This window comes from Malania oleifera, chromosome 13 (assembly GCF_029873635.1).
Source record: "Malania oleifera isolate guangnan ecotype guangnan chromosome 13, ASM2987363v1, whole genome shotgun sequence".
NCBI classification, from domain to species: Eukaryota; Viridiplantae; Streptophyta; class Magnoliopsida; order Santalales; family Ximeniaceae; genus Malania; species Malania oleifera.
The window spans coordinates 52,783,627-52,855,715 of record NC_080429.1 but is presented as its reverse complement, the minus strand read 5'-3'; the positions used below and the strand labels follow the sequence as shown (position 1 = coordinate 52,855,715).

The window sequence follows — 72,089 nt, the reverse complement described above, 5'->3', positions numbered from 1 at the left end:
TTTGACCAACTCTAGGGTACACGGGTATATTCCAAGATTGACCTCAGATCCGGGTATCATCAAGTGAGAGTAAAAGCGGAGGACGTCGCGAAGACAGCCTTCAAGACCAGGTACGGGCACTATGAATTTCTCGTTATGCCATTTGATCTGATGAATGCCCCGGCTGTGTTCATGGACTTGATGAACAGAGTTTTTCACCAATATTTAGACTAGTTTGTAGTAATTTTCATTGATGATATACTGGTGTACTCGAGGAGTTTTGAGAAGCATGAGGTGCATTTGAGACAGGTGTTGCAGACTCTCAGGGAAGAGCAGCTTTATGCTAAGTTTAGCAAGTGTGAGTTCTAGCTCAAGAAGGTGGCATTTTTAGGCCATGTGATCTCAGGGGACGGTATTTCAGTGGATCCCAGCAAGATTGATGCAGTGGTAAACTGGTCTAGGCCGAGAAATGTGTAGGAACTCAGGCGCTTCTTATGACTGGCAGGTTATTACCATCGTTTTGTTGATGAGTTTTTAGCCTTGTCAGGTCCTCTAACGCAGTTGACTAGGAAAAATGCCAGATTTGAGTGGGATGAAGAATGCGAGTAGAGCTTCAAGGAATTAAAGCAGCGGCTCGTCACTGCACCAGTTCTGACGATTCCATCGGGAGGCGATGATTATGTTATGTACAGTGACGCATCCTTGAAAGGGCTTGGTTTTGTGCTGATGTAGCAGGGTAGGGTGGTGGCGTATGCGTCCAGACAATTGAAAGAGTATGAAAAGAACTACCCTACTCACGATCTGGAATTGGGTGCGATTGTACATGCACTGAAGATCTGGAGGCATTATATATATGGTGAGAGGTGTGAGATATTTTATGATCATAAAAGCCTAAAATACATCTTTACACAAAAAGAATTGAATATGCGACAGAGGAGGTGGTTGGAACTCATTAAGGATTACGACTGCGCCATCAGTTACCACCTAGGTAAAGTAAATGTGGTAGCTGATGCACTGAGCCGTAAATTAGGAGACACAGCACAGCTAGCAATGGTAGTTCAGCATCCGATATAGATGGATTTAGAAAGACTCGGTGTGGAGTTAGTGGAGGATGATTCTCAGGCGCTTATTTCCAGTTTGGTTGTACAGCCCACATTGTATAAAAAGATTAAAGCTGCTCTGAGAGATGATCTAGAGTTAGTGGAGGTGATAGCCAAAGTTCAGGATGGTCAGGGGGAGGAGTTCAATATTTCTAATGATGGGGCTTTGAGATTTCGCACCAGATTGTGTATGCCTGCAAATGACAGCATCAGGAGAACAATTCTAGAGAAGGCACACAGATCTCTATACACTGTTCATCCTGGCAGTACAAAAATGTATAGGGATCTACGAGATTCTTTCTGGTGGAGTGGCATGAAGAGAGAGATAGCAGAATTTGTGCAGCAGTATTTGACGTACCAGCAGGTTAAAGTTGAGCACCAGAGGCCGGCTGGTCAGTTGCAGCCACTTTTCATTCCCGAGTGGAAGTGGGACCATGTATCCATGGATTTTGTTACTGGGATGCCGCCGGCATTGCATGATTAGAATGCCATCTGGGTGATAGTTGATAGATTGATGAAGACAGCACATTTTCTGCCTATTAAAGTCAGCTACCCTATGAACAGGTTAGCAGAGATTTACATACAGGAGATTGTTCGACCTCATGGAGTGCCAGTATCCATAGTCTCGGATCATGATCCACATTTTACATCATGGTTCTGGAGGAGTTTGCAGGAGGCACTAGGGACTCAGCTAGCATTCAGAACAACTTTTCACCCTCAGACCGATGGTCAGACTGAGAGAACCATCCAGGTATTAGAAGATATGCTCCGTGCCTGTGTGCTAGACTTTGGGGGTAATTGGATTTAGTTTTTGTCGCTAGTTGAATTTGCTTATAATAACAGTTATCAGGCTAGCATCAACATGGCACCCTATGAGGTATTATATGGTAGAAGATGTAGATATCCTCTTTTCTGGGATGAAGTAGGTGAAAGGCGAGTTTTGGGTCCAGAGATAATTCAGTAAGCATGTGATAAAGTCCGACTTATTCGAGATAGGATCAGTGTAGCGCAGAGTCGGCAGAAAAGCTACATGGATACTCGCCACTAAGTACTGGAATTTGAAGTGGGTGATCATGTTTTTCTAAGAATAACTCCACTGAAGGGGATCTTGAGATTTGGGAAAAAGGGTAAGTTGAGCCCTAGGTTTATTGGCCCTTTTGAGATACTTGAGAAAATTGGGTCAGTAGCCTATTGGCTGGCTTTACCGCCATCTTTATTTCGAGTTCATGACGTATTTCATGTTTCTATGTTAAGGAAATACGTCCTAGATCCTTTTCATATCATCAACCATGCAGAATTGGAAATCAGTGAGGCTTTAGCGTATGAAGAAGTTCCAATACAAATCCTAGATAGAAAAGAACAAAAATTGCGCAATAAGAATATACCACTAGTGAAAGTTTTATGGAGAAACCACGCGATTGAAGAAGCCTCATGCGAGCTTGAAAATGAAATCAGATGGAAATATCCCTATTTATTTGATGAATTATAGTATTGATGTATATGCTAAGATGGTAATTTTATTTTGTTGAATCTAGTGTCATTGTAATGTAGAGTATAGGTTAGGTAGTATTTTGGTTTTGGGGGAATTCTCTTTTATGGTTGTAATTTCCCAGAACTACCTATGTAACCACGGTATTCCTCCGCCATAAGTGAGGGCTAGTAATAAAATAAGTAGACTCTTTTCTTCACGAGATGAGGGAGAGTATAGATAGAGATTCAGATAGTAAATTTCGAGGATGAAATTTTATACGGAGGGAGAATGTAGTGACCCGAAGAATAATAGCATTTTAATAATAATAAGAGAGAGAGAAATAGAAACGGAAATAGAAGGAGGCCGTAGACTTCATCAACGACATTGCATTTTGGGAATAATAATAGTATTAAGGAATTTCCTGGACTCGTCGATGAATACAGGGCTTCGTCGACGAGTGCATAAGGAATTTCGTCGACGAATACAGCGTGTCGTCGACGAGAAAATACCGAGCGGGGTTTTTGGCTACTTTGAATTTCGTCGACGAATACAGGGTCTCGTCAACGAATTTAATGAAGGACTCATCGACAAGGTGATGTGCCTCGTCGACGAATTTGACCCTATAAATAGCTAAAAATTGGAATTTTATTCATTTCTCGCACTGCTCTCTCTCTCTCTCTCCTCTCTCTCTCTCTCTCCTACGAATCCTCTCACTTCTCTCTTCGATTCTGGCCCCGCCAGTCACCGGATCGAAGATTTGAGGCTACCATGATGCTCCTGGCAAAGTTCTCTACAAGTCTGTTAGAGCAGATCGTGGGGGAAACGAAGTTGGATTTCATCCCAAATTCAGGGTAAGGTCTTTTAGCCTATTTTTGGACTCATGATAGTTATAGGAAATGATGTAGGCAGAAAAATACTGATATTCTGTTCTGGAAAATATTATTTTCAGGGAGTTGTGTAGGAGGCCCTGCGGGTGTTAGGCTAGTATTCCATAGGGGCTTTCCAGTAGTCAGGTAAGGGAAATATGCTATGCTAGGTATTATTAGAATATTATACACTTTATTAAATGATGAAAATTATGTATTACAGTATCGTGTGGCTTGTGAATATGAATATAGTACGGAAATATGTTTTACGATATTTCAGTATTCTGATTTTACGATATTTCAGTACCATGATTTCATGAACCTTAGTACCATGATAATACGAATATCAGTGTTATGATTATACAGTTCTCAGTATTATGTATGAACTACAGTTACAGTTTATGCAGCATCATGGTTATTTCAGTATTTTAGAATTATGGTAAATCAGATAGATATATATATATGATATCTGACCCTATTGGACTATGCAGATATAGAGCACGGTACCGTTGCTACAGATATTACGTTACTTTTTGAGTGCAACCACCTATTTAGATAATACGTGGTAAGGTCGATCACCTAGGCCCTTGAAGAGGTTAGGCTCCCCATCTAGATATGGGTTGAGGTGGGTAAATTGACCAATGGAGTATAGTGATTTATTCCTGGTTGGCCAGACGCCAGGGTAAATCCCACCTACGGGTCGCACAACCCTGTCATGAGGGGGTAAGTCATGACACACAGATATCCACAGGGAACAGTTTCAGTTATTATTACGTATGTATAGATTTGCAGAAACAAGGAACATACTTACTTATACTAGAAGTATTTTGAATAATATTCTCTGATACTGACATGTTAAACATTAGGGACAGGGGTGGTGGATTTTATCACTTATACTTTAATTATATATTCAGTTATACATGTTCATTTGAAAATAGATTTTCATGATATAGTAGCTTATTTGCCACACAATAGTAATAGCATATTTCGTCTTACTGAGCGTTGGCTCACCCTAGTGTTGAATCATTTTTCAGGTGATCCAGATAGGCGAGCAGACCAGGCTCCCAGATAGAAGGGTTGCAGTAGTGCTCTTTCAGAGAGTGAGTATATTTTGGGGGTGTTTTTGTATATCCCAGCATGGTTGAGGGTATTTTTGGAAAACAGTGATATGTGTATATTTTTGGGAAACATGTAGCACTCTGGTATTGTGTGGTATTGGTTTTGTATTGTGTATATATTTTCATATGGTTATGTCTATGTGATTTGTGCTTCTCGCTGCTTAGGTTTATGCTTGGTATCAGAGCATGTGGATTTTGGTAAAAAAAAAACCCAGTTTATCAAGCAGGTCGTTACAACTTGAGTCTTCATGCTTTGTCTTTCTTGGAGCTCTTTCACTTTGCTTCTCTTTGGCTCTTTTGACTTCTAACTTTTCTTTGGCTTTCAAAAAATCATCCAGGTCCTCATTTTCTTCAAACTTTAAAATATCATCTTTAAATTCATGCTTTGACTCTTTTAAGTTTCATTTGATCCTTGTGAGCACTTTGACCTTACTTTCACATATGTGATCCTTGTGAGTTCTGAAATATCACCACTTAACCAAATATGTAGTTCCACTTGTCTGTTAGCATCAAAACAAGATTTTAAGTCTTGTAAGGCCAACAGTATGATTTATGGCATGCTCGCCTTGGATATGTGAATCATTCTGTTATCTCTCTTTTGAATAAAAAAAGAGAGTTTTATCTTACCTCTTTATTGTCATCTCCTTTAATATGTAGTATATGTCAAATTGTGAAGAATCATTGATTACTTTATACTCGTAATGAACATCGATCATCCAAAGTGTTAGATCATATTCATTGTGATATATGGGGTCCTCCTGTAAAGTCAAATTTGGGTTTTGCATTCTATGTTTTATTTGTTGATGATTTTTCTCATTTCACTTGGCTTTATCTATTGAAATTAAAATCTAACTTCTATAATACTTTTCTTCAATTTCAAAAATTTGTGAAAAATCAACATTCTGCCCGTATAAAAATTTTTCAAAGTGATGGTGGAGTAGAATTCACTAACAAATGCCTTAAAGCATACTTTTGTACCTCTAGCAGTCATCATCAACTCTCTTGCCCATATACACCCACCTAAAACGATTGCGCTGAAAGGGAACACCGTCATGTGACTGAGACAAACTTAGCCCTCCTTTTCCATTCTCACACTCCTACTCACTTCTAGGTTGATGCTTTTAGCATTACTGCTTACATCATCAACCGTTTTCCCACACTACTTCTCGAAGGTAAGTCCCATTTTGAGCTTTTGAATGGTTCCTTTCCTAATTATGAAAACTTTCATCCCTTTGGTTGTCGTGTTTATCCTTACTTACATGATTACATGACTAACAAATTTTCCTCTCGTAGTATTCCGTGCATTTTTATGGGTTACAAGTCTTCTTACAAAGGATTTCGTTGCATGTCTTGACCCCACCACCTTTAGACATTATATCACTCATGCCCAATTTGATGAAACCATTTTCTCTTCCAACATACATCCCAGGCTAACCCCATATCCCCCCTTCCCCTTATTTTATTTTTAAAAATGATATTAAAAAAAGGGGCTATTCCACTAACGCACTTTACTACTTTTTAATGAATTTATTTTTTTATTTTTAATTAAGTCGAAATGGCGTCATTTTGTTTAGGACCAATGCATGCCTACATGCGCCGCATAACCCCACACATGCTAGCCTTGATTTTTTTTTTCAACTTTTTTTTGGGAAATTATTTTTGTTTTTTAAATTTTCAAATATTTTAATATTAAAATGTTATCTTATTGTATTAATTTTTAAATTTTTATTTTATTAAAATAAGGAAAAAGGTACATGCGTCCACCAAAAAATGGCCAAAAATTCTAGGAATATCCAAAAATGTTAGAAAAATATAGAAAAGTCAGAATTTCATCTTGATTTTTGTGCCAAAAAACCAAAACTACAGTTTGATCCCTTCTTGCCATTTCAAGCTACTCTTGATTATTTAGTGTAGTTAGATTTGGCAAAAAAAGAGCCAAAACTAAAAAATAATAATAATAATAATAATAATAATAATAATAATAATAATAATAATAATAATAATAATAATAATAATGACTAGGCTTTTGCCTCAATTTTTGTGCAAGACGGCAAAATTGTTGTGGAACACTTTTTTACCATTTCGAGTTACTACAGATCACCCAATATGCTTAGAATTGGTAGAAAAGGATTAAAAAAAGCCTGAAATAATATAGTTTACCTTGATTTTCATGCCCAAAGTCAAAATCATTGTTACGCCTCTTCTTACAATTTTAGACAACCCTAAATCATCTAGTGCAAACAGAATTAGCAATTAGAGATAAGAAAAGCCTGAAATGACGGGGTTTTGCCTTAATTTTTCTATTTGCAGTCAAAATCACTATTAACCTCATAGGTCATACTCGGTTTTGATAATGAAAAATACTCAAGTATTTGATGGTTATCGAGTTTGTGTGCAAGTATATATTAGCATATCAATTGATGACACATAAAGACTCAAAGTATAAAGACCCTAAAGTTTTCTTTTGTTGTAATTTATATTATTGCTCAATTCAGGTCTGTAATAGTAAATATAGGAAAATGTATGTAATAATCTCTGCATGTCATGCATATAGGTAATTGTAAGCTCACAGATCTTAGAAAGTCCTTAGGTCCCCGCACAAACACATGAAATAGTCTCTATAATCATTTGCATTATCAGAGGAATCAATTAAAATGAATAGGACTTAATAGGCAAAAATTAAGAGAGGTCGAGCAACCGAACCCTTAGTGTTCAAAACACTTTGGGCGACTGAACCATTGACTAGTCAGAATGTTGAATTGGTTTCAGGTCGCCGAACTTAAATGACCGCATCGTCCTCGAGTGACTGAACCATAACTCTAACCTTTCCCACCAACTATGTAGCCCGAACTTCACGTTCAAAATAGCCTCGGGCGACAGAATACATGAGTTCGGTTAACTGAACTCTTGACCAAGCAACCAAAACACGGACAGAATGGAAATCGCCTTGGTTCAGAAAACCGAGCCTATACTCGGGCACCCGAATATCCAAAAATAACTTTTTGAACTAAGTTTGTTCGGGCAACCGAACCGTGGATCGAGCACCTGAAAACTCTCGGGTTGTTTTATTTTTACCGTGATTAAGCACGATTAAACGGGGTTAATATTTCTTAATGGTTTAAAAATAATATTAATAATTCCCTTCATGTCCTTAACAATTATAATTTGGTCTACTTCTATAAATAGGGACTCATTTGTGAAAATTAGTATCAGATTAGCAAAATCATTAGTGAAAAATTCTCTCAAATTTACAAAGCTCATTTTGCCTATACTACTTCAAATACTCTCATACACTTCTTCCTTTGATCAATCCAAGTATTGTGAGAGTTCTTATGTGCTATTACTCCATTGTTGATTGCTTAAAAACCCTAATTTGTGTTGTGTTGATTGTTATTGATTTTGGAGAGTTAAACAAGAGTTTACCCACAGATTTAACTTGATAAATCTTGTGTTGGGAAAAACTCATTAGCTTGAGGATCTTAACATTTTCATTGCAAGATTTTCTAAAGCAATAATTTTTGTGTGCAAATTATTTTATAAGCTATATTTCAAACAACTCTTGTGCTTATGTCATTAGGGAAAATCTTTTGAGTTTGTTTGAATATTTTTTTCCATCATCTTTGAAGCCCTAATCTGAATATTGAGATTTGTTATATCTTGTTTCAAAGAAATATCTTGTTTGTACACTCTTAAGCATATTTGAGATTATACATTGCTGAGTGTTGTTTACATAAAATCACATCACCAAGCTTAAAATTCAATACTATTGATGTGTGGTTGATTGATTATCATTGGTACAAAATTGCTTGATTGAGAAGCATATAGTTTGTACATAAATTCTATTGTGAAATCTCTTATATTCCAAGCGTGGCCTGAGGGGGGGTAATCCAACCCAGGAAGGATTGTATGTAAAGGTTGAGGTCAGCCTTGTGCTAATTGACCTAGTTGTATTAGGTGACACTCCATCCATTAAGTGAGCTTATAGTGTAATCCTTGTACTTGTTAGCCAAGGCGGGGACGTAAACAGTTTGCCGATTCTCAATAACATTTTTGGTGTCGTCTCCATTTACTGCTTTATTGTGCATGCCTAGTTAAATTACTTGTGCAATTTAATTTCTGTTGAATATTCATATTGATTTATTTTATATGCATTAGATTGACCTTAGGCTTGTGTAATACTGATGTTAGTGGATTGACCTAGGGAATTAAAATTTAAAATACCAATTCACCCTCCCCCCCCCCCCCGCCTCTCTCTTAGGATTACAGTAAAGCTAACAATTGGTATCAGAGCCACATAGCATAGACTTCATAGTTATTTTGCAAAAGATCGAAGATAGCTCATAACACTGTAACCCCTTTTCCTGAGGGACCCTCTTCCACACTACCTCCGATTTTCAGTGGTGTTAATTACACCTTCTAGAAATAGAGGATGCGCATCTACCTTCAAAATATTGACTAGAAGGAGTGGAGAGTTGTCTCTAAGGGTAATTATGTTCTTATGAAAGCTGATGGTACAACTAGAGTTTCTAAAACTGAGGAAGAATATAATGATGATGATATGAAAGTTGTTAGTTTGAATGCCACTGCTATGAATAATTTGTATTGTGGTCATGATCTAAATGAGTTTAATAGAGTGATGGCATGTACTACTATGAAGGAAATCTAGGATAAGTTAGAGGTCACATATGAGGGTACTAGAGATATAAAAGATAGTAGGATTGATATGTTGACCAGTGAGTACGAAGCATTTAGGATGAACACTGGTGAGTCCATTTCAGATCATGTACACTAGATTCACACACATCATAAATTCACTGCATGCATTAGGAAAGACCTATCCTACATATGATATGATTAGGAAAGTCCTTAAAGGCTTACCTCATGTTTGGGAAGCTAAAGCTACGACCATTTCTGAGGGTAGAGACCTTAAGGCCATGACATTAGATGAATTGATAGGTTCACTGATCACCTATGAATTAGCTATAAATAAGAGACTTAATGAACATAATAGGTTGAGAAATGTGACTGCATTGAAAACTTCCACTAATACATCTAGTGAGTGTAGCGAACCTGATTTTGGAGATGATATGGTCATGCTAACTAGAAAATTCAGTAGATTCTTCAGGAAGAATAGTAATAACCCATACAAAAGGTATAGGGAGTTTGCATCTCAGAAGGGAGATTCGAGTAAAATAAAGGAGAAAACAAATGCTCCTACGTGTTATAACTGCAACAAGATTGGGCATATCAAGTTGGATTGTCCCTTACTGTAAAAGGAAGCTAGGAAAAAGAAGAAAGTCATGAAAGCAGGCACTTCATGGGATAAACATAACAGCGGCGATTCAGATACTGATGTTGGCGACTCTGAGATTGCAAACTTGTGTCTGATGGCACGGGACGATGAGGTATCATCTTCTTGCTATTTATCTTTATATTACTCTGATGATGATTGTGATTCTGGTGGTATGCCTACTTTTAGAGAATTGCAATTTGAATATATTTGTGTATCTAAATTGTTGAATAAAATGACCAAAGAAACAATGTTTTGAAAAAGAAATGAGAAAAATGGTCGAAATTGTTTGAAATTGCAAAAACCTCTCATGCTTCGATTTTGAAAGAAAAAGATTTGAAAATCGCCGAACTTAAGAGAAAATTGGAGGATAGCTCCAAAATTGTTTTTAAATTCACAAAGGTCTAACGTAATTTTGAAAAACTACTTAGAGCCCAAAGAAACTCTCTTAGTAAAGAAGGTCTTGGTTTAAATGGTGTTGAGAATATTAGACGACCTAATCTTTATTTGGTACATTTTACACGTGAATCAAAATCTCAAATCCCATCTAAAGATCCAAGGTGTCAAATGAAATGTTTTAATTATAAGCAAATCTACCACATTCAATTTGATTGTCCACTTAGGAATAAACATGTGAGAATCAAGAAAGTGTGGATGGTTAAAGGTGATCCAGGCACTAACCCTTATGGACCCAACAGAATTTGGGGACCAGCATCAATTACTTAAACTTTCTTGCAGGTGTGTTTGAGATCGTCCTCTTTAAAGGACAAGTGGTACCTGGATAGCGGGTGCTCACGACACATGACCGGCGACAAGGCCAAATTTGCATCCATAACTCCCAAGGATGGAGGATACGTGACATTCGGTGACAATGCTAAAGGGCGCATCATTGGCGTAGGTAAGGTTGGTAAGGAACATTCTCTTGTCATTGATGATGTTTTACTGGTTGATGGACTAAAACATAATTTGCTGCGCATTAGTCAACTATATGATAAAGGCTATAGGGTATCATTTGAAAATGATATATGCATAGTTGAAAGTAAATCAAATAATGAAATTCTTTTCACTGCAGATCACCATGAAAATGTATATACTACTACTTTTGATAATGTAGTTTGGCAACAAGTAACTTGTTTTTCTGCAATAAATGAAGCTGGTTGGTTATGACATAGGCACTTAGGACACACTAGCATGGATTTGTTGTCAAAACTAGTGAGAAAAGACTTAGTGAAAGGCTTGCTTAAAACACCATTTGTGAAATATAAAATTTGTGATGCATGTAAAATGGGTAAGCAAACAAAATCAAACTTTAAGAAAAAGAAATTTATATCCACCACTAGACCACTCGAAATGCTTCTCTTGGACTTATTTGGTCCTAATTCTATGCAAAGTCTTGGTGGAAAATCATATACTTTTGTTATTCTTGATGATTATTCCAGGTTCACATGGGTTCTATTTCTCTCACATAAAAATGAATCGTGTGAACGGTTTACTAAGCTATGCAGGAGAATTCAAATGAAAAAAGCTATAGGATAACTTACATAAGAAGTGATAGAGACATTGAATTCAAAAACGATGGCATAGAAAGTTATTGTGACCTAGAGGGCATGTCACACAACTTTTCTGCACCTATGACTTTACAGCAAAATGGTGTGGTAGAAAGAAAGAATAAGTCATTGTAGGAAATGGGTAGGACTATGATGAATGAACATAAATTACCTAAATACTTCTAGGCTGAGGCTATAAATTATGCATATTATGTCATGAATCATTTCAGTTGTATCCGTTCTCTTTTTTATAAGATTTTATGATTTTTTGTGATACAAAAAAAATACAATAGAATAAAATGAAAGTAAACTTTATAAATTTACACATTTATCATGTAATTCCTTATTTTATTTCATCAAACATGGGAGTATAAATCGAGCTCTAACCCAAAAAAAATTGAAGATAGTTTCACCTCATAATTAGCCTATTGGTAGGCTACTAATCAGCCCATAGTTTCATATTTGAGATTATACATTGCTGAGTGTTGTTTGCATAAAATCGCATCACCGAGCTTAAAATTCCTATATTGTTAATGTGTGGTTGATTGATTATCATTGGTACAAATTTGCTTGATTGAGAAGCATATAGTTTGTACGTAAATTCTATTGTCAAATCTCTTGTATTCCAGGCGTGGCCTAAAGGGGGGTAATCCAGCTCGGGAAGGATCGTATGTAAAGGTTGAGGTCAGCCTTGTGCTAATTGATCTAGTTGTATTAGACGCTCCATCCATTAAGTGAGCTTATGGTGTAATCCTTGTGCTTGTTAGCTAAGGCGGGGACGTAAGCAGTTTGTCGAACCTCAATAACATTTTTGGTGTCATCTCCATTTACTGCTTTATTGTGCATGCCTAGTTAAATTACTTGTGCAATTTAATTTCCGCTGAATATTCATATTCATTTATTTTATATGCATTAGATTGACCTTAGCCTTGTGTAATACTGATGTTAGTGGATTGACCTAGGGAATTAAATTTTAAAATACCAATTTACCTTCCCCCCCCCCCCCCTCTTGGGATTACAGTAAAGCCAACAATTGGTATTAGAGCCACATAGCATAGACTTCATAGTTATTTTGCAAAATATCTAAGATGGCTCATAGCACTGTAACCCATTTTCCTGAGGGACCCTCTTCCACACGACCTCCTGTTTTCAGTGGTATTAATTACACCTTCTAGAAATTGAGGATGCGCATCTACCTTTAAAATATTGACTAGAAGGTGTGGAGAGTTGTCTCTAAGGGTAATTATGTTCGAGTTGGGGAACTTCCTTCCCACTTCTCAAAGTAATGACGGGCTTTTCCGTCTCAATAGAATCCCCTAAAACATTATGCACTGGCTGATGTTGTTGCCGGTATACCTGAGGATTAGGCTGAGGCTGCGCTGGAAATTTCCCTTTCTCTAAGGTACTCAACTGTGTACTGATCTTATTAATGACGCCTCGCAGTTCATTGTTAGTTGTGGCCTGAATTTGCATGAACTACTGAAGAGTATTCTCAAAAGACCTTTTTGGTGGAACGGGTGCAACATTAGATGGAAACCCTGGAGGTGAGTAGTGTTGAGAAATCGGATGTGGCTGATATGGATGCTGAGGCTGTGGTGCAAAAGACTGGGGAGGCTGCTAAAACTGTGAAGAAGATTGACCAACCTGATCATTCCTCCATGAAAAATTTGGGCGATTCCTCCATCTCGAATTGTAAGTGTTTGAGAAGGGCTAATTGGGAGCTCTATTAACCCAATTTGCTGACTGAATCTTATCAGACCTACTCTCCTGCACTACCGTCATGATCGGACAATCCTGGGCCTTATGGCTAGAGTTGGCGCATAGAGAGCACACCTCAACTGATTTTGCTGCTTTCACCTTCTCTAACTCCATAACCTCTACCCTCCTAGCTAATGCAGCAATACGAGCTTGGATATCAGTTTCCTTCTTTATCTCATATCTACCTCCACCACCAATTGCCCTGAGAGGTTGCACTGCCATTGGTGCTCTATCATATCGTGTATTCGACTTTTGTACACTTTCAGTTAAGTAATCAAAGAATGCTAGTGCCTCATCTCGTTCCTTGCTGAAAAACTCCCCATTACACATAGTCTGAACAAACTACTTACAATCAGAAGTGAGGGTAGTATAGAAATAATTTACCAGCCTCCAAGACTCAAACCCATGATGCAAACAAATATTAATCAGCTCTTTGAACCTTTCCCAACAAGTCTGGAAAGTCTCATCGCCTCTCTGCATAAACTGACTGATTTACTCCTATAGAAACTGGGTTCTCTGAAAAGGAAAAAAATTATGTAAGAACTCACATTGCATGTCAGTCCAATCAGAAATAGAGTTAGGTCTTAGAGAATTAAACTAGATCTTCGCTTTATCCTTCAAGGAAAAAGGAAATAAAAGAAGCTTAATGTATTCATCAGTTCCTACTCTAGTAATGAAGATAGTACATGCCAACTCAAAATCGGTCAGATGCTAGTAAGGATTCTCAGAATCCATCCCGTGGAACTAAGGTATTACTGACAACATACTATACTTAATGGTGAAATTCGGTGCATTATTTGGCAAAGCAATGCAGGATGGTGTAGTGGTGCGTGTAGGCTACAAAAAGTCTTTCAAAGTGCGAGGTGCGGGTGGAGGTTCAGCCATGGTTTCCTCAAAATTCTCTTCAAAAAGATCACTCAAATCAATTTCAGTGTCCTCACTAACAATAGAAATAGGAAACCTACTACCTGTATTAGGTGACAGTTTGTATAACCTATGTGAAATGTCTCTAACCCAAGGCATCAAACATCAACCCAAATAGCAGACAGTCACCAACATAGCAGCAGTCAAGCATGATCAAAAAAAATTTTAGCTCTTTTTTTTTTTTTGAAAATATTATATATATATATATATATATATATATATATATATATATATTGTGTTTTCAAATTATGAGAGAGATCAAAATAAATGGAGAAACACTAGATTAAAACTAATTCTGGCACTCCCTAGCATTGGCGCCAAAAACTTGACTCACTTCTAAAAATGAGTAGCATTAGGGCTATCCCAAGTATAGGAGTTATGTCGTGTAATAATTAGTCTAAATAGGCCAGATCATCTCCACGGGGAATGTAGATTAGTTCTAAACTAGCTCAAAACAAGAAAAGAAAATAAGAAAACAATTTTACTGAACATGGTGCAGATTCGATTTCTTGGGATTTTTGAAAGTTTGTGATGAAATTGAAGTGACGCAAAACCTAAACCAAAAATTTAACATGCATAAAACCAACCAAACAACTCACTAATTAAACAAAGATAAACTAAAATTAAACCCTCAACAATGACTTAAGATTAAACACCCAACTCAACATAATGATAACTTGACCAAAAAAATAAAGCAAATAAGACTCATTCAATAACAAACTAAACTCACAATAAAAATAACTCAAATAAAAATATTCAGCTTCAACAATGGCTAAAGAGAATTAAACTTAAACAAAACGTTAAACTAACATTAAAGTGAATAACTTAAATGGCAAGGAAGAGAGAAGAGAAAGAAGAAAGAGATGAGAACAAAAATAAAAGTAGCTTAAACACATCAATAAAACAAACTCAACATTAATTTAATCTGCAAATAAACTTAATCCACTAATATTTTTAAACATAAATAGACCCAACATTAACTCTAAGCAAAAATACTCAATGTAGTACTAAACAGAAACTAAATATTAAAACATGTATTAAAATGACAAATGAAAATAAATAACAATAAACAACTAACAAAAAAGATTAGAGAAAGAAAGATGAGAGAGAGAGAGAGAGAGAGAGAGAGAGAGAGAGAGAGAGAGAGAGAGAGAGATGGTGGCCGTAGAGTATGGAGCTCCTATGCACACAGCTTCCTACTCTGCTGCGGCGCGAGACCCTCGAAGAAGACCCCAGCTGCCCCCTGTGCGGCGCGAGACCCTAGGAGCGAAGACCACCACAAAGAAGACCTCTACCCAGAAGACCTCCCCCCCCCCCCCAAGGGTGTGGTTGAGGTGGCAGTGCGGGCTGCGGGAGTGCCTCTCACGAGGTCAAGCGTTCAAACCCTCCCGGGCTCATTTCTGCCCCTGGACTCCTAAATTTACCCTCCCTTTGGAGTTGTGAGATCAACTTCAAGGGACGCAGGATTAGTCACGTGGACCATAAAACGGACACGTGGATACCCGGTGCGTAATCCAAAAAAAAAACAAAAAGACCTTCCCCCCCAACTAAAACCGAAAAGAAACCCTTTTTAAAAATTAAAAAAAAAACCCTAAGGAAAATAATAAAGTAATAAAGCCTACTCAAAAAGCAACCTAAGCCCATACTTTTTGACTTTTCAAACTTTACTACCCAATCCAAATTTGGCTCCAATTTGGCACACAAGCCCAATTGATTTCTTCCTTAGATTGCATGGGTAGGTCACATCAGCCCCAAAAGCTACTCAAGCCCACAATTGTTGACTTTCCCATTCATTGGAGCCTCATCCCAGCTTGCAATTCGGCCTTAAGCTCTAGCAGCCCCTTTCACGCACACACCAAACACATGGGCTTCTCCATTTCGGGCCCACGTGCACGTGCATGGCCGGTCACCTCATCAAATCCACGGCCTTCTTGTTTGTGATTTTTAAAGCCCAACTGCTCCCTTTTGAGGTCCAACTCAGATGGCTTCTTGCAATTGCATGCCCATCTATGGTTCACGCAATATTATTTTCTTTCTTTTTTTTATTCTTCTTTAATTTTCCACGAAAGTCCTGCAATAATTAAATATAAAAATTCATAAATTCTCGACAAGAATAGGATAATTATCTTAAAATTATCTAATGGACTCAATGATTAAAATATGAGACATAATCAGACATTTAAGTGAAATTGTAATATTAAATTAATAATTGTAAATGCCTAATTACGCACTTTTGACACGTAATCAATCGCCATGAAAATGTATATACTTTTGATAATCTAGTTTCGCAACAAGTAACTTGTTTTTCTGTAATAAATGAAACTGGATGGTTATGACATAGACACTTAGGACACACTAGCATGGATTTGTTGTCAAAACTAGTGAGAAAAGACTTCGTGAAAGGCTTGCTTAAAACACCATTTGTGAAACATAAAATTTGTGATGCATATAAAATGGGTAAGCAAACAAAATCAAACTTTAAGAAAAAGAAATCTATATCCACCACTAGACCACTTGAAATGCTTCACTTTGACTTATTTGGTCCTAATTTTGTGCAAAGTCTTGGTGGAAAATCATATGCTTTTGTTATTGTTGATGATTATTCTAGATTCACATGGGTTTTGTTTCTCTCACATAAAAATGAATCGTGTGAACGGTTTACTAAGTTATGCAGGAGAATTCAAAATGAAAAAAGCTATAAGATAATTCACATAAGAAGTGATAGAGGCATTGAATTCAAAAACGATAGCATAGAAAGTTATTGTGACCTAGAGAGCATGTCACACAACTTTTCTGCACCTAGGACTTTACAACAAAATAGTGTGGTAGAAAGAAAAAATAAGTCATTGCAGGAAATGGGTAGGACTATGCTGAATGAATATAAATTACCTAAATATTTCTAGGCTGAAGCTATAAATAATGCATATTATGTCATGAATCCTTTCAGTTGTATTCGTTCTCTTTTTCATAAGATTTTATGATTTTTTGTGATACGAAAAAATACAATAGAATAAAATGAAATTAAACTTTATAAATTTACACATTTATCATATAATTCCTCATTTTATTTCATCAAACATGGGAGTATAAATCGAGCTCTAACCAAAAAAAAAAAAAATTAGAAGATAGTTTCACCTCATAATCAGCCTATTGGTAGGCTATTAATCTTGAGGAAAGCCTTTCAAAATGAGAATTGGATATGGAGCATTACGGCCCCTCCTCGCACTGAACACCTCTTTCAGCAGGCTGTCCATGGCCGCTTAGCTACTGTTGTACTCCTTCCTCTAAGGAAAATTAACCACTCTAACAATCCTCAAGTCCTTTAGTCTTGCTCTTCATAATAACTAATAAAAATCTCATTAGGTTAGGAAGTGCACCCACTCCGGGGTGCTTTTGTTTTCTCAAGTGGATTGAGATATCTTACTTTGTTTCCATTAACTGAAACAAAATTTTCAATCATAAATTAATTTGCATGCAATGGCTTTCAGCAGTTGTTTTGTTAGAACCGATTCCATCATTGTATGTACATTTTTTTCAAGCAAATGTTTTTTCCCTGCAGGATAATACAGTCAATAGACTCAATAAAATACAAAAAGAGAAATATGGTAGCTCATCTTCATCATATGGGCAGTACATGAATCAATACAAATGACATTCAACTTAATGACATGCTCAGTTCATCATATGGGGACAAAAATTACAATAATATATATTTTTTTTTTTGCGCAAGTGTCTATAAAGCAAATACAAGAAGTTTGCAATAGTATCATTCTAGATGGCAAGCTTTGCGCCTTACTTGGCAGGATATAACAGCATATTAGTAAACCATTATGGTAGAGACGCCCTCAAGAGCTCATGCAGATACAGCACTTTCATGTTACTGTTTCTGCCTTCAAACATTATACTTGTTCAACTCTAATAAAACAACAATTTCCAAAAATATTTCAATGTTTTTCTGGAGCACCACTGCACTTGCCAACTAAATCAAGCATAAAAAGTACAAACCCCAGAAATCAATTGTAATCCAAAGAACATTCACCTTCATCCACTAGACGTGAATCTCCATTCACAGATGGTCTCCTCCACAACTTCCCATTTGAAGCTGTTCCTTCCTGGTTGTCAATTATAAAATGTTTTGATTCATGGTTATCATGCTGTACCCTCCCTGTTATATCCAAGCACAAGCCGTTATCCAGGAACCTACTTGGTTGTTTCTTCTTAACAGGCTTCGTACTGCAGCCAGGGTCAATAAAGATGGGTTGAATTCTAAGACTGGGATTTGGTTTAATTCGGTTCACCTCTCTCTCATCTGGTGGGTGTAGAATTCTTTTATCTGATTCTAGTTCTGAAGCTTCATCTTCATTTATCAGTACCTGTAATACATATGAGATTCAAAATGCAAGTTAATGAAGTAGAAGCCAGTTATCAAAATTAAAAACAGAATTATAGACCGAGTTATTATTGTTAAGAACTAAACACATAAAAATATTTATGAGCATCAATGGAAGGGAAGGTGCAATGGTTGGCTATTGAAGATACAGGATGGAGGTTCATGGTTCTAACATTGGAATGCCCAAGGTCATGGACAGAATTTTGGGATAGGGTTTGGGCAACCCCCATTGTGTAGCCCCAGCCAAGTGAGACTCTCTATTAACCCCATAAGCAAAACAAAATATTGGGCAAAAGATGCTGACCTCCCCTGAGGTTTGGCAAAAAGATAGATACCTCCCTGAGGTTTCAAAAATGTCATAGACCTCCCTTGAGGTTTCAAAAATACCACAAACCTTCCCTAAGGTTTTGCCAAAAAGACACAGACCTCCCCTCAAAAAACTTGTCTTTTTGTAAGATATAAGGGAAGGTTTGTGTCTTTTTGGAAAATCTCAAGGAACGTCCTTGGAACAAACTTCAGGGGAGGTCACTGGAGTTTTTGAAAGCTCATGGAAGGTCATTGTCTTTTGCCCAAAAATATTCAAAAAAGACTTTGAATTGTACAACTGCAATAAACATATCTCAAGTCTAAAGAAAAAGATACATGGGGTGGGAAATGAGAGAGAATAATCTCTCCCACTCTCTCCAACATGCACGTGCACGTGCAATCACACACATATTTTCCTCCCTTCTCAACAAGAAGTTTAACTAATGCTGTTGAAAAATCAACCTATGATTTAAATCAAAACATATGGTGAACAAAAAAAAAGCTTGTGTAATGGTCATAAAATAAAAATGCCAGAATATGACGAGAAAAATAACTTGACAGATAAAAATAGAATGGTGGTAAACAAAAGCCAAAGCTGACCAGACTGCTGGAACCCCATTTAAGTTGCAGTAAGATATAAGATTTATGCAGGACCAAGACCAAATGAGAACCACACAAAATGCAGTTTAATTGGAAAGAAATAAGACCTTGCGGCCAAACAAGTCAAATGTCATAACCACTTTGTTACGCCTGGCCCGCTCAGCTTCTGCAATCTCCTCTTGTTTCTTCCTCAGAAGTTCTTTTTCCTGAGAAGAAATTACTAGCAAGTGAATTAGCATGTGCCCGCATGTTAGCTATATGCTAGCAAGCTGCAACTATTTAGGTTGCAATGAATAAGGTACCTCCATCGACAACCAGCTGTTCCCCTCTATATCGTAATAATCACTCTGGTCATCAATAACAGTTGTGCGCACTGCAGAGTTTCGATCGTATTCAACAAGCCTCTTTGCATAGGCTTCAGCTGCTGCTTCAGCATCTGACAAGGGAAGCGCATTTTCATCTAGACCAGCATATGTGCTTCCTTCACCAAGCACAAGGGCGCCACAAAAACTGCAAGGCCCCTCCCCCTCTTGTTCACAAACTATTTTGCCACAAGACAAACAATTGCTCACCAGTCTGTGCCGACGAGCTTGGCATGAACATGGTTTCCCTTGCTGAAATACTATTGACCCTTTTGCAGCCTCTGCAAGAGGGACAACTTTCCCAGATCTTTTCTTCCTAGAAGCACCTTGGTTTCCTTTATTTGAGTTTCTTGAGTCACCAGTTTCACTTGAGACTTGGTTTACCTTATCATGAGATACAGCAACTTCTTTGGGTGTTCTTGATGGTTTTTTGCTTCCAGTGACCAACCTTTCATCTGAAGGTGGCTTTACATATGCATGCAATTTAGAAGTTGAAACCTCTGGTGTGCTGCTGTAGAGATCCAAGTGACCTCTTTGTCGCATATATTCCTCAATTACACTCTTGCCAGCTTCCTGACCAATAATATTCTGCAGACAGAAACAAAATCAAGAGATGAAAAACATCCAAGGACTGCTGCAGAGGGATGTCTGCTGCCATAGCATGCAAAGAAAATGACAGGGATATATTTTCTTGATAATTATATGCATATTTTGAACCATGAAGTTTTCTAAGAACATCTATAAAAAGATGATCACCCCCTCCCCGCTCCCACACATGTATTCTATTTTCAGCCATAGTGATCCATTCCCCCACTTCCCTGATCTGAGCTGTTTGAAACGAGCATGGTCTTAAATTTTGATTTCGACTCAAATTTCAAAGCATTCCAAAAGTACAGAAATTTCGATTTCGATTTGAAAAAATAACAGAAATCAGTAGTAAAGCATGGAATTTTTTGTGAGATTTTAGAAATGGCTAACAGGCATAATAATGTACGTTTTAGGACTAATATATTACAACCTAAATACATTTATGTTATGTATGAGGTGGAAAAGTTGTAATACAATATGCGTATCAAACGTATTTGTAAGATAATACGTGTTAAACGTATTCAGTTAATACAAATGAAATTCATAAATCATTTAAATATTATTTATTATACAAATAATAATAATTTAGACATGAATGGTTAAATAACATGTTGTTGTAATTTTTTCATATAATTTTAACATCCCTTGTAATAATATGTTGTTTCAATTAAAATAAATAAAATAAATTGAGAGAAATTTCACTTCACTTGAAAATCTCTCATTTGAATTTTGAGGAAATTTCATTGCATGGTTAAAATTTCAACAAATTTTGCTAAAATTTCAAGATTTCAATAAAATTCAGATGATTCGTTGAGATTTCAACAGAAATTATGCAAGATGGAAATTGACTGCCATTTCAATTTCAAGGGTGATGGAAACCGGAAATTTCGACAATTGCGTGGAAATTTAAGACCATGGAAGCAAGAAGCTATGTGGTGAACAATTATCTCCTCAAAAAAGATGAAAAGTCAGGTAGGGATTTCTCAAAGTGTAATAAGTGAACTATTTACTTTTCTATACGAAAACAAAATGTTAGACTCGCAAAGAAAGCCTTCAAAGCCTTTACATTATCTACATATGGAACACATTATAGCTGGCGACTTTTAAAACTGTAAAGATCTTAGTACTTCCACTCAAATGAATTTCACGAGCTGACTCTCTAGTTAAAAAAAAGGACATAAACAATTAAATGAGACACCTGTTTTATTTCATAAGCATGGTGCACTTTGCACTCAGCATCAAACAGCAGGTAATTTAAAATAAGTCATTTTACATTATAAATCATTATAATACATGAATAAAATGCTAATATGGTTTCCAACTTGCATGAATTTCCACAAATTATTTCTGTTGCAATCATAAATTTTTAATTTGTATTCACCAATATTTAATGTCTTGATTCCAAACTTTCTACCATATGCCAAAATGAGCCCATTACACTGCCATTGCAGCCAAAATCAGAAGTGACAGTAAAATCATGCATACAACTCCAAAACTAAAATTACAGGCTTTCTACATACTAATTTAATGTGTAGGTTCCAATACCACATTTCAGGTAACTAAATTCCAGCCCCATGTTTATAGACTAAGGAACCATATAATTACTATCTGACCAAAGCACTACTCCCAACACAATTTGGATGCAGCGACTGATATGCTCAAGAAGCAACTTGAATAAAGGCTTCAGTCACTGACTTTAAGAAAGTAGATTTAAATTGGTTTCAGAAGGTATTCATATGAAACTAAAGAATTGAAACTAAAATACCAGCTGCTGGCATAATTTTTAAAACATAAAAAGAAAACGAAACAAAAAGTTGAAATTATTAAATTCCAAGCAGTTATGATTGGCTAAATAGATCCTTTTTCACTCGCTCTACAGTCATATCCTCAGTAAAATCAATTTCATTTCTCAATGCCTTGGCTTTGCCTTTGGCTTGACTCAAATCAATTCTGTTCACTTGTTGTCTTGCACATTTACTAGTCAGCATCACATGACCGAAGTACCTATATGTCGCTTTATCACTTGCAAAAAATTGAAATTCTTCAATTCAAGCAGTTTTGAGTGGCTAAATGGATCCTTTTTCGCTTGCTCTACAGTCATATCCTCTGTAAATCAATTTCATTCCTCAATGCCTTGGCTTTGGCTTTGGCTGGATTCAAATCACACAACCAAAGCACCACTTCACTTTGTCCTCAACCAATGCTTCCTAAATTGCACTCAATTCATATTATATTGTTCCTTAAAATAGTCACACTTCTCACGCATCTCAACTTCCCTCTCTAAGCTTCTTAATTTGTACAGACAAGTTCCTCTGGACTACCAAAATTTTGTTCCATCAAACACATTTCTGCATTAACCCCTTTTGTCAATGGAAACAAATTGAACACCAAGACTTTCAAACATAATGACTTTAGGACCTCATGGATACAATGCCTTTGGGTACTTCGTTGAAGCCTCCTAAGAATGGATTTGAAAAGGTCAATGATCAAAAATCAACTTAAAAACTATGAAACAGTTCAATTACTCTTATCACAATTACAAATTAGAAAAATAAAGTATATGACCTCAAGAGCAGGTCCAATGAATTCAGAGAAAAACCATAGCTGAAAGGCTACATGTATTTTTGGGTATATCTTGAATTCTTATGCCTCAAGCTTACTGGCATGGGGCCCTTTCCCCCAAGAGGTAGACCAATGGTACAGTCCAACCTGATCCAACAAACAGTTTTTGAACTTGGGGCTCTCTCTCTCTCTCTCTCTCTCACACACACACACACACACAAAACAATGTTTTAAAGGCTCAATTGAAGCCCAGGATCCCTTGGGGCTGAGTATAAAATACAAAATCCCAATAAAGTCAACGTATACACGAAGGCTTATACATTTGTACAAAAGGCACGCACTTTTGCACCTTTTTAGTTGAGATTAATGCATTTTTGGGGTGAAAATCTCAAGTTTGATTTGACTAGAAAATTTTAATTGCTAATATGAAAGAAATGACCTAATAAGTTGATCTCTAAAACTCCCAAACTTCAACCTTTCCAAAAGAATTCAAATATTGCATCTAAGCCTATGAAAATAATTTGAACCTTGTTATAATTATCTCTTCGCATGATTTACTTAATGAGTTCAACTTAATATTTTAACTTTGAATGGCTAACAAGTAGTTTACATATAGTTTTATTTTTAGAATTTTATTTATTTCTTTATTTTTATAAATATTTAATTTAATTCCATATTTTTATCTAAATGATAAAATTCCAAAAATGTTTGCGCCCCAACACCGAAAGGATAAGCCTTGCCTCATAAGGATTAAATGCCTCACCTTATGCCTATGCCTTGTTTCTTTTATTTAGAAAAAGAAGCTTTATTGAAACTAGAAACAAGAAGCAGATATAGAAAAGTAGAACAATAAGTCCTCAAACATGAAATAAAAAATAAGACTGGCATCAACTTAATATCGCCACCTAGTCTCAGCTAACATCACAAAAACAGCTGCCTCTAAAACAATCTGCACTAAAAGCCCAAAGAGAAGCAAAATACTGCACCCTGTCCCAACAAACATCTGTTGACAATCTCTTTCCAGAAAAAAATCTAGAATTCCTTTCCAACCAAACTCCCCATAACACAGCATAAATAGCATGTCTCCACAGCCTCTCAACAGATTTACCCATTTCAAAACCAACAAATAGTTAAAAGCAGCTCAATCAACTTCAGGCATACCCACACTTCACTAAGAACTCCAAAATGAAAATAGTGTATTCCACAATCCCCATGCAAATGAACAGTGTAGAAACAAATAAGAAGCGTCCTCAGACCTACTCCCACAAATGAGACACATCTAGAGACAGCTTTAGAAGGCCTCCTACTTTGCAGCAAATTTTTGGTGTTAACTCTACTAAGGGCCACCTTTATCTTAGAAGGAGCTTTAGCATTCCATTTAACCCGATAAAGAGAAAGACACATGAACCTTAATTAGGTGAGGAAAGAAAGATTTACCCAAACTCCAAAATCTGACATCGCTCCTACCAGAGATAAAAGCAAAGAAAACAGCTCCTCTTTAAAAATTAATTTTTATTATTTATAAACTAAAAAAAGTAAATAACCAAAAGGCATGTATTTCACACTAGGATGCCTCTTCATATACATCTCTTCAGAGAGACATGTATTTTCACAAACATATGTATTTTCATATTGGGGTCTCTTAGTTTGAGTATCTATTCTTATTAAGTTTAAAATATAATTTTAAAAGTTAAATAACTAAAAGACGTGTATTTTCACATTGAGATGTCACTTTGAATATTTATTTTTATTAAATTTAAAATAAAATTTAAAAAGTTAAATAGTCAAAAGACGTGTATTTTTCACATTGAAATGCCTTTCAAATATGTTTCCTCAAAAATTCATGTATTTTCATTTTTCACAAAGATATATATGTTCATCTTTTTATCAATATAGCTACGTAAACATAGATTTTACTTAAATTTTTTTATTCAGATATCAATTTTATTTTTTGCATTGGAAAAACAGTGTATATGGATTTGTTATTCATAATTATTTTAATTTGGTTATCATTTCCTTCACAATGCCCCCTAAATATAAAGCATATGAATTCTTCCCTAAATTATACTTGTGGAGATTCAAATTTTCATCTCCTTGTTCAAAGAGAGATAAGGACCAATAGGTAAAGATATTATTTAATATTCACATATTTTTAATACTTATGCAATATGTTAGTTTTTTGTATGTTAAAATTTTAATCACACATGATATTCACATGCAATGCACGTGCTTTTTTCTCACTAGTATACCAAGATAAAGGAGTAGGGCTATGCTAGGTAGCTGACATTCAAGAGAATAGATCGAATCGGTATAGAAGGGAAAGGGCTAAGAAGTTAGTGCAAGAAACTAGGATTAGATTAGCAACTTGGAATATAGGGACTCTGATGGGCAATAGTATGAAAAAAATAATAAAATAATATTTAGAAATAAAATTAACTTAATTTGTCTTCAAGAGACGAAATGGGTAGGGAAGAAAGCTAGAGAAATTAAAAAATCAAGATTTAAACTTTGGTAAACTGAAAAATAGAAACATAAAAACAAAGTGTGAATTAATGTAGACAAAGACCTAAAAGATAATGTAGCAAATGTTAAAAGAATAAGAAATAGGATCATTAAAATTAGGATAGCTCTAGGCCTAGAGATAGTGAAATTCAGTAGTTTGTATGCTCCCCAAATAGGTTTAGCAAAAAATCTTAAAAGACAAGTGTGGAAAGATATGGATAGTTTTTTACAAGGAATACCAATGTCTGAAAAGACATTCATTGGAGCTGATTTAAATTGACACATTGGAAAGGATAATATAGACTGGGAAGATGCATGGAGGCCATGGATATGGAGATAAAAATGAGGTTGTTGATACAGTTTTAGATTTGGCCATGTCTTATGATTTGGTTATATTGAATACTTGTTTTATAAAAAAAGAAGAATACTTAATAATTTTCAAGAGTGAGCGTAACAAAAGCCAAATAGATTTCTTCTTAACTAGGAACAAGGATTGTCTATCATGTAAGGATTGTAAATTTATCTTTGGCGAAAGTTTGGCTACACAACATAGAGCCCTAGTATTATATATACATACTAAAAAATTTAAGAGAAAGTGTAACATAAATCAACACAAAAGTACTAGGTGGTGGAGCTTGAAGGGAGATAATATAGTAAAATTCAAAGATAAATTATGAAATAGTGTGATTGGACCGTAGGGGATAAAGTAGATGCAAATACTATTTGGAAAAAAATCACTAACTGTATCGTAAGGATGACAAGATATTTTAGGTGAGTCCAAAGAAAGATACTCCAGTAGTAAAGAAAGTTGATGATTGGATCAAGAAGTTTAAAAGGTCGTTCAGACAAAAAGAAATTGGTATAAAGTATGACAAAGTTGTAAAAATACAGAAAATCTTAAAAAATATAAAGAGGCAAGAAAAAAAACAAAAGAGACTATTAGTGAAGCTAAACATAGAGCTTATCATACTTTACATACTTGACTAGTACAAAAGGAAATGAAAGAGATATTTATAAACTTGTTAAAGTTAGAGAAAGAAAATGCAAAGATTTAGATGATATAAACTGTATAAAGGACAAGAATGATAATGTCTTAACTAGAGAAGAAGACATAAAAGAGAGGTGATGAAGATACTTTCATAAGTTGTTTAACAAAAACAAAAATAAAAGATTGAACTTGGGATTGACAAATAAAAAGGGGCAGCCCGGTGCACAAAGCTCCCTCGTATGCGGGGTCCGGTGAAGGGGTGGACCACAATGGAAGTGACAAATGAGAAGACTAAAAATTGGGGATTTATTTGCAAAATTAAAGTCCTTGAAGGTAATATGACATTCAAAAAGATGAAAAGTGAGAAATCTATAGGACTAGATAACATACCAATTGAAGTTTGAAAAGGTTTAGGGGATAAAAGAAATATTTGGTTAACTAATATTTTCAACAATATTATAAAAACCAAGAAAATTTCGGAAGAATGGAGAAAAAGCACGGTAATACCTTTATACAAAAACAAAGGCGATATTCAAATTGTAATAATAATAGTGGAATTAAAATTATAAGTCATGCGATGAAATTATGGGAAAGGGTAATTGAACAAATAATAAGATTAGAAACAAAGATTATAGAGAATCAATTTGGTTTTCTGCCTCGGAGATCCACCGTAGAAGCATTTATCATTTAAGAAGATTAATGAAAAAGTTTAGGGAAAATAAAAGGGACTTGTATATGGTTTTTATTGACCAGAGAAAGCATATGATGGAGTACCTAGGGAAGTTCTTTGGTGGGTTTTAGAAAAGAAGGGGGTTTGTAGTAGATATACTGAGGTCATTAAGGATATGTATAATAGAGTAGTGACTAGCGTTAGAATGGTAGTAGGGGTATCTAGAGATTTTTCACAATAGGTGTACATCAAGTTTTTACTTTAAGTTCTTATCTTTTTACTTTTGTAATTGATGAACTTACTAGGAAAATCTAAAATGAGATATGTTGTTGTATGTTGTTTGTAGATGATATTGTGTTTATTGATGAAAGTAGGAGTAGAATGGACTCTAAATTATAACTTTGGGAAATCATATTAGAGTCCAAAGGTTTTAGAATAAGTACGCATATGACAGAATATATGAAATGTAATTTCAGTAACATAAGAAGTAGTGGACAGAAGATTAAACTTGATAATCAAGAAATTAGTAGCACTAATAGATTTGATATCTTGGATCTATTATGCAAGCAGAAGAGGAAATTGAAGAAGATGTAACACATAGAATTAAAGCAAGTTGGGTAAAATGAAAGAGTGCTTTAGGTGTGTTGTGTGATCATAGAATACCCTTAAAATTAAAGAAAAGTTTTATAAGATGACTATAAGGTTGGTTATACTTTATAGTTCAGAATGTAAGGCAACTAAGGAACATGTACAAAAAGTAAAAGTTGATGAAATGTGAATATTAAGGTAGATGAGTGGTATAATACTAAAAGATAAACTAAGGAATGAATATACACAATAATTTAGGCTTAGCATCAATCGAAGATAAGATAAGGGAGGGGTGACTTAGATGGTTTTGACATTTGAAACGTAAGCCTAGTAAAACACCTATGAGGATGAGTGAGTTGGTTATTGTTTTTGACATGAAAATGGGCAAGGCTAGATCTCATGGTTTTAAATAATGGTTGCGACGGTTACGTAATGGCTTTACATAACAGTTTTTTGGGTTCTCAATACCGTTACACACAGCGAAATTGGTGGGAAGAAAAATCACGGCCATAGCGGCCATTACGGGCCACAACCGTTACACAAAGGCCGCTATGGCTATTACGTAACCGCTACAGGGTTGTTACACCCAAAAAATTTTATTTTATTTTTTACTTTTTCTTCTCACTTCTATTTTTTCCCCCACTTTCATTAATCATTCTCAAAATACTATGGGGCGAGAAGGGGAAAAGATTATAAATACTCACAAAAAAAATGCATTAAGTAACAATGTATTTTATTTTCCTAACTTGTTAGGAAAATATTTTATTTTGATAATATTAGAAATTTGATATTCATGTTCTATATTATTCAACTTCTACTTTCTTTCTTTTCTAGTTATTGTATCCTTGTATTATTCGTATGTTTTATGTGCCTAATAGATTTATGGAGTGTATAATGTATTTTATTTTATTAATTAAGTTAGCACACATAAGAATTTATCACGCATAAGAACAATGAGGAGTATAAATACACACACATAATTTTTCTGTCAATGGCGGTTTAAAACAAATGGAAACTTCTTGCCCTTGCCAAACAAATTTAACTAAAGGATCCAAAATATACTGAAACTCTTTAAGAAGGGTTGAAAGCTTAAAACATGCAAATACACTAATATGCACAAGGTTGTGCGTGCTTGAAAAAAATTCATGGCCGTTACACCCACTTCCCGTTATGTAATATCCGCTACTCCCGCTTCTTGTTATACCCGTTACCATTACATTACGCTACCCACTACTACAATTTAAAACCATAGTAGACCTAAAATAACTTGGAATGAGGTAGTGAGGAAGGATTTAATAGCCCCTAATCTAGTAAAATAAAATGCTCTTGATTGGATATATTGGAGGAAAAGAATTAATGTAGCCGACCCCACCTAGTGAGACTTAAGGCTTGTTGTTGTTGTATATATATAGTATAATGTTTGTAACCTTTGATAGTTTTCATTCTCCGTATTGGGTGTATTTATGGCTAGGGCACGAGTGTTTGTGCAATTTTGATCTTTGTCGTACTATTATTTGATTGTATATAGACTATCAATAGATAAACATTACATTTTTTATGAAATAAGAATTAAAATTTCTTTTTCTAGATTGAGGTGAAGAAATATTTAATTGTTTTAAATTTTAAATTTTTAAAATATAATTTCAATATCATACATATAAATAGGGCTGTACACGGTTCGGTGCGGTTCGGTTTTGGCCAAAACCGAACCAAATTTGTTGGTTTTGGGATTTTCGAACCGAAACCGAAACCGAAACCGAACCGAAAATATGCTCCAATTGAAAACCGAGAATGTGGCGGTTCGGTTGCGGTTTTTCGGTTTTAAACCGATTTTTTTTACAAAAAAAATAACCTTTATTTCTCAGCTCTGAACTCTGAAAGTGAGGCAGAGCCAGACGAGGGATGGCCCGGAGTGAAGACTAGGGACGGCCGGACGGGACCACGGGAGCCAAGAGGGAGGCAGAGCTAGACGAGTGAGTCTTGGCCGGAGTGACGACGGACGCACGACGGAACTGAATCACAGAGAGTTGAGAAGAGAGGAAGAAAAATGAGGAAGGAGGAGGAGGAGGCGGAGGCGGGAGGCACGCTGGTCGCTAGCACGGCCGAACAGAGTGTAGACTGTAGAGTGTAGAGAGATGACTCGTGAGGAACAGTCGAACAGAGTAGAGGAAGTGAGGAACCGACTACCGAGGCTTGTGGAAGAAAGAAGAGGAGGAGGCGGGAGGGGAAACTTGGGAATGGGATTTGGCCTTTGGGAACTAGGAAGGGTGAAGCCCAAAGGCAGCTAAAATTGATTGAAAAGTTAAATTGTGAAAAGTGAAAATAAATAATAAAAAAGTTAAAACTTAAAACTTAAAACCCTATATATATATATATATATATATCTTATATTATTCGGTTTTTCGGTTTTTTCGGTTCGGTTCTACACAAAAACCGAAACCGACACCGAAACCGAATTTTTTTATTTTTGTAAACCGAAAACTGAAACTGAAACCGAAAAACCGAACTGTTTATGATTTTGGTCCGGTTTTCGGTTTTTCGATAATTTTTGTGCACCCCTACATATAAATATCACATTTTAGTTATTAAACATAACTATGTAGCTCATGCACTTCTACAAGAGTCTTGTGTGTGTCTTATCTATAATATTGACATTGTTTGAAATACTTTTTGATACACATATGACACTTTAAATATGCCAATAATTTTAAGTATATATTTTTATTGTCTACTTCAACACCTCTATGGCATTCCTTGGAATTTTTCAAAAAAAGTTTAAGATATGTTTAAGACATAAGAGTCATACATTGCAATTTCATTTTGTTTTATTTTGCTCATAAAAAAAATCATAATTATAAAAGAAGAGTGATGCAACTTTTGGTTTTTGAAAAACTATAATAAACCTAATTACATTTCCAAAGGAAGTAGTCACATATTGAGATTTTTTGCACAATAAAAAAGAAAGAAGAATATGCATGTTTATTTATTTGAATTTTATATTTGCCATGTTTTGTAAATACTAAATTTAATATCTGCAATAGGTAATATATTTGAATATATCAGTGCATGATGTTAATCAAACTTGTTCGAGCTGTATCATATTTTACATTTTAAGATTTGTTATGTCCCTCTATGTGTCCTGTATTGTAGTAGTATTCCATATTTTGTATCTTTTTTATGTAACTTTGAAATATTCATATTTTAATTTATAAATTTAATTATGACAATGTATTATTATTTCAATATACATCTGAATTATAGTAAAAACTATCTAATTGCAATATTGTACAATGCATGTGACATATTGACTAGTATATATACATATACATTATCTTTGGCTCTTAAAATGAAATAAGATGGGAATGGAAGACCTATAGCATAGGTGTATAGTAGTTTACAAAAGAAAATAATAAAACAGTAATATTGTCTCAAGTAAATGACTACAAAAGTTAGTTTTATCATTTATGCCAATCAACAGAGAATACAATGGGATTAGACATTCCCACAGCGAGATTTGAGAGTTTTTTAATTTCATATTGATTTGAATAGTACAAATTTTGCATGGTTATTTGTCATAAAACAATGCCACTTTTTTTTAACACTACTGCAAAGTCATATATATTGACATTTCCATTCCCACTCAAATCCATTCTACAAGTCAAACCTACATATGTAATGTTAAAAATATTCAACATACTCTAAAAAATAAACACCTCGTGCATAAGGCTCCCACACCATTGAAGGTTCGGGTCAGACATGATTGAGAGATTGTTTCTGTGGGTCAAACCTCCAACCTTTTGGATGTACCACCCTAACCATTGGGGCAAGGGTCGCCCCCAGATTACATGCATTCATATATTGCTAAAAACATATTCTTCAAAAAAAATTTACGGGAACTGTTTGTATCTGGGGACCGAGGCCTCTACTAGACCCCCTTGTCTTTGTCTCTGTTTGTTGCCTTTCTTTGTTTCGTAATGCACTTTACTGTTCCATTTGTTCTAGGGTTTGCTCTTAACATGTAAAGGTGACACAAGTCATGCTAGGTATGACATTTTCTAATCACAATAGGTCAGTATCAACACTTTGGGCATTCAAGGGAGCCATACACTAATCAGCCATATTTTCTTTGGTTAACAAGCCTTTCAACTTTTCAAAGTTCATCATACCTATAATTCAATGTATACTCATTGCCCAGCCAAAGACAAAAGTTACTACACATGAACATGGCGGGATTGAATTCTGTATTAATTAATCGCATAGCGGATTAAATTCATATCACAGTTTCAAGATTTGCATAGCCAGGATAATGTCTCGTTTTGCCAACAAAGAGAAGGGTACAAATTGGAAAGGGGAACAAGAAAAGAGATACTTCAACACAATTATCGAACCCAAATATAAACCCAAACGAGAGAGAGAGAGAGAGGTTACATCGAGATACTCTTTAGCATCGAGGGGAGAAGCGAGTTCGCAGTAAGAGACTAAACCCGAGATCATATCACTGTCGAGAGCCAGACCAGTTTCCATTCTCTTGCAAAGATCCACCAACGCCTTCTCCAGCCATTCTCCCGGCGACCCCATTCTCCCGCCCTCTCTCTCGGCCCTCGGGACAGACTGAATGAACGCGTAGAGCTTGGTTTTTCGTCTTTTACATTCTTCGACAGACGGGACTGGTTTGCCGATATATATCCATGATGTTCTGAAACACCGTACCGTTGAGATCATGCCACGTCACCATAAGATCACGAGCTGGTGGGCCCCGAGAAAATGAGATGAGAATCGTATGATAATCGAACGGTTCTCAATAAATGTTCACAGAACCCGTCAAAGCATTGGCCCTGTGTCTTATCTCTTCTACCACAGGAAGACTTCCACCGGACTGGGCTCACTGCACAGAGGAGCCAATCCTCTTCGCAGCAATTCCCCCATCAGTAGCCCATATCCTTGCAGCAATATTCCATTTCTTCCAGGCAATGGCTTGCAACGATATGGATTTCGTGCGTCCCCGGTAATTATTTTTCTCTCTCCTCTGCTGTAAAAGAACTCCCTGTACGGCTTGAGGTTGTTACTAGGGGATTTGCTTTCGATTTCAGCTGTTGGAGTTGTATTTGAATGGTTCAATTTTGTGGGTTCTATTAATGGTTCTAGGATTTCGGCATATTGTACAACTGTTGGTTGAAGATGGACAAAAAAGATCAGAACTGCCTTTTCTTTAATGAAGTTTTTGAGGGGGAATTTTGCTTTGGATTTCAGTTGTGAGTTGTATTTGAATGTTTCGATTTTGTGGGTTCTATTTTTGGTTATAGGATTTTGAGTTTATTGTTCAAATGTAGCTTGAAGAATGTGGAAAGAGAAGGCCGGAACAGCTTTTTCTTTATCTGGGTTTTTTGTGGTTTGATGAGTTAAATTATTAATTTTGTTATAGCAGTTAATTATTTGTTTATAGTATAGGAATGAGACCTACACTGCTTCCTAAACATGTTGCTGCTGTTGTAAAATATCGAAATGATCCTCTCAAGGCGCTTGAAATATTCAACTCAGTGAAGAAGGAAGATGGGTTCAAGCATACCTTGTTAACCTATAAATGCATGATTGAGAAGCTTGGATTTCATGGGGAGTTTGACGCCATGGAGCGCATGCTGTCGGAGATGAGGATGATTTTCAATAGTAGTTTACTTGAAGGAGTGTATATTGGAGCCATGAGAAACTATGGGAGGAAAGGAAAGGTTCAAGAAGCTGTTAATGTGTTTGAGAGGATGGATTTTTACAACTGTGAACCGTCAGTTCAATCATATAATGCAATTATGAATTTATTGGTGGAATATGGGTATTTTGATCAAGCCCACAGAGTGTATATGAGACTGAAAGATAAACGGATTGTTCCTGATGTGTGTACCTTCACGATAAGGATAAAATCATTTTGTAGGACAAGGAGGCCCCATGCTGCTCTGAGGCTTCTTAATAACATGCCTTCCCAAGGGTGTGAGTGTAATGCAGTTGCATACTGTACTGTGATAGGTGGGTTTTATGAAGAAAACTGTCAAGTTGAAGCATATGTACTGTTTGAGAAGATGCTTAGGCTAGGTATTTGTCCTAATATAGCCACATTTAACAAGCTTGGACACAAAATTTGTAAGAAGGGGGAAGTCAGAGAGGGTGAAAAGCTTTTCAACAAGGTTTTCAAGAGGGGAGTGTCTCCAAATTTATTTACATATAATATCTTTATCCAGGGGTTTTGCCAAAAGGGCATGCTTCATGATGCTGTAATTTTGTTGGAGAATGTAACAAGGGAAAGCCTAACTCCAGATGTTGTCACTTATAATACAATAATCTGTGGCTTGTGTAAGAATCATAATGTTGCAGAAGCTGAGCGCTATTTGCATAAAATGGTCAATGAAGGTTTTGAGCCTGATGCTTTTACCTACAATACAATCATTGACGGATATTGCAAAATGGGTATGATACAAAATGCAGACAAAATTCTCAATAATGCAGCTTTCAAGGGGTTCGTGCCTGATGAATTCACATATTGCTCCCTGATTAATGGGCTAAACCAGGATGGTGAAATAGACCGTGCCATGGCTGTATATCATAAGGCACTGGGAAAAGGACTCAAACCTGGTATTGTTCTTTATAACACATTAATCAAAGGGCTGTGTCAGCAGGGACTTATTTTGCAAGCTTTGAAGCTGATGAATGATATGTCAGAAAATGGTTGTAGTCCCAATATATGGACTTATAATTTAGTTATTAATGGGTTGTGCAAGATGGGTTGTGTATCTGATGCCAATAATCTCATTGGTGATGCTATATCCAAAGGGTACCTTCCTGATATTTTTACCTTTAATACATTGATTGATGGTTATTGTAAACAATTGAAGTTGGACAATGCAATTGAGATTGTTGATAGGATGTGGAACCATGGTGTTAAACCTGATGTAATCACGTATAACACAATCCTGAATGGCCTCTGCAAGGCTGCAAGGCCTGAAGATGTAATGGAAACATTTAAAGCAGCAGTGGAGAAAGGGTGTGTTCCTAACATTATCACGTACAATATATTCATAGAAAGTCTCTGCAAAGCTCGAAAAATAAAAGAAGCTTTAGAATTACTGGAAGAAATGGAAAATAAGGGTGTGACTCCAGATGTTGTTAGCTTTGGCACATTGATAGATGGGTTTTGCAAGAATGGAGATTTGGATGGAGCATACCAGCTATTTAGAAGAATGGAATGGCAATATAAGTTTTCACATACCACAGCAACATACAATATCATGATCAATGCATTTTCTGAGAAACTAATTATGAATATGGCTGCAAAGCTTTTCAGTGAGATGGGAGACCGGGGCTGTTCCCCAGACAGTTACTCTTACCGTGTCATGATTGATGGTTTTTGCAAAACAGGAAGCGGCAATTCTGGGTACAGTTTTCTTTTAGAAAAGATCGAAAAGGGGTTCATTCCCTCACTCTCAACATTTGGACGTGTAATAAACTGTCTTTGCTTTGACCAAAGAGTTAATGAGGCAGTTGGTATCATCCACCTTATGGTACAAAACAATATTGTCCCTGAATCTGTTAACATGATTTTTGAGGCTGATAAAAAGGTGGTAGTAGCACCCAAGATTGTTGTGGAGGACATGTTAAAGAAGAGTCATATAACTTATTATGCTTATGAACTCCTGTATGATGGTATTAGAGATAAGAAGCTACTAAAGAAAAAATTTGCAAGAAGGTGAAAGAAAAATTTTGCAAGAAGGTGCTCTAATGATTTCAGGAGGAGGCCTCTAGGTATTGATAGATCAATATCATTATTGGAGAGAGAAAACCATGCCCCTTAATCTGCATCAGAGAGACAAATGAAAGAAATTTCAAACTTTTAAAAAGTTGGCTTTTGGCAGCTTCTGAAAAAGAAAAAGTTACTGCAGAATTTCATGGTAACCATCTATCTCAATTTGTTCATTAGCTGTAAAAAACAAATGCTCTCCATACTGTGCTCAGAAAATCTGATCTAGTGTTTATTAGGTTTTTCAAGGTTTAAGCAGAGTTACTTCTGTGATTCAGCTAACCAAATGACTTACTTTTGTCGAGCGGAGGCATTGAGGTATCTTTAACTTTGAGAATCACAATTTAAATATTAAGGACTCACTTTTTTATCTTGAATTATCTGAAAGGTCTTCGTTAAGCACATAGATTGCATGTGACCTCTTGGTCACTCATTAGCCACTTCCACGGCTTGGTGTCAACTTCACAAACTCCCATGAATTCCACTTTTGAAGCAACTAGACATAATCCAAAATCTGAAAATTAAGGCTTTGTTTGCCCTTGTTTTAAGGACTTTGATTGTAGAAATTGATAAACTTCTACACCTGGTCAGCCAGCCCCAAGATATCGGTCCTGTTTATGATTTGATTATAACCAGATTAGCTGTATAATCCAAGGTTCAGAGCTGCTTTTCTAGTTCAATATGAAGGGAAAAATAGGTTCGAGCCTTTTGGCTGTGGATCTGTCATATTGATGTATCTTGGCAACAAATTTTTGAAATCCAACGGCGAAAGCACTCTGCTGGGCAGGAGAGCAAATGGGATTAGATACCCCAGTAGTCCTAGCTGTAAACAATAAAATACTAGGCACCGTGCGTATCAAGCCGGGCAATGCTGTAGCTAATGCATTAAGTATCCTGCTTGGCGTAGTTTCATTAATCCAGAGATTTCAAAAGAGAGTTTACCTATTTTGTTTTTGTTCAAAAAAAGTGGGGAATGTACATTTGCTCAAACAATTCCCAAATGACTGTTTTATGCCTTTAAGCATGCATGGAACTTTTGATTATGTCTTAACAAAAAAAAAAAGAAAGGAAAAAATAAAATGATGAAATTTAAATGATGCCAAAACCAGCTGGAGGAACCTTTTTGACCATCAGTGATGATTAAAGGGTGTGTTTGGAATGACTTGATGATTTATGACTCAAGTAAAGATTTTTTTTTTTTAATTTTTGAAAGAAGAAAAAATTGCTTGGTTGAGAAATTTGAGTAAAACATCTCATAGCCATTTTTCTAAGTCATTCTAAACAAACCTGAAGCTGAGTGGTAAAAATGATTTTTTTGGTTAAAATAGATTACTTTCAATTACTGAGAAAAAATTTACTGTTTGATTGTACACCAGGTAAGTTCTTTTTACTGGTCAGTCCAAACAAGCCCTAAATGTCCAGATTACAATCTGAATTTTTGCTTTTAGGTACCTTTCCCTCACAATCCATGTACCTCATGCTATGTGTAAAAAATAGTATTTTTTAGTTTAAGTTTGTACAACCAATATAAACTATTAATAAGCCAGCCCCCACTAAAATTGACTGAAAATTTATTATTTAGAGCTAGTCTCTACATCAAAAACAGAATATGACATAAGTAACATTTGTGAGGGTGGGTCATGGGCTTTTCTTTATAAGAGCAATTTAGTTAAAAAAATGTTATGCATCTTTGCTACTTTTATGATTCTTCACTGCTTTCAATATATAATATTAAATTTAAAAATTGGTAAAGAAAATAAGCAGAAGAGGTTATTATTTTGAATTTGCAAGGAAAATAATTACTAATATTGCCTATATATATAAAATATATTCAAGAATAAAATGGTTTCTTGCCTTATATCATTTGCAAGTGTTTTGATAGCTTTTGTGGAAAGCAGCGAGTTCATGTATCAGACAAGTGCCAGATGTCTACTTAGCATTTACTGCTGCCTCAGGATTATTTCATAGTTGCTCTTACATTATTGCTTTAGTAACAGATAATAACCATAGTTTTGGTGACTCCATTGAAGTCTTTTCAAATCCTCTTGTCCCCGTAAAAACTTGTTTGGTTTGTTCTTGTAGCTGTTCCTAGCTTGCAGTGCAATAGAAAAAGAAGAAAATTTGGTATTCTTTGTGAACTGAAAGGCATTTGTTAATGATGATTGAAATGACACCCTCAGTATGAGGCCTTCTGATGTCTAAGTACCCCTAACTTGGGGATAAATTTATAACAAATCTTTATCGACTGAAAAGGAGTTATTTTTAGCTGGAGAACCAAATCATGTTTTCCTGCTTTTCCTTATTTTTTTTCCTCTTTTATTTTTTCTAGTTTTGATTATTCTAGTTATTTCCCTTCATAACCTTTGTTGTTAATTAAAATTAATACATACCCATTTAGTGGTTGGGCTCCCTGACAACATAGTTCATCTACCACTTTTTTCATAGGGGAAGAGGCTGCAAGAGCGCTTGCTCGTATTTTTTCATGAGAACACTCCATTCAAATGCCATGCTTTACAAACATACCCCCAGTTCATTGGAAACCTACTTTATCTGATAACACTTGAAGAAGATTTTTATTTTTATTTTTTTTATAAGGAACCATGAAGAAGAGGCAGACATCAAGGGGATGCCAGCCCATGGTACACTGAATCAAGCACCCAGAAGGGTATCACACAAATCAAAGAGTACGTCAAAATCATTAATAATAGTCCTACCATGCCAGCTATTAACTGCAGTAAACCAATGTTCTCTGCTGATTTGGATTGTAGAGGATGAATTTTTAAACACTCACCAATTCCTCTCTTTCCAAACACACCAGAAAATTGCAAGGGGAATGAGAGACGAAGCCTTTCTCTTCACCTTTGTGGCTTGAATTCCTTTCCAGGCCCAGAGTTCCCTTCCCACAGAGTTAGAGATAACCCACCTTTGTCATATTAGAGACAGACCATATTCCAGAGATTTGTTGTCCAAGCACAGTGAAGAAGGATTTGCTCAACCGATTCTGCGTCCACCATGCAAAGGGGACAGACTTTAACAAGATGATTTAATTGACTAGGAGTATCATCATGAATGAGATTAGTAGTCATTAAGTTGCACAGGTACCATTGGTTTTTGGCACGTATTCCTCTTTGTACACACACAATCTATTAATGTTTTATGGTGTACAGATTACCCATATTATACCTCTCTTTCCCTCTGCAGCTGGTGATTATCCTCATAATTTATAGATCAGAAGGTACATCTCTTTTGTTCTCGAACACAATCTGTCTTGTAATAGTTGGGTGAGGCCGTCTTCAGGTGCTGCAAAGTGATCTTTTGATGGGTTTTTGTCGACTTTTGGAAGGTTGAATGGAGGATTTTGAAGTGTTCGTATTGGCAGGAGGTACTTTATGGTGATTCACACAATGAAGGATGACAAATTTTTGGAGTTAGGGCTTGCTTGGAAAGGAAAAAGGTTTTTGGGGTTTGTTTTTGGTGGATCAGAAAGAGATGGTGATGGTGATTGTGAAAGAATTTTGTGCATTTGGCTAGGGTTTTCCTTGCTGGCGCTGGTAGAGCTGGCGAAAAAGAAGAAAATTCCATATTGGAAATACTACTTAGAACTTCAAGAAATATGAATTGGGGAAATGATACATAGGCTTCCATGTCTTGTCTTCAGGTATCCCTTGTTTCAATGATAACTTTTCCAAGAGAGAATTCACAGATTGGCTATTTTACCTTCATCTTTATTTTTGAATGCAATGGAATTTGACAGTTGGGGGGGGGGGGGTTGGGGTGGGCTTGTAGTCTGTATGGCTGAATGGTGGGATGGACCAAAGACAATAAGGTAAATCTCAAACCATCTTTTGGTTTAGAATGAAAAATTTGTTAATATCTATTAGATTACCACTTTACCTAAAAGCTTAAGCTGTTAGGTTGTGGGCCAACAATGTATATGAAGTCTTACACCCCCACCCCCCCCCCCCCTTCCCCGCACACATTCATCCTGACAGTGCATGGAAAGAAAAACCCTGTGTGTCAGTTGTTTGGTTTCTAAAAACATTTCTTTAATAGGCAAATGGTCATGGAGGCATAAAGTTATAAAAAGTATTGTATTCATAGGAATGGGTGGGATACTAAGGGAGTGGAATTGGTTCTCTTGCATGCCCTTAGAAATTTATCTCTCAGATTTCTGGTTTCTTTCATCTCATTCGTTTTTCTGTTGGTGCTGGGGATAGGGTTCATTTTTGTAAAAATATTTGGGTGGGTGAGACTTCATTGGAATACCTTGTGCCTTGATTGTATTGACTTTCATCTGTGCATGATGCACCTATTTCTGAATTCATTGTTCTGAGAGGGGTCTTGTTTCTTGGGACTTCCATTTATTTAGGAGTCTCAATGAGAGAGAGAAAGAGAGAGAGAGAGAGAGAGGAGCTTACTTGCCTGTTGAGCATTCTGAATTCATTCATTCCCAAAACTAGAGGGGATAGTAGGCTTTGGATTGGAGACTCTTCAGGTTCATTCTCTTCAAAGTCTTTTATTGTTCATTTGACCAAGCCTATTATTCCCAGTCCTTTTCATCTCAATGAAATAGTGTGGAAGGCTGCTGCTCCTTTTAAGATTTGAGCTTTCATATGGACTGCTCTCAACAGGTTTAATACAAATGACTTGCTTCAGATTGGGAAGCTTATAAGACTCTCAATCCTGACACCTGCATGATCTGTGGCAAGGAAGGTGATTATTTGCTGCATTTTGGGCTATTCTTTTGGGATTTTAAGGGTATCTTGCTGTCAGACATCCAAAGGGGGTTGGATGGCAGCATTGGTGTAAGCACTTTGTTTCTTTTTTCCTTTGATTTTGCTGCGGAGGGTCCTCTTTTTCTTGTAAATTTTTTTCTTTTCTTGCATTAATGAAGATTTTGTTATCTAAAAAAACAAGAGACATTATAGGGAATAAGATAATTCTTGAAGAACAAGCAATAAACATAGGAAACAAGACTAGAACCTAGGACCTCCTGGCGACCTGCTCTAGCCTCTAATGCCATGTTAGAATGACACTTTACCTAAAATCTTAATGATGTGGGACAAGAAGCAAGACCTTGGGATGATCCTTACTAGAAAATTATTAAGAAGAGTTGGGTCAAGGAATTGTTGAATTTAGTTAGTTTATTGTACGCTTAGTATTAATTAGTAGAAGATTATGTGTATTTCAGGGTTCTTTGTAACATTTGAGTAATGTAAAGGTTTGTTTGTAGTTCATGTTGTTTTAGGGGTATACGTGTAATTCATGTGAAGTTGGTTTCTTATAAATAGTGCGTGAAAGTCATATTGTTCGAAGTTTGAATTTGAATTGGAATTGAACATGAGTTTTCCCCTGGTATCACCTCTCTCTTCCCCTTTTTTCCTCTCTTCTATTTCTTCTAATCTCTCTCACGGCTGCAGAACCTTGATGCTACCCCTGCATCATTTGTTATCAGAACTCAGCATCTCCATTCTTCCATTTCAATCTACCCATTCTCCCTCACTCTTCTCCTCTTTTATCCTTCTTCCCCCTCTCCTCTTCTCCTTCTCTTCTTCTCTGGTCTGTTTCTAATTCTCTTTCTTACTCTCGGTTCTTCTTATTCTCTTAATGGTCTGTTCTCCAATTGCTGTCGTTTCTACTTGCAGCAGTTTTTTACCTTCTTAATTCTTCTTCTCCTTTTTGCCTTCTCAGTTTCTCTATTAATTATTCTCTCTGATTTCTGATTTCTGATTTCTTATTTCTTCCTCTGCAGGTCTCTTCCCTTCTCCTTTATTCTTTCTTCCTTTTGTTCTCCTTCTCTCTCTATTTCTCTTCTTTTATTCTTACTCGCTGACTCTAATTCCTGGTTCCCTGCTTTGAAGGTTTTCGGTATTCAAACCAAAAAAAAAAAAAAAAACCTGAAAAAGCAGTTCTGAAAACAAATTCAAAATTCCAGTCCTGTCTCCATTTTCAAAACACCACCTTCCAGACCCCTTTCTGCAACACTACCCATCTTATTGAAAACAGAACTGCCTGAAACCCTCTCCCTCAAACTTTCATCGCCATCTGACCACTGGAGGAACTCCCATGTGCAAGCCAAACATCTCCAGTTGTCGGCTCTTCGAAAATCCTAACCTTATGTGTTTTTTTCATCACACTACCAACACCATTGAACTCCTCATTCCCTGATCTCCCCTTGAACCAAGATTCATCGCCAGAGTCTTGCCACAGGTGACTCATGTGCCCCACGCACCCACAACTTGCGAGTGGGAATCCGCCAGAGTCTTCTCCTCCTTCCAGAATCACGAGAAATTGATTCTAGCCATGAGAAATTGGTGTTTTCTCCTGAGATTTTGATTTGCAGCATGCTATTTTGGTTCCAGATGATATTTTGCAAGCAAGTGTGATAATTTGATAGGAGAAGTGAGAAATTAACCCTGCCAGCACTAAAGACCAGGTTCTACTGCTGCATTTTGTGAATTTTCAAGGTGACTTTGTTTCATTTCAGCATGACACTCAAGATCTAAGGTGAATTGAAGATAGTTCTAGAAAATTGGGAGTCAAGTTTACGGTTTTGAATGATTAGATAGAGAATTGAGGGGAAATTGTGTTAAAGAGCTGTTTGTGATATAAAGATGCAGTGTGTGTGTGTGTGTGTATACATAAATGAATGTATGTATAAATTCAGCATCCTGATGACAAATTATGGGAAAAATGAATGCAATTCGCCAAACTTTGGGCACAATTTTAGGCCTTTCAACATCTTCCTCAAATGTGGAGAAAAGGTTTGCAAAATCATCATTAATGGAAGATGTCCAATGAATGTTGTTTCCATAAATGGGATCACTCGAATGCAGCTTCATCCGGAACCTCACCCAGATCCTTATGCGTTATCTTGGGTTGATAACTCTACTATACATTTTAGTGAAAGATGATTCGTTCCTATCCAAACGGGTGGGCGCAATATCCTACCTATGAAAATTGGTCATGTACACCTTGGTTCTCCTTGCTTGGATGACTTGGGTGTGACTCAAGGGCTTGAGAACATGTATGTCTTCCACTGTAAAGGGAAGAAAATCATTTAGAAATCTGCTCTACCAATCAACCAAGACAAAGAATCAATCAAATTTACTCAACTTTAAAACACTACAAGCGAGGAAATGCATGTGTTGAAGACATCCAAAGTGTTTTAAACATTCCTATCATTGAGTTTGTCATTCCTAATATATTCATTGATGCTAATTCTCAACTCTAATCTGTGGTGCTGTCAATAAAACGTGGTTTCTCATCTAATTCAAGCACTGGCTTTCAAAGAGTCCAAGTTTGCTTCTTACTTTTGATCCTCCAACATTAATTCAAGGCTGAATTTTTTCTAACTGGGGGGAGAGTTGATGTAGGACAAGAAGCAAGACCATAAGAAGATCCTTGCTGGAAAAAAATTAAGAGTTGGGTCAAGGAATTGCTGAATTTAGTTAGTAGTTTATTGTGTTTAGTATTAATTAGCATAGGATTATGTGTATTTTGGGATTCTTTCTAATATTTGTGTAATGGAGGGGGTTTGTTTGTAATTCATGTTGTTTTAGGGGTTTATATGTAATTTCATGTAAAGAGCCATTCTTATAAATAGTGCGTGAAAGCCATATTGTAGGCAGTTATTGTTGAATTTGTTAATTTTGGTCTTAATACCCTTTGCTTCAGGTTTACTTTCATTATATAGAAGAGATTTACATAGTTGTTGCCTGATTTTTAGCACTTAAATGCTGCCAGATTTTCAGCATTATTTACAGCCTAATTGCCTGATTTTTAGCACTTAAATGCTGCCAGATTTTCAGCATTATTTACAACCTAATCAGCATTGTTTACAGGCCATTATTTACAGCATAATTGCCTGAATTATCTCCGTTAACCTCCCCCCTCAAATTGATGTTGGTGAATAAAGAAGCATCAATTTGTCAACCAAGAACTGATGTCGTTGCCGAGAAAAAGCTTTAGTGAATATGTCTGCAGTTTGACGTTTGGTGGAAATGTGAGGAAGAGTAATCACTCGTTTGTCGAAGGATTCACATATGGAATGGCAATCGACTTCGTTATGTTTCGTACGCTCATGGAAGATAGGATTAGCAGCAATCTGAATAGCACTGGTATTATTAGCATGAAGAGGAGTGGAATGAAGCTGAGAAAAACCAAGTTCACCCAATAACCCACAAAGCCATGTGATCTCAAAGCATGCGGAAGACATAGCATGATACTCAGACTCAGTGGAGGACTTCGAAACTCTGTCTTGCTTCTTACTCTTCCAAGAAATGAGTGCATTGCCTAAGAACATGCACCAGCCAGTAACAGAACGACGAGTATCCGCACATCCGGCCCAATCAGCATTACTATACCTCACCAACTGTAAGGAAGATTCCTTAGGAAAGAACAACCCGCGTGTAGAGGTGCCCTTCAGATATCAGATAATGCGGTGGACAGCAGCTAAATGAAGATGTTGGGGAGCCTGCATAAATTGATTGACTTGCTACACAGGAAAAGAAATATTAGGACGAGTAATTGTAAGTAGTTCAAACTCCCAACAAGCTGCCGATACAAGGATGGATTTGAGAGAAGCTCGCCTTCATGGTTTTAAATTGCGGTAGCAGGTAGCGTAACGTAACGGTAACGGGTGTAACGGGAAGCAGGAGTAGCGGATGTTACATGACGGGAAGTGGGTGTAACGGCCGTGAATTTTTTTGAAGCACGCACAACCTTGTGCATATTAGCGTACTTGCATGTTTTAAACTTTTAGCCCTTCTTAGAAAGAGTTTTAGTGTATTTTGGATCCTTTAGTTCGAGTAACTAAGTTATTTGGTAAGGGCAACAAGTTTAGATTTGTTTTAAACCGCCATTGATAGAAAAATTACATGTGTGTGTGTGTGTGTGTATTTATACTTCTCATTGTTCTTATCTATGGTAAATTCTTATGTGTGCTAAATTACTTAATAAAACAAAATACATTATACACTCCATTAATCTATTAGACACATAAGACATACAAATAATACAAATATAAAATAGCTAGAAAAGAAAGAAGGTTGAAGTTGAAATATATAGAACATAAATATCACATTACTAATATTATTAAAATAAAATATTTTCCTAACAAGTTAGTATTTTCAAATTGTTAATTAATGCATCTATTGTGAGTATTTAAAGAAATAGTAAATTTTGTATCAATGTCATCCTCTTTATAATCTTTTCCCCCTCTTGCACTAGGTATATTGAGAATGATATATGAAAGAGAGGGAAAAAGTGAGAAGAAAAAGTAAAAAATAAAATAATTTTTTGGTGTAACAGTCCTACAGCGGTTATGCAATAGCCATAGTGGCCTTTACGTAATGATTGCAGTCCGTAACGGCTGCTACGGCTGTGATTTTGCTTCCTACCGATTTCGCGGTGTGTAACAGTATCGGTAATCCAAAAAATCATTACGTAACAGTGTTACGTAATGGTCGTGACCTTTATTTAAAACCATGCTCGCCTTCCTCTTGACGAAGCTTAAGATTTACCTTCAAGGGAGTAAGAACAGAATTACCCAATTGGAGACCAGCCAATGAAATCACTTCCTGCATGTATTTGTGCTAGTGTAACAACATACCAGGCGGAGTAAGTTGCACCTCAAGGCCTGTAGGAGACCAAGATCTTTCATGTGAAAAAAGGCCTTGAGATGTTGTTGTAATTGTTGAATTAACTCAATATCAAAGCCAGCAATTACAATGTCATCAACATATACTAGAAGCAATACAATTCCTCCAGAAGTCTTGCGAAGAAAAAGAGAGGAATCAAACTGACTCTGAGTAAAATGAAAAGCAAGCAGGGGTAGAGCGAAATTTATCAAACCATGCAAGCGGTGCTTGTTTCAGTCCATGCAAGGATCGGCATAGCCGACAAACCTCTGAGGAAGGTGTAGCAAACATGACGGGAGGTGGAGACATAGATTTCTTCCTTCAAATCCCCATGTAAAAAAGCATTCTTCACATCCATCTACTGGAGAGACCACCCCTTTGACACAGCCAGTGCCGAGATAATTGGCACAGTAGTCATTTTGGCAACAGGTGCAAAGGTCTCTTCATAATCAATACCATACTCGTGCCAGTTCCCATGAAGCCACGAGACGGGCCTTATATCTACCCAATGACCCATAAGACCGAAACTTGACTGAGTACACCCATTTACAACCTATAGGTTTGACGCTAGAGGGACAAGTCACAAGATCCCAAGTGTGATTATCTTGAAGATCTTGGATTTCTTCTTGCATGGCCTGCTGCCAACATGCTTGGGTGGCTGCCTGGGTATATGAGTGAGGAAAAGAAATAATGTCGAGAGTGGCAGTAAGCGAGGTATGAGGAAAACCATACCTATCTGGTGGATGTGTAACCCAGGTGGAGCATCGAGGAACCGCGAAATCATATGACAGATCAATGTCTGGAAGGGGCATTGAAGAAGGAGGAGGACGTCGATGATACACCACACCAAGTTTAAATCGCTCAATAGCATAAGACACATCATCAAAAGCGGGAAGAAGAGTAATGGGGGCATCAGAAATAACCTGAGACTGAAAGAAATATTGATTTTCGAAGAAAATCACATTTCGGGGGGAGATCTGGAATTTGTTTGCATGAGCATCATAACAAACAAATCCTTTCTGAGTAGGACTATATCCCATAAAGCACAAGTGATAGACTGGGCAACAAGCTTGTGATGCTCAACAAGTGGTAGATGAACAAAAAAAACACACCCAAAAGTATGAAAGGATTGATACTTAGGAGATATGCCAAATATTTGAAAATAGAGAGAATCATAATTTAGGTGGCAGTAGACAAATGATTGATCAAATAGACATTAGTAGATAAAGCTTCTACCTAGAACTTAGAAGGTACAAAAGAATCAATCAACAAAGTACGAACGACATCTAAGAGATGACGATTCTTACGCTTAGTGACTCCATTTTGTTGAGGGGTATAAGGACAAGAATACTGGGAAATGATCCCCTTTTGCTGAAGAAAATTCTGAGCTGAAGAAAATTCTAAAAAGAATGAGACATGTACTCCCCCCCTGAGTCGGAGCTTAAAGTTTTGATACAAGTATTAAACTGTGTCTCGACAAACGCAACAAATTTTTGAAAGACAGAAAACACGTCAGCTTTAGAGCGTAGAAAATAAATCCAAGTGAATCGACTATAATCATCAATAAACGTCACAATTAGTATGCACAGTATCAAAGCAATTAGAAGCACGACTACCATGCACAGGAAAAGGTAAAGTTTACTTTTACCAAGACAACAAGTTGCACAATCAAAAGATATAGGACAAGAAGAAAAGGAATCTTTATTGCCCAAAAAACCATGTTTCAAAAGATGAGCCAAGACAACAAAATTAGGATGACCCAATTTCTTATGTCAGACTTCATTATTATTGGCAGTAGCCATACAAGCAAGAGAAACAACATTAGGAATAGAAAATTGTAAAGGGAATAAACGTCCCACTTTAGGCCCCTTCGCGATCACCATCCCCAACACCTAATCCTACACAAGATGACCACCACAAGAAAAATGAACATCATAGTTATTATCTATGAATTGTCCAACAGAAATCAAATTGGTAGACAATCCAGGACAAAAACATTGCGAAATGAAGAGCCTAAATTACCAATAGTAATAATTGGAAGAGTGAAGGGGAGCTTAGGCGCAACGGTAAGGTTGTTGCCATGTGACTTGGAGGTCACGGGTTCGAGGCGTGGAAACAGCCTCTTGCAAAAATGCAAGGTAAGGTTGTGTACTATAGACCCGTTGTGGTCCGCCCCTTCCCCGGACCCCGCATTTGTGCACCGGGCTTCCCTTTTTTTTTTTAGCAATTGGAAGGGTACTGCCATCAGCAATTTGAATATTTTGTGTGCCTCTATACTAACGAACACCATGGAGACCCGTCATATCAGTCATATGATTAGAAGCGCCTGAATCAACAATCCAAGAAGTTGAGTTAGTAGTCGTGCCTTGCAGGCCTAAGGTCGTAAAAGCGGACACAATCATTTGTTGGAACATTGCTGGTGTGAGAACAAACGAATCAAAGCTTACAGTGGGTGGCACAGAAGAAGAAGAAGAGGACTGAACAGCAGCCTAAAAAGCTTGGGATTGGCGATTTTGAGGCCACACTCGACAATCTTTGATGATATGGCCTTCTTTCTTGCAATAGTTACAAACTTTCTTAGGACAACCACGAGCAATATGACCAAATTCCTTGCAACTGAAACACTACAACTTGTTCCTCCCTCTCCCTTGTGCTACATATGCTACATTCACAGCCTCAGAAAATACCTTCTCATAAGTCATACCCATATGAGTGGATAACCATTGTTCTTCATGCAATAAATCTCCCAAACAAATATCCAAAGAAGGAACCATATTATGGTTCAATAAACTGGCTCGACCAGGCTCAAATTTAGGTTGAAGTTTCATCAAAAACTGATCACGTTGACTCTCAGCATGAACCGCTTGAAGAGCCACAAGTGTCGTAGGGGGAACCTTAGCACGAACAATAGCAGAATACTCACTCCAAAGATTAATAAAACCAGAATAAAATTGTTCAATAGGTAAATTACCTTGACTGTCATTGCTAATTTCCAACTCCAATTGGAACTTCCGAGAACTATGATCTTGGTGGTAAATACGGTGGAGATAATCCCACATAGCTTGAGTTGTTGTAAAACAATGAAGATTAGTCACAAGGTGAGACTCAATCACCCCCAACAGCCAAGAGATCACCTTAGCATCCTTGACCTTCCATTGTGCAAATTCCTTTTCATCAGTGGGAACTTGAGCAGAACTATCAATATGATCTGATAATTTGTTCCCTTTCAAGAACATTTTAAATTGGAATTCCCACGTAGAGAAATTCCTTCCAATAAATCAAACAATAGTCTTTTCAATAGACATGATGAAAGGCACTAAAAAAAAATAAGCCTAAGCAGTCAACCAAATAAATGAAAAGCTTAACTCAAATCAGGTCCAAATCCAAATAATAAGAGGTCCACAAACACAACCAAATTACAAAAGCCCAGCAGAAATAAAAATCCCAGATCAAACACGGAAGCCTAACTCGAAATACCTGCCCTATGTGAAAAACAACACAGCAGAGGAAGAAACACAACGCCTTCGTCGATCACACCAGGAGGAGTCGAAGCTATTGACCACCACAAAAACTGCCGACAGCCACAAAGATGTGCAGTCATCACGAGAAAAATACAGAGATGAGTAGCCCACAACAAAGGACAGTGTGCGCAACTAAAAAAAAATTCCGGCAGTCCCAAACAAAACTCAAAACCACCAAAGTGGACACCACAGAGAAGGCCGATGCCCATGAAAGCAAGAAAGAACTTGCTGAAACTAAGAGAGAGAAAAAAAATAGCGATGAGAATCGCACCCACTGATTAAGACCAAAACGACGGAATCAAAATAGGGGCTCTAATACCATGTTAATTTTGGTCTGAATACCCTTTCCATCAGGTTTACTTTCATTATATAGAAGAGATTAACATAGTTGTTGCCTGATTTTCAGCACTTAAATGCTGCCAGATTTTCAGCATTACTTACAGCCTAATCAGCATTATTTACAGCCTAATTGCCTGAATTATCTCCGTTAAAAGAATTTGAATTAGAATTGAACGTGAGTTTCCCCTTGGTATCTCCTCTCTTTCCCTTCCTTCATCTCTTCTATTTCTTCTAATCTCTCCCATGGTTGTAGAACCTTGATGCTACCCTTGAACTATATAATAAATATTATTTAACTGATTTATGAATTTCATTTGTATTAACTGATTTACTAAATATGTTTAGTGGACATTATCTTACAAATATGTTTGATGCACATATTATATTACAACTTCTCCACCTTATACACAACTTAGATGTATTTACTTGTAATATATTAGTCCTAAAACTTACACTATTCTGTCTATTAATCATTTCTAAAGCTTTATAAAAGAATTTCATGTTTTACTACTTATTTCCATTATTTTTTCAAAACGAAATCGAAATTTCCATGGAAATTTCTGTACTTTTGGAGCTTCAAAATTTGAGTCGAAATCGAAATCTAAGACCTTGGGTGTAAGTACTTCCTTTGTATTGTATTAGACAATTTTCATATTTGAAGTCAAAATTGCAGTTTGGTTTCTTCTCTTCTCCCTCTTCTTCCTCCTTTCTTCTTCTTGTTCCTTTCCTCTTTCTCCTTTCTCTTTCTCACTGTTATACTTTGCTCTGTCTCTGATTTTCTGTTCTGCTTTTTCTTTGTGTTTCTGCTCTTTCCCTCTTTTTTCCTGTTCCCTCCCACATTCGCCCATCTTCTTCTCTTCTCTTAATATTTCTCCTGTAATTCTCCCTCTCTGTGTTTCTCTTACTGTCATGTATCACTCCTCTGCATGAAGGGTCAGCGGATGTATTTACTTTTAGGAAGGGGGTTTGGGTGAAAACTTGGCAGTGAGTAATCATTATAGGGGTGTCCAACAACTTAACTATCCCACCCAACCCAAACCAAATCAACCCAAAAAATCAGTTTCAAATGGTTTATGAGTTTGACAGTTTTTCATTTTGCATAACCCAATCATATGGTCCGGTTTGTGGGTTTAGTATCAAATCCACCTAACCCAACCTGCACCACCTCTTTGTGTGTGTGTGTGTGTGTGTGTGTGTGTATACATGTGTATTATTACTCAAAAACTTATAAAAAATGCATAAGATGGACTATGAGATGGACACCTGCATTTTGGAATGTTCTAATTTTTATGTTTTTAATTTTATTTTTATTGTACTTATTACAAATATGTTGTTTTAGTCCTTTTGGATGACAAAAATATTGTTAATGGTATGCGCACTAAAAAATAGGCATAATATTTTTTTGATTAGTTTTGGAACCTTCTTTATATTGTATTATCAATGTAAAATTGACAATTGTATAGTACTTTATGTGTTAGTCATACTATTAGATATTATTGTTGTTTTTTTTTTTTTTATTAAGAGGTCAATTAATTTAATATATTTAACTTGAAAGACAATAGTTTAAATAGTATATTTTTTGTATGTATATTCAGCAAAAATTCTCACTCATTCCTTTGTATGTATTTTTTTTTTCTTTTCTACTTTGCCTTAAAACAAGTTAAACTGTCAATCCTAACCAAATCACCCAATATTCAACCAGACCCAAACCGCATTCTCAATGTTCGACTTAGGATTGACCTCTTGTCAAACTAACAAGATTGGATCGGCTGAAATTTTAGGCCTAGCCCGACTCAACCAGACCCATGAGCACCCATAAGTCATTGTATGGATGGAATTTTACCCACCCCTGTGGAGAGTAGTAAGAAGTATGTCAGAGCTCATAAATTGATGGATAAGATGGGACTGTGGCATGCTGATCCTGGAAGGAGTGAAGTTTGCTTGGATGGTGCTAAAAGAACAGCATGAACTAGCAAAATTGCATATATAGCTCTATCAACTACGATGGGAAGGGTTTTCTTAAGTAGAGCTCGTCAAGTTTTGTTCTGTTTCCTTTTTCTTGTTTTTTGTCCTTCCTGCCTTGAGGATTTCTTCTCCCCTCTTAGGTTGTATTTTCTCTCTTCTATTTCTTGAAAAAATTCTTTTGCTATCAGGGAAAAAAAATGTGAGGACAATTGTTGACTGATGACAATTAACAATTACACAAATTGGAGTTGAGGGTGTCAGCCAGAGATTTGTAATTTTTTTATAATTATACAGAAGAACTGGATATATGATGCTTTGATCCTTATTGGATTAAATTGATTCACTGATTGTGTCCGACAGTAAAGCTGCTTGGTGTGTTCTTTTCAATTGTGAACTACTTGGAATTCTAGAGGTTGTTATTGGTGCTTGTATACTGAAATCTCTTATATCCTCTCATTTTGGTGTGCCAGAGGCCGCTTAAGAAAGAGCTTCATTACTTGATGACTTGTATTGAGTTGGTTCAATATAAACAGAAGCCTTCTTTCCAACCAGATCATTGAGGGGATATTGACTTTAAGTTCCCTCAAAACATTTTAGACAAATAGAAAATTATTTTTTTTATTAATTTTTTATTCGATCATTTATTTGAAAATTTTATAACCATTACTGAGCTGGGTTTTTTTTTTATTTATTTATTTTTTGGTCATTTATTAGAAAATTTTAAAACCATATCTAATTTGGGATTGCACGTAAACCTTCACACATTGTATTGCTGCTTCACACATCGTATTCACACTATATTCTGCATTTCTCCTACTTTGTGCTAAAGATTTCAGGCTAGGTTCTAATAATTTCTTGATTTGTATTTTTGTAGGAAAATATCTCAAGCATGGTAGAAGAAGAGGCATACATCCGGATGTTAATACTGCCCTCTAATTCTTCAAGGGATCATCTTTCATTCATGATTTTTAATTAAGGACCAGATGTCAGGGGCAAAGGCATATAGTTTGCAATTTGAGGCTTTTATTTTTGCTATATAGAGGTGATGTTGGATTTTGTACATCTAAAAGCAAGTTCATGGTGCTTACAAAGGACATGCATACAAGTTACGCAAGTTGTGTGGGAGCATAGATTGCATAGAAGGGCTAGGTGATTTTATATTATGTTTTGTCCAAGTTTGCATAGATCCAAATTCCCAACTATATTTTCAAGAGAAATTGGTGTGATTGCCCCACCACGTTTTACCCGTTCAAAAATTAGTGTTTCCCTTTTTAGCTTTGTGATTCGGCCTTGATCAAGACTTTTGATGTAAGTTGCTTCTTACGATGTATGTTGGATGGGGAGTTGGTTCCCCTTCGCCTGGGTATGCTCGGTGTATCCTGTACATATTCATTTTGGTCAGTACAGATTTACCCTTACTGATCAAAAGAAAAAAAAAAAAAAGTAGTGCTCCCTTTATGTGTCTTCCTCTCTGGACCCTAGGAGACCCGTCCGGTTAAAACGGTCGGATTTATGATAGTTAATCGTTTATAAATGAGTCAACTTGTAACCCATCCGTTTATAAACAGGTTATTTTGGATTCAGGTCGGGTTACACTAGGTGACCCTGTTCAATAAATGAGAAAACCCCAAATGCTATTCTAATTCCTCGCCGCGGCTACCTCCTCCTGCTGCTCCACCTCTTCGAGTCGTCGTCCCCTCCTTAGGTCTGCTCCAGCTCAGCCTCAGCTCCTCCGGTCCTCCAGCTCCTAACCGTCGTTCGGTGACTCCGGCGGGCAGCTATTCCAGATCCGAGGTCTCCGAGCCTAAATCAAACCAAGTTGAAGTCACCAACATGAACAATTTACAATGCCATCTGCCTCCCTCACCCTCACACCCTCTGACGGAACCGTGCGGTGAACGCACTGAGCAATCTTGACAGGGAAACAATGGCGGAATACCAGTCCGAATTGAAGAAATTGGCTGAGAAGGTTATGGAAGTGATGGATGAAAATCTGGGTTTGCGGCCTTTGCCAAAGGGGTACATCAAGAAGGCACTAAATGGGGGTGGGGGAAGAGGATGAGGGTGCCTTCTATGGCACCAAGGTCAGCCACTGCCACTCGCCGGTCGCAGTTATTAAACCCCCACAATTTAAAAAACTGATTTTGATTTAAACCCCTTCTTCTTCCTCCTCCTTCAACCGAGAGACACTGATTGAGAGATGAGAGATCTGCTCTTGATGATTTATTTGCTTTAAATTTTTAAAATAATTAAATTTTTTTTTTAAAACGGATAGATCCGCTCGTTTAATAAACAGGTTAGGGTTTATAGGATCGGGACCCATTTATTTCAAATCCATTTACAATCCAATCCGTTTAGGTCAAGACTTTTTCCGCTAATTATATACTGATAGCAGAGATAATCTTGTGTTTACTTGTTACTTAATGAAAGGAAAATATTAGGAATGGGAGAAAAGTCAGAAAAAATTTACGAATAAAATTTTAATTTTATACATCATTAATATTTAAATTTTTTTATTTTTTAATTATATAAAAATATTTATTTTTAATAGAATTTAATATTAAAAAAATAGAATAGAAAATAAATTTCTTCCTTATTTTTTTTTCTTTTTTTCTGAAGTAAAATTATGGATCCAATCGAACCATAATTATCTGTTTGAATCAAAGATTTTTTATAAAGAAAAGAAAAAAAAAGAAAATATGAAGGAAACTTATTTTTTATTTTATTTTTTCTTTATATCAAATAATATTAAAAATAAAAAAAATAATTTTAATATAATTAAAAATTAAGACAAATCAAAGGATGCATAAAATTAAAATTCTATTTATTAATTTGATATATTTTTTATGATAACTATCTTCCATATTTTCCTTTCCAAGTTCCAAACAGGTCTAAAAGCTTCAAGAAATTATTCAAATTGGGATGAGAATCTTGTTTAGCTGTCTTCCCTCGGTTATGCAGTTACAAACAAGCTGGCATGGGCTAAATCAAACGCATCTGAAGCTAAGGAATGCCATCACATTTGTAAATGTTGACCCTATTGTTTCTTGTATTATCTTTGACATCAAAAGTGGATGCTACAGATTAAGCAAATTTACAAGGTAGTTTTTTTCTCTTGCTCCAGTTTTGTATTGTATTACTTTTCCTTTGTATTATCCCTCTTTGAGCTAATATATTACGAAGACGTTATGTTAATGTGCTAAATTGAATTACTACTGAATTATCATTCTTGGCATATTATTATTCATAATACACTTTTGTGAGCCTCTCTCCCTGCCTTTCCAGTTGCTTGCTCCATCATATTCACACCTAGTCAGCTTTCAAATCTGCCAATTCACCGACGGATATATATATATATATATATATATATATATATATATATATATATATATATATTCCTAGACATTGAAAGTGGTAGCAGGGATTTAGAAAGCGAGTGCTACACTTAATCAAATTCATATACTGGATGAAAATTTTATATACCAACAATCGCTATTCGGCTATTACAGTTATAAATTCGGATAAAGTGGATATTTGTAGGCGCCAAATGCCTATTATTGAAATAAAAATAAAAATATGAAGCCTGATTTATAGTGTTGGAAACTCTGCCTACCAAAATGAGACAAAAACTAGAAACTGGCCAAGAAAGAAACAGTACATGAAGTCATGGAAAATAAATCTATCCTTTTAAGCTATTATGCTCTACCGTTTTGTCATCTGCCGCCTTTATTAATGCAAGTGTGCATGTACCAGAAGATCAAAATCTTAGTTTGGAAAATTTACCAACTACTCCACCCTGCACCTCAGACCGAACTCCATCCAGGTTCCTTAACCACCCCAGTTCCCTTCATCATGCTTCTGATTTCCAAGACCTGTTCCCACTGACCCACATTTGCACATATGTTAGATAGGGAGACGTAAGGTCCAGCATCACATGGCTCCAACTCGATAACCTTTTCTGCAGCTAGCCTTCCAAGCTCAACATTCCCATGTACTTTGCACGCGGCAAGTACTGTTCCCCATACTAAAGCGTCCGGCTTGATAGGCATATTGTTAACAAACCTTTCAGCCTCTTCTAGTCTCCCAGAGCGACCAAGAAGATCAACCATACAAGCGTAGTGACGATTACCAGGCTCAATTCCATAGTCTCTGGTCATTGAATCCAGATGAAAATAGCCTTCTTCAACCAAACCACTATGGCTGCAGGCAGATAAAATGCCAACAAAAGTTACCGAATCAGGTTTTATTCCTTTCTCCCTCATAAGCTCATAAGCTCTTAAAGCATCAGCTCCTCTACCGTGTTGAGCATAGCTCACAATCATAGCAGTCCATCCAATCACATCAGGTTTTTCAATTTGATCAAAAATTTTGCAACAGTTGTCAATGCTTCCACATTTTGAATACATCATAACAAGTGAACTACCAACAGAAACTTCTGAACTTAAGCCCAATTTTGTGGTGCAAGCATGCAATTGGATACCAATATCTGGTCTATTCAATGTGGCGACAGCCCCAAGTACAGACGAAACTGTGAAAGAGTCGATACAAAAATTAGCCATCAACATTTCATGGAACACCACGAGTGCCTCTTCAATGTGGCCATTTTGGGCATATCCTGAAACCAAGGAAGAGCAACAAACTTGATCCTTCTGGGGCAGCATGTCAAACACCCTTCTTGCTAGATTAGAGACACCACATTTTGAGTACATATGTACAACTGCACTGCCAACAAGTACCTCATAGCCATATCCTGTACGAACAGCATGACCATGAACCTCCTTTCCTTTATGCAAGCAATAAAGAGCAGAACATGCATTTAAAACTGCATTATAAGTCACTCGATCAGGTATAATTTCTTCAAAGAGCATCTCTCTGAACAACTGAAGCGCCCGATCTGCATAGCCATTTTCTACAAGGCCAGCAATCATTGATGACCATGAAACACTGTCCTTGTCAAGAATTTGTTCAAAGATGTCATAAGATTCCTCTAAATTACCACATTTTGAATACATTGTCAGGAGAGAACAGCCCACAGAAACATCAAAAACTAGACCAGTTTTAATATTATAGCAGTGGATCTGCCTCCCCAAATATAAGCAGTCTACAACACTCAAAAGACTAGAACTACAAAACCGATCAGGTCTCAGACCCTCCCGAGTCATTCTTTGAAACAGTTTGACTGCCTTTTGACAACTCTGGTTCTGAGCAAAAGCAGAAATCATTACAGCCCAAGTATTTGGGTTTTTCAAACTTTCCATCTCTCTAAAAACTGTCTCAGATATATCAACTTTTCCGATTTTTGAATACACATTGATCAAAGAAGCCTTTACGACTGAATCCATATAGAACCCAGTTTTGATTGTCCATGAGTGGAGTTGAATTGCCTCCTTGCCCATAGTTAGTGTAGCACAACCAGCAAGTACACTAGTAACCGTGTGGCTGTTTATTTCATCCCCTGTATTTCTCATTTCTTTGAAAAATTGGAGTGCAAAAGCAGAATCATCATTCTGAACAAAACCAGAAATAATGGCAGTCCATGATACTACATTTCGTATTGGCATGCTCAAGAATTTATTAACAGCTTCACCCATCTCTCTACATTTGGCATAAAAATCAACAATAGCTGTTCCCACAAAAACATCTTCCCCTGCACCGCATTTAATAACCCACCCTTGAACCCCTTTTCCAATCTCAAGTTCTTCAAGCATGGCACAAGCCGTTAGAATGCTGGAAAATGTGTAAATATTTGGCACCAAAGGCTTGCGACACATTCGGCAGAAAAGATCCAAGGCGACCCAATTCTCCCCATTTCTAACAGCCCCAGAAATAATTGCATTCCAGCAAACTACATTTTCACATAAAACGTCACTGAACACCCTCAAAGCATCCTCGAAGCTGCAATTTTTCGCAAACAAATCTATCATACCAGTCCTCACATAACCATTTGAAAACAACCCATTTTTTATTGTGAGTGAATAAACGAACTTACCAAACATTGGATCCTGCAAGGCAGAACACGCGGAAAGAACGCTCCCATACGTGAATTGGTTAGGATTGTAGCCCAGAGAACGCAACTTACAAAAAATCTTCCAGCACTCTTCGAAGAAAGAGTTTTGCTTGTAACCCGAAATCATGATATTCCAAGAAATAAGATTTGGGTGAGCAATTTCATCAAACAGGTTATGTGCATCAACCATGGCAAAAGATTTGCAATAACAATCCAGTAAGGAATTCGCAACAAAGATATCAGAATATAACAAAAGTGATTTGAGTAAATAAGCATGTATAATTTTGGTATTTCTGAGAGTGCACATTCCTGACATGGTAGAGATATTGAAGAACTGAAAAGGATCAAAAGGAGAGAAATTGGTTTCCGTTTCACGGATGCCGCGAAAACTTGATGGGTTTTCGACATTGGTGGCGAGGAAAGAGACGAATCTGCGAGCTGAGACAGAGATTTTTGTTTCGATATTTTGAAGGATGAGAGAACTCATTTGAGTTCATATAGAAAGGAGAAACAGCATCAACAGACGGCTTCAAAAAGCGCGGAAATGAGGACCGATAATCAGCAAATTCATTAGTCATATTTGAAAATAGAACACTAGACAAAGTGTCAAGATGGCCGAGTTGGTCTAAGGCGCCAGTTTCAGGTACTGGTCCGAAAGGGCATGGGTTCGAATCCCATTCTTGACATCATCCGATAAAGATTTCTTTTGAAAAATTTCCGGATGTATGCAGTTTGGTGAGAACACCTTTTTTTAATTATCATAAGTCATTTTTTTTCTAAGATTTTACATAGAAAAATTGAAAAACGTCATGAACGTGTTCAATTGTGAGAAATTATATTCATTTAGAGATACAATTTTTTATTAAATAATTATAAAATAGCATCTTGTCTTTTTATTTTCTAATAGTTGATAAATTTGGAAATATATTTTAATTGTATTTAAGATGCAATTAAAAATAAAAAAATAAGATGATATTTTTATAATCATGAAAAAAATTTTAAAAAAAATCTAGTGAACAGATCTCGACCATCATACATACATACATACATACATATATATATATATATATATAAACTATTTATGTATTAATTGTTGTATAATACATAACATTTTTATCTATAATATTTCCAGGTCCTATTTATTCACACTTAACAAACTCTTTATAGAGGTTAAGTTTTTAACAGATGAAAACACAACAAACTAGTCCTATTTAATAAACCTCATACTTAATATTGAATTACATCAAAATTATAGATCTTCCAATTTTTAATTTTTAGATGTCTTGTTAAATGCCTCTAAAAATATAACACAGTACTTCATGATTACATTTCTTCTCATTTCCCAAATGCTCAATGAGATCAAATTTTTCCTTACTCGTTTCTTTATTTAAACGCACTCAATTTATAATTTCGTGTTCTAAATTTTCTTCATTAAAAGAGTTGTATTGGAGAACTTAATTTGACAAATATATATATATATATATATATATATATATATATATAATAGCTCTATTTAAATGTATGATTTATTAAGAGAAAACGTGACATTACATCATTGAAGAAGTTAAAATGGGCGGTCATTGCCCCCATGGGTATGGCGCGATAGAAAAACATCAGCAAGTAAGAATAAGTATCGAGAGTTTAATTCCAAGTAGATATACTCACGGAACCAGCGGTACCTGTGGATGGTGAGAGTTTTACTATGTGCGTCAATAGGGACCGTAAATGGTGAGAGTTCTCCGTGAGCCAGCGGGGACCGTGGATGGTAATGGAGATGCGTTCCGGGGGTCGGGTTAGCCTAACGTCTAACTGATGCACAGAAGCCGTGTCTGCATTCCGGACTTTACCCTAATCAGCGAGACTTGGGGGCTGAAGACGCTAATCCGTAAGTTTGGTACTGCACCAGGGGGTCCGAATGACTCATTGGTGGCTAGAGTTCCTATGTAATAAAAAAAAAAAAAAAAAAGGCGGTCATTAGAAATTATTTATGAATATAGTGGCTTATTAAAATTACCTACATATTAAATGGAAGATATTTTTGTAATTCACACATCCATTCATAAGGAGAACTTAATTTCTCCTCCTACCTAAATGTGTTTGGCTATTTGGATTAAGGATTTTGTGTGAAAAAAAAAATGAAAGTAGGAAAATAAATTTTATATTATATTTTTCTCTACATCAAATAGTATTAAAAAATATAATTTTGATCTAATATTATTGAAAAATAAAAAAAAAATTAAATGTTAGTCATGTGTACAAAACCAAATTTGTATTGACTGATTTTCTATATCTTTTATTTTCCCTCTTATTCTGTTTGATAATTAAACAAAAAAGTAAATTCATGTATATTTTCTTTTTCTTTCCTCTATATTTCTAAATAGGTTCTTAATAAGTTAATAAAGATTTCAAGGGAAACAAAATTATCAATTAGGATAAATCACAAAACATCAAAATTTACATTGAAAACTTCACTTAGTTTTAACTTTAAATTCGTATAAATTTAAATAAAATTAACTAAAACAGATTATTAAAGTTTATTTAAATCTCTGCAAATTCAAATTTAAATTTTATTCCAACATTTTTGTAGTTCACACATCCATTCATAAGGAGAGCAATTTCCCTTCCTATCTAAATGTATTTGCCTATTTAGATGAAGGATTTTGTGTACAAAAAAAAAAAATTAAGAAGAAAATACATTTTTATTATATTTTCTCCCTACATCAAATAATACTAAAAAAATAAAAATTTGATCTAATATTATTAAAAATTAAGAAAAATTATATGTTAGTCATGTGTAAAAAAATCATAAAATTTATTGATATATTTGTGGTGAAAATCCAACAACACCCTCTGAGTTTTTCAAATATGACACTTCACTTCTTGTGTTTTTGAAAACTACCAGAAAACCTCCAGAAGTTTAAATTTATTGACAACATGAACCTTCCGCTAATTGACTGTTAGTCGACTATTAAATACATGTTAAAAAATAATTTTTTACATTTAATAAGATAATATGTTAAAATAATATTGACTTAAATAAATTAAATTGAAAATATTGGCTAGTGTAATTTCTTGAAAACTAAATAACTGAATTGGAAACTTAACTGATTCTCTAATTGAAGAGTTTTTTGTCCAGTCGCTTTGAATCAATTAATTGACATAAGTATGAAAAAATAATTTTATTGTTATATCAAAATTTTTAATATATATATATTATAAAAATAAAATGATATTGACTTAAATAAATTAAATTAAAAAATTGGCTACTGTAATATCAGGAAAACTGAATAAATGAATTGGAAACCTAACCGATTCTTGAATTGAACAAAATAATTTTATTTTTATTTTAAAAAATTTTAAATATATATATTGAAAATTACTAATAAATCATAACAAATGCCTAGTAATTATAATATTTACAAAATGTCTGTTAGATGTAATTCTATAAAAATTTAATGACTAAACTGTTAACTTTGGTGTATTCCGAAGAGGGAAGTGAATAGGAATTTTAAACTTTTTCTTAAGTTAAACTAAATAGCAGCAGTATATTTGCAACTTATGATCTGTCTATACAGTTTCAAATGCGCAGATAAATAAAATGTAGGGAAATTAAATCATGCGCGGCATTCACAATATTACATATAGGTGCAATAAATAAATTATGGAAAAATAAAATGCACACACGATATGTTATCGCGGTTCGGCCAATACTACCTACGTCCTCTCTTCTAGTTCGCAAGCCCGAGGATTTCACTAATGCTCACTTAACGGGTGGAGTGGCACCGGTTACAATCAGGTCAATTAACGGGGCTGACCTCAACCTACAACCGTACCTTATCAGGATGGTGCACCTAACTTTTCTAACCGGGTCTAAGTCAATCCGAGACTATTCAACAAAACTAATCTCCCCCTTCAAGTCCACGACTGGAATACAAAGGATATAAAAATTTGCGTACAAACAAATATTTCTTACCTAAGCAGACTATGTACTACAATTTAGCACAGTATAATCAATGCACACCAATAATGTAAGAACTATAAGTTCAAGGGTGTATATGTGCAAACAACACTCAATATAATGTATAATCTCAAATATGCACAAGAGTATTCAAACAAGCTATTCTTTGAAAACCAAATATACCAAATTTCAATGTTAGATTAGTATTTCAAAGATGCTAACAAACTCAACAATATTTTCTTAATGTAATAAGCACAAAAGTTGTTTAAAATTAAGCTTATAAAATATTTTTACACACAAAAATATGGGATAAGGTATCTTGTAATATCAATTCAAAAACCCACAAGCCACTAAGTTTTTTCCACACAAGATTTATTAGATTAAATCAGTGGGAAAACTTATGTTTAACTCTCAATATCAAAATCAATCAACAAATAACACAATGAGAGTTTTAAGAAAATTTGAGTGGAATAAAAACACTCAAAGCACTCTCACAAATCTTGGATAATCGAAGGAATAGGTGTATGAGAGTGTATGAGAGTAGTATGAGCAAAATAGGATTTGAAAATTTGAGAAAGTTTTTGCTTAATCATTTTTGTTAATCTCTCTTAATTTGTGCAAATGAACTCATATATATAGGTAAGACACAAATTATGACCATTAGGGGACACCAAGGGAATTATTAAATTGTTTTAAAACCATTCAAGGAAATTAACCCTGTTTAACCATCTTAATTACAGTAAAAATATAAAACAACTCGAGAGTTCCGAGTGGTTGAACCACGGTTCGGTCGCCCGAATAGAGACAATGAAAAAAGTTAATTTTTAAAGTTCGGTCACCTGAGTATGGGTTCGGTTTGTTAAACCAAGGCAATTCTCACACTGTCCACGATTCGAGTGCCTGGTCCTGAGTTTGGTCTGCCAAAACCATGTATTCGGTAGCTCGAGGCAATTTTGAACGTGAAGTTCAAGCTGTCGAGTTGGTGGGAAAAGTTAAAAATAAGGTTTGGTTGCCCATGGACTCTACGTTTAAAATGGTTCGGTTGTCCGAAACCAAAGTCAACAAGTTGACTTGTCAAGGGTTCGGTCGCCCGAAGCCTTATAATTTTTACCTATAAGTCCATTTTCACTTCAATTATTCTCCTGATATTATAAGTGATTATGAGGACATCTTATGTGTATGTGTAAGGACTTAACGTCATTCTAAGGTCTTTGAGAGTACGCCTAAAAACCTGGCATCGGGAAGGTCAACCGAAGGGTGATCCCTAAGGTCTTTCTAAGGTCTTGAGCTTATGGTTCCTATATGCATGATATGCATCAATTATTACAAACCTTGACTTAAGTAGATATTACAGACCCGAAAGAATATAAATATAAATTAGAACAAAAAGAAATCTTCTGGGTCTTTAGATTTTGAGTCTTCATGTGCCATCAAGTGATCTGCTAATATGGACTTGCACACAAACTTGATAGAGATTAAATACAAAAAGTATTTATCATTATCAAAACCGGGATATGACTAATAAGGTCAACATAAACACATCATAAAACAAATAAAACATAATTCGATATTTTTAAATTCAAGTAACCTATCAAATATAATGTTAAAAAATACAAACTAAAATTTAAAAATTCATATTTCATAAATCAAAATTACCTATCAAACATTATGCTAAAAAAAAAACATAAACTAAAATTTCAAAATTCATATTTCGTAAATTAGAATTATAAACTTGAATGCTAGTTGTTCACTATGTAAAATATGAGTACTAAATAGATAAAGTGCACTCAAATTTATATTAATTGATTGACATTTGATCTAATCAATTCACCAATCTATTTATATTTTATCCATGTTGATATATTATTAAATATGAGATTCAACTCAACATGGAAAACAAGTGGCAATTTGACCAACCGGTTGATATGAGTTGATTTTTAAACTATAATTTAATTTTAAAGATATATTTAGTCATTTAAGTTGAATTGTAAATGGAATATAACAAATTTTGGAACAATAAAATTTTTAAGTATTTTTTTTGAATTATTAGATTATTTAGTTTACATATATTTTTAATTCTTTAAATAATAATTTAATTATATTGTCATGCTTATGTCAACTAGTTGACTCGAGCTGGTAAGACTTGTTAACTTGAGAACTAGGTGTCCAATTCTTTTACAAGTCCAATTTTGAGAATATATTCTACTTAAATGAACAATTTTTTCAACTTAATTTATTAAATTAATGTCATTTTCTTAAGTTATCTTATCACAAGTGAATAGAAAAGGATAAAATTATCATTTTATTCATTTTTTTATATATATACTTAATGGTTGACTAACGGTAAACTAAAGGAAGGTTCATTTGTCGCTAAGTTTAAACCTCCCGAGAGGTGGGGCGCAGCGCTAATAGTTTTCCAAAACACAGGAGGGTGGAGTGCCATTTTCAGAAAACTCAGGAGTGTTGGTAGATTTTACCCTATATTTTATGTTCCCTCTTACATTGTTTGATAACTTAATATAAAAGTAAATACCTATATGCTTTCCCTTCTTTTCCTCCATAATTTTCAAGTTCTAAATAGGCCCTTAGAAAGTTTACATCTAAATTTAATTTAACATCCAATGTTTGAATTTAAACAAAACGAACTACTAGAAATTATTAAATTTTATCTAAATTCCTATAAATTCAAATTCAAACCCATGTTTCCAAACACAATCTTTTTTTCACTCCTCGTGATAATTTTTACAGTGAAAAAAATAAAATGTTTCAGAACATCCTCTGCATTCAAGTATCATCCTTCTATTTACCATTAAGTCGTATTTGGGATTCTAGATTTTGATTTTTTGTTGAAGGGTTTAACCAAAATTGAGAAAGACTTGCATTCAATATTCTAGTTACAAAAATAATTGAATTATCTTTTCTCCTCACCATAAGTCATTTGCCAACATTTTATATGCTAATATCACCAACAAAGAACCCTTCCAAGGGATGAGAAAGACTAAATTAATTAGACGACGTCCTTAGTTTTAGAAAGCACTACCAACACTGATTTGCTCCCATACATCATCATACTATTAACTGTCAACGAGGATTTGTGGTACTAAAAATATTGCTCACACCAAATAACACCAAAACAATGAACAAGATCCCTCATTTCCGTCCCTGAACTCCTAAATTTACCCTCCCTTTGAAATTATGGGATCAACTTCAAGGGGCGCAGGATTAATCACGTGAACTGTAAAACGGACGCGTGGATACCCGATGCGTAATCCAAAGATAAATGAACAAGATCCCTTGATGGACACAAAAAGATGCTAAACAATCAAAACAATGGGACGATATATCCATCCAATGTATGCAAACGTTTAGAATCCAACAACAATGCTCCTGATAGAAAGTTGAAACCAAATTAAAGCTCATTGAAATCTAAAGACAAACACCTCACAATTATAATAAGCACATTAATCATTGTCAGCCAAAATTTTTTTCATAAAATTCAAGTAAAAGAAAGCATGTAGCTTCTCCATTTTCATTTTAGCTGCTCTTTGAGGCTTGTTTTTCCTTGGCCTTGTGGATCTTCAAAACCTTTTTCACTATCTTCTGCTCTTCTACCAAGAAAGCCCGGATGATCCTACAAGAAAACAAAACAAAGAACAGCCACAAAAAAACTACTGTTATTGAAACTCCAGCAAACTCTCAAGGTTTCACTTGAAACTTGAAAAGTATTAGGGAAAGAAAAATATAAAGGAATTGAATTTTTCATGTTTGATAATCAAAGAAACTAAGAAAAAATTATATATACATATATATATATATATATACACACACACACACCCCACTTTGATTTTATACATCATTAACATTTGATTTTTCTTAATTTTTAATCATAATAGAATAATGTTCATTTTTTATTAGAACTAAATATACAAAGAAAAAACAATGGAAAATGAATTTTCTTGTTTCCTTTCCTTCCCTTTCCCAAAGGAAATCTTGATTTAAACAGACAATATAAGGAAAAAAAAATTAGGAAAATTTTTATCCTTTTCCAGGAAGTGGAACAGGAATACCAACCTCTCTCTAACAGCACCTCCAGACAGTACACCCCCGTAGGCTCGGTTTACTGTCCTCCTGTTCCTGGATAATCTAGACCTCTTGTATTCAGCAGGCCTCAAGTGAGGAATCTGTGAGTAGAGTTGGCATTAGGAAACATAAAGGAGAGCCATGCACTATCCACAAAAACCAGAATCAAATCAAAGCAAACCAGATATGCTATCACCAAAATATTCTATTGGGTCAAACATAATTTCATCCCCAAAAGTCTGCCCTCAGTTATAATTTGGTTCTTACGTTTTAAAAATTCTGTAAGGCCCTGGTTGTAAAATGGACACAATGTAGGGCAATTTGTAAATTAGGAAGCAATATACATGGCACATGAAGCTGGAGGGACGACGATAAAAATTTAGATATGTGTACTCATAAACCTTGTCATTAAGGTATTCTCTCAATTCAAGTGTTCTGACCCATGAAAATGATACATTGAACAAGACATCTTCCCAACCCTTGCCTGGATGTAGCATCCAATGGATCATTTGGATCGAATGATGTTTGACCTAGTTGTGCCAAATGGCCCACATCATAAATCCATGTGTCAATCACCCATTTGGGGTGATGTGTAAATTTTGTAACCCAAGTGACAATTTATCACAATTAACTGTTCAGTAACAATGAGTATCTTGTTCAGAATTAGAAAAAAGTTCCGTGCTAGATTTAGGCAATAAGGACCAGACAATCAGAGTCTCTAACATATAAACAGTGCCATCACATGTCTCAAAATCCTAGATCTATGAACAGATCAAACATGAGAATTTTAAATAAAGCATCCAATAAACTGGTACAACCAAAGAACCAAAAGTGAAAAGCTTAAAAATCAATTCAAATCAGCTCGTATATGTGAGGCCAGTTAGATAATCATGTTCCCAACGAAACACAAATTCACATGAACAAATTTCAACAACCAAAAGATATAAAGCAGCACCACCAATTATAACAAAGAACAAATACCATATTATATAGATTATAAACCAAAAAACACCAAGGAGAAATTTTTCCAGAGCTATGTAGCTCTGCAATGTCTCTCAATTGTATTTAGCATTTTATTTGAAGAATTAGCACCAGAATGGATCAAAATCCAGACCTAGAATACCATTATTTTGTCTAGTTTGAGTAAATTAGGGAAAATTGCAATCCAAGTGGAATGCTCATTCAATTAATTTAAGGGAATTGGTGATTCCACCTCCAACCAATGGAAATCACCTCACCTTTCTCATCTTTATATAGACCAAAATAACATTATATATTTTATTTATTTCAAATCTAGCCTTTATCTACTTCCCTTCCTCTCTCTTCTCCACCTCTCTTTCCTCACTGCCAATATCGGGTGTAATTTCTGGAACTTGAACACGTGAGGATTCATGACAGCAAAAACTGGCACCTTGGAGAGTCACCAACAAGGTAAAACTCAAACAATGACAATCATGGAAAGCCATGATCTCATACCCAACACAAGACCACATCCCATGTGGGACTTTACTTTTTCTCCTTTCCCTCTCTTGAGCTTTGACATTTCAAAAGAATTAAAAGCAAAGTCTTATGGTGACCATGGACACAAGGAGAAGAATAATACAAGTCCAAAAGCAAAAGGAAGAACAATTGAGAAATTTGACCATGAGGAAGGATCCAGAATAAAGCAGAATTTGACACAAAGAATTCAACCATAGAGCCAGACCTAAATTAGAGCAATTTTCAGATCTATGGCGACCACCTTCTTTGGATATATAAATTACAGCAATGTTTTAGATCAATCTATGATTGAGGTCTTCATTTTAGTCAAAGGAAAAAAAGGAGTTTGTCTGCCATGGGTGCACCCACATCCATGACAACAACAATTTTCAATCAATCTCATAATCAAAAGTTCACTAAATTTAAAATTTTTTATTTTAGATTTTTTAGCATAAAAAAAATGGGTTTAAGTTAATAACTTCCTGGTTCAAGGATATTTTCAGAGTAGAAGCTTTCTATTTCATTCTGGTAGTCAGATCGCATGTATACACAAACATGGTAATCCCACTCAAACATCAATTTTTTTTCTCCCCAATCCATCACTGCCTTGATTTCATTCCTTGGCCAATTCCACTTCAACAATCATAGTGTACATGTTCTATTAGAGGCTTCATGATTCTGGAATATAGTTATGAATTATCAGAAAACACAAATATCCTATAGAACCATATATTGGTGTGAACGTTCCAAAAAAGTGGTATATTTTAGTTTGGAACACTAAATACTAATCCAAAGTTTTAATTCAATATGTTTATATAACATTTTTTGTTTGTTCAAAAGCGGAGAATTATTTCCTTATAATTCTACTTTCAGACACTATTAATCTATTTCACAAAATAAAATCATTTCCTAGATTTTGAAACACTTAAACATAAACCCCAAAATATATTAGTGTCACTACAAAACATACTAGTGCCATTACATATTTTTCATTAAAATATCTAAAGTATAAAACTAACATTCCACATTTTAGAGCATGTGTCGTACCACTATCCTGATCATGAACCAGGACATTCAGCATTCTATATGACATTGTTCTGGAATAAACCATCTTAGGAAGTAGCACATATCAAAAAGCAGAACATGAACGAATCAGAGCATTAGTTTTTAAAAATGATTCCAATTCATTTTCCTTTTAAATAACTCCTACACCACCATGCCTACCAAGAGGCTGGGGTTTTGTAACTTACTTTGTTAGCTTGCTGTTTTCGAAGAATATAAGACACTAAGAGTCTGCTCAGGAGAGGAGAAATGAAAGGAATAAAGGGTTTAGTAAAACCACTTTTTGGGAGTTTCATATATTAGGAGAGCAATGTCATTGTGGGGCTCACCATTCCTTTTGACTCCCTGCTAAAATGCTTAAAATAGAAGGTGTCCAAACTTGGGAGCCTGCAAATGAAGGAGAGAGAAACTCCAACAATTACTCTCCCTCCTTATCTATGCTTTATTAAGAAATTCAAACAAGAGGAAGACAACCAAAATACCCTTTCCTTCCCTCCACTCACACTTCCTTTCTTTCAAAACCTTTCCCATTCTCTCCCCTACAAGCACCAACCATAAAGCAAATTTAAGATAAATGCTCAAGACAATGCTAAGATGACCTATACATGTGAGATATAAATGTACTTCACAATACTAGATGTTTTTTAATACAATCAATCCCCAGTTTTCCACCTAACGACAACACATCAACTAACAAAAGCAATATCATTTTCTTAGAAAAAATTGCCTATGGAGATTCTGGCCTCACTACAAGTAACAAATGTTCACATTATACAGATGTCAATGGTCAAGTTATATATTGGCCCACAAATTTTACCACAGACATGTTCTTTTCTGTCAACCTAAATATTAATAACTAAATTACACCTATTACAGTGCATCCTACAGATAATATGGGAAAGATTTTATTATAAAAAGACTACAAATTTGCGACACATTAATTTCCCAAGGTCATCACTTTAGACATCTAATTATGATTCACCAAATAGACAGATCGAATAAAAACCACATAAATGGCTTATCAAAAAATATTTTCAAAATGGTGAATCCTCAAATAAATATTAAGCATGATTCTAAAAGGTTGAATCAAACAAGAAAGCATAATGATTCTAAGAGATAAATAAAAAATGAAAGAAATATCATAATGATTTATGAGAGAGAAGAAAAACATTAAGACATACTCCTTGGATTCTCTTTCCAGTAACAGGGCACTTAGGGCCACTTGCTCTTTTCTTAGTGCTCTGGTATACAAGCTTTCCACCTATAATTCAATCGGATTCAACTTAATAAGTGAAACTACCTTTTTGATAATTAACCAAGAAGCAAAACTACTTGGCGCAAATACAGCAAAATGTCAAAAATGCAACATCAACAACACAATAACGCTTATTATAAAAAACACAGTGATCCATTGAATACAAATAAAAGAAAAGAAAGCTCAAGTTTTAGACTTTTCAAAATTTAATGCCGCATATGGCCACACTGCACTCAACTGAAACTAACATGTCCAACAACTTATTTGAAATTCTGCCATTTTCAAGAGAAAAACAAAGCAAAAACAATATCAACAACAGTATTCTTCTTCTTTTGGGAGGAAAATAAAATATCAAAATTCATTCCTCAAAAAATATAAATAAATAAAACACATCTAAAATAAGTGTAACATTAAGGTGAAATGAACCGCATTATGATCAAAATGATACATTTAACACCAAAAGACATAGATCTGATGCCATTTTTCAAGTGTAATATAATTGAGAGACCAGCCCACCGAAGGAATGGAGGTTTGATTGAAGCAAGGATTTTGGAAGATCAACAAACAAAAATATTTACCAGGGGTTTTGACGACCCTATGCTGGTTCGATTTGGTCGCATAGCTATGACGCTTGCGATACGTTAGACGCTGAACCATCTTCAACCTCTCTCTCTCTCTCTCTCTCTCTCTAGGTAGAGGCTGAAACGGAGGAAGTCACTTGGTCCGAAATGGCAAGTTAAAAAACATAAAACCCTTGCCGAGGCTTAGATGCCCTAGATCCGACGGCTGTCACGGGATGACGTTTAACGATTCAGATTCGTGACGATTGTCTATAGTTTCTGTTTGGCGCTCCTGTTTTGCTAATCGGTCTCTTCAATTTTAATTTCGGCTTGCCTTGTGATAATAATTATAACAAAATAAATATATTAGAAAATATTATTTTTAAAAAATTATGGATGATTAGAGATATTTTTTTAGAATATTTATAAATAATTCGGGCTTTTCTTGAGATTTGATAAAAAAAAATAATGACATTGATTTCAAAAATTATAAGGGTTGTTCAGTTTCAGGGAGGTGAGTACTTTTATTCTTAAAATTATACATGAATAGTTATAGGAGTTTTCGGAAATCTTTATGGATAGTTGTAGGGATATTTTAAAAATGTTAAAAACTAGGTCAAAAAAGGGAATCCCTTTTTTAATAGTAAAAATTATTATAATAATTATTATTAATATAACCTATAAGTGACTCTAGTATTAAACTCGACATTAACTAATATAAGACTAAAAATAAAAAATATATCGAGAGATTAACAGAAAGAAGGTAATGTTCGTTAATTAAATCAGGGAGTTGATACACTAATCTTTACTCCCTAGTAATCTATTCGAAATGTAATCCCTACAATCCATCAGTAGGAAAATCAATAGGGGATATCGAGGATATTTTAAATGCCTATAAAAAGAACCCCTAAAGAAAGGGAAGACATGTTATATTATCTCATTTTCATCCATATTTTTACTATTGCGAACATAAAATCCTTTCAAAATTACTAATTTTGGCCTCGAGGTAATCCGTGGAGTACACTTTGGGTCCTCAAAGTCGTTTTTCTTTTATTCTTAGCAAGTGATTAAAGTTGTGATTGATCCAAATTCTCTCGAACAAATTTTAACAGCAATAGTTGGCGCCACCTATAAGGAACTTGGAAGAATTTCTTTTTAAAACTCAATCATGGTTGCATAACGTAATTTGAGTTTGAAACCATTGTTGGGATCAATCGCCCCAATCGATTTACTTCCCACCACTAGACAATTTGCCACAAATTATGCCTTTAAACCAATTTCTAACTTTTTTACGGAGAGGTGGAAGACATGTTTAGCATGATCTTACAACAAAAAAATGATCTTGTAGAACATGGCTTAGGGCTATTCAACTAGAAATGACCCTAGGGATAAGGCGGTGGTATCACATGAAGTATCCTTGAAAATTTTAGATCTGACAAAGGAAGTAAAACGTGTAATAACCCCAAAAAGGAATATAGAATATTAGTGGAGTGATTCTCAAAAATAAAATAAAATAAATTAATTATTAAAAAAATATTAAAAATTAAATAATTAATTAAAATAAATAAATAAATTATTATTATTAAAATAATATAGTATAATATATTAATATAATATAATATAAGTTATAATATAAAATACATATAAAATAGTAAAGCTTCCTAAAGCTGAAAAGCTTCAGGAAGCATCCTATTCTAAATTTAGGCAGAGAGAGCCGCGCAGGTGCCCCTAGATTTCTCTATTGCTCTCCATCTCTCTCTCCCTCTCTTCTCATTTTTTTTCGATGAATACTCGCTTGATCAAAAATCAAAAAATACCGCTGAACTCCATTCTTCGCTGCTGTCATTTCTATCGGAACGGATCGGTGGTAGAAGCAGCGTGGACGTATCTCCTTGGGTAGGCCAATTTTCTATTTTTCTTTAATTTCTTGCAAAATATAAGCTCAATCGACGAACGGACACCACCACGAGAATTTAGGGATAATTCTGTACAAGTCTAATGCGATGGAATTCTCGTGAGGTCGTCATAGGCAAAACCCCAAATTTGGGGTACGGGAGTTATTAAGGGGATTATTTTTAATTGATTAGTATTAAATTAGAAATACTAAAATATTGAGCATCTGGAGTTGAAGTAGGATTTTTGGGATTTAGGGTCCGGGTGAGCACCGCAAGTGTAATTTTGGGACCCGCAGCCAAAATTCAGAAAATTAAGTGAGGGTGTTAAATAATAGTTTAAATAATAATTTGAGGTATATGGAGTTTAGGGAAGGTTAGTTGAGTATTGTTTTGGGGGAAATGAGTTAATTAATTTGGAAAAAATGTAAATTTCAGGAGTTGAATTTCGGGAGCCAAGGGCGTAGGATTTTGGTCCTAACGAGACTCTCAGTAAGCCAAGTAAGGGGAATAAATTATAGCATTATTTTTAGAACTTCTATTTGAATTAATATGTGAAAATGAACATATGATATTTTGTCTGAAAATTATTACGATATAATATTAGATAAATTGTGTGGCATTTGAGTAATTTTAAAGTGTGATATTTTGGAGTGTAAAATATAATGATGTGTAATTTCTGAGAAAATATTGAAATGAGAATTATTGATGTGATTAGTAAGAAATAATGAAATATGGTATTTATATGTGAGTGGAAATATTTTGCCTGAAAAATGAGATTTTATGAATTACAAATATTGGAAAATAATAAAATATAGTATTTATTTGTGAGTGGAAATTTTGTGCACGACAAATGAGTTTGTACAAATTGATGATATAAGTATTTTGGGAAAATGTGAAAAATACGTGAAATATGATATATGATATTACGAGATGATGAA

At 35.4% G+C, this 72,089-nt stretch overlaps 4 protein-coding genes and 1 non-coding gene across 7 annotated transcripts; 2 read left to right on the top strand and 3 right to left on the bottom strand.

Moving 5' to 3' along the window:
* Nucleotides 1-17,688: 17,688 nt before the first annotated feature.
* On the bottom strand, nucleotides 17,689-32,536 carry LOC131146276 (uncharacterized). The gene is made up of 4 exons (XM_058095752.1): nucleotides 32,038-32,536; nucleotides 19,652-20,299; nucleotides 19,457-19,555; nucleotides 17,689-18,426 (listed from the first exon to the last, which is right to left on the bottom strand). The coding sequence occupies exons 1-4, from the start codon at nucleotides 32,329-32,331 to the stop codon at nucleotides 18,067-18,069; spliced, it is 1,401 nt and encodes a 466-aa protein (XP_057951735.1). The 5' UTR covers nucleotides 32,332-32,536; the 3' UTR covers nucleotides 17,689-18,066.
* Nucleotides 31,714-52,319, top strand: LOC131146275 (putative pentatricopeptide repeat-containing protein At1g74580). Of its 3 annotated transcripts, XM_058095750.1 has the most exons (3): nucleotides 32,421-35,540; nucleotides 35,629-35,707; nucleotides 51,730-52,319. In XM_058095750.1, exon 1 carries the CDS (start codon nucleotides 33,060-33,062, stop codon nucleotides 35,340-35,342), a length of 2,283 nt encoding a protein of 760 aa, XP_057951733.1. In that variant the 5' UTR covers nucleotides 32,421-33,059; the 3' UTR covers nucleotides 35,343-35,540; nucleotides 35,629-35,707; nucleotides 51,730-52,319. The 3 variants fall into 3 exon arrangements, 2 of the variants coding, with proteins under 2 accessions (XP_057951734.1, XP_057951733.1); XM_058095751.1 differs by lacking the exon at nucleotides 35,629-35,707 and having other exon boundaries at nucleotides 31,714-35,540; XR_009134289.1 differs by lacking the exon at nucleotides 35,629-35,707 and having other exon boundaries at nucleotides 32,441-32,614.
* A 1,981-nt stretch (nucleotides 52,320-54,300) lies between these two features.
* LOC131146320 (pentatricopeptide repeat-containing protein At1g74600, chloroplastic) lies at nucleotides 54,301-57,377 on the bottom strand. Its single transcript, XM_058095862.1, has one exon. The coding sequence runs from the start codon at nucleotides 57,347-57,349 to the stop codon at nucleotides 54,659-54,661; it is 2,691 nt and encodes an 896-aa protein (XP_057951845.1). The 5' UTR covers nucleotides 57,350-57,377; the 3' UTR covers nucleotides 54,301-54,658.
* Nucleotides 57,378-57,467: 90 nt separating this feature from the next.
* On the top strand, nucleotides 57,468-57,548 carry TRNAL-CAG (transfer RNA leucine (anticodon CAG)). The gene has a single exon. It is a non-coding gene; the product is annotated as a tRNA-Leu (tRNA).
* Nucleotides 57,549-64,132: 6,584 nt separating this feature from the next.
* Nucleotides 64,133-69,593, bottom strand: LOC131146911 (large ribosomal subunit protein eL34). Its single transcript, XM_058096756.1, has 4 exons — nucleotides 69,275-69,593; nucleotides 68,623-68,702; nucleotides 64,892-65,001; nucleotides 64,133-64,451 (listed from the first exon to the last, which is right to left on the bottom strand). Exons 1-4 carry the CDS (start codon nucleotides 69,351-69,353, stop codon nucleotides 64,355-64,357), a joined length of 366 nt encoding a protein of 121 aa, XP_057952739.1. The 5' UTR covers nucleotides 69,354-69,593; the 3' UTR covers nucleotides 64,133-64,354.
* Between the last annotated feature and the right edge of the window lie 2,496 nt (nucleotides 69,594-72,089).

What these genes read in the sequence shown, in the direction of transcription:
- LOC131146911 (XM_058096756.1), bottom strand. Translation starts at nt 69,353, where the DNA reads ATGGTTCAGCGTCTAACGTATCGCAAGCGTCATAGCTATGCGACCAAA. An exon ending in CTGGAAAGAGAATCCAAGGA is followed by an intron (nt 65,002 to 68,622) that starts GTATGTCTTAAT and finishes CTCTACTCACAG; the next exon opens with ATTCCTCACTTGAGGCCTGC. An exon ending in GGAGGTGCTGTTAGAGAGAG is followed by an intron (nt 64,452 to 64,891) that starts GTTGGTATTCCT and finishes GTTTTCTTGTAG; the next exon opens with GATCATCCGGGCTTTCTTGG.
- LOC131146320 (XM_058095862.1), bottom strand. Translation starts at nt 57,349, where the DNA reads ATGAGTTCTCTCATCCTTCAAAATATCGAAACAAAAATCTCTGTCTCA.
- LOC131146275 (XM_058095751.1), top strand. Translation starts at nt 33,060, where the DNA reads ATGAGACCTACACTGCTTCCTAAACATGTTGCTGCTGTTGTAAAATAT.
- LOC131146276 (XM_058095752.1), bottom strand. Translation starts at nt 32,331, where the DNA reads ATGATCTCAACGGTACGGTGTTTCAGAACATCATGGATATATATCGGC. An exon ending in ATGCTAAAGAGTATCTCGAT is followed by an intron (nt 20,300 to 32,037) that starts GTAACCTCTCTC and finishes TTCTGTCTGCAG; the next exon opens with AATATTATTGGTCAGGAAGC. An exon ending in ACAGCTGGTTGTCGATGGAG is followed by an intron (nt 19,556 to 19,651) that starts GTACCTTATTCA and finishes ATTTCTTCTCAG; the next exon opens with GAAAAAGAACTTCTGAGGAA.